The following is a 70,409-nucleotide window of genomic DNA, read 5'->3' as shown; positions in this document are numbered from 1 at the left end:
ATATTTCTCTCTCTGCCCAGCCATATCACTCCTGACTCCACCTCCCTAGTGCTGGGATCAAAGGCGTGTGATCCCAAGTGGTAGGATCACCTTTGTGTGAGCTCTGTTTTTCTTTTAGACGGGTTCAATCTCATGTAGCCCAGGGTGGCCTTGAACTAACAGAGTTCCTTTTGCCTCTGTCTCCTGAGTCCTGGGATTTTAGGTGTGAGCCACTACTCCCTGGCCTCTAGTGGCTTAGCTCGACACTCTGATCTTCAGGCAAGTTTTATTTGCAAAAACACAAACAAAATATCACTACAGAAGTTGACATAAAGAACCTGAGAGAATGTAGAAACTTGTAGTAGGTCTTCCCTTAAGTTTCATTTGGTTCCATCAAATGTCAACTCACAGGATCTGACTGGTTATGAAACCAATTCTCTCAACTCTGCATTCCCTGGGCCTTCAGTGAGCATTCACTGAGGCCTCAAAGCGCTGTGTGCCAGGAGCAGAGCCTGCAGTGTTCAGACAGGACAGCAGCCCGCGGTGTGGGATTTAGCGGGGCCGTGGAAATGGCAGAGCTCACATAGTCCTGTGAGGCTGATTTTTATAGCAAAACTCTGTGCATTGAATGAGGTTTGGTCAGGAAACCGACATCCTTGCTGAGTGGCCTGGGGAAGAGGGAGACTTGCGACCTACTCTTGATGGCATGCAACCCCGCTGAGCATCCTGTGGGCTTTAAAGACCACCCCCTGTGGGGGTGCTGGAGAGATGGCTCAACAGTTTAGGGCACTTGTTCTTGCAATGGGCCCAGGTTCAAATCCCAGCACCTACATGGCTGCTCGCAACACTCTGTAATTATACCAGTCCAGGGGATCTGCTGTGTTTAGCAGGGCTCCAGGGCCAGACCTGATTGGGGTGGTGGCAGAAGGAAACACTTGAACACACAGGAGAAGCTGTGTTCCAACGGAGCAACAGCAGCACCCCAGAAGCCAGCAGCACCTCAGAAGCCTGCCTGGTTTATTACTCACTGTTGAAAAGGGAGGCAGGGCTGTTATGTTGCTGAACAAGGAGGTGGGGTTATCACAGGCAGATAAACAAGGAGGGCAGGCTGGTCTGTGATTTGTAGCTGGACTGAGGACTCAGGTCTAAGTAATCCCCATAGAATCAGGTGCTGGAGGGGAGCAGTCTGGGGGGTGGAGGGAGAGAGCTGTGGTGGAGATTTTCTGCACACCCTGTCGACACTTTGCTGTTTCCCTCTGAGCCTCACTGTGCCCTGGACATGGCATTGTGGGCCTTTGATGCCCATGGGTCTTAGGCATTGGGGTCCCTGACGAGGCGGCGCCTGTGTCCATGGCAGACCGTAACTCAGGACTCTGCCCACGGCCTGTGAGTGTCCTCCACTCCTCGCAGGACCTGACACCCTCTTCTTGCCTCCGAGGGCACGGTAGGCATGAGTTGTGTGCAGACATGCAGACAAAACATTCAACTACATAAAATAGAATAAATCAATCTTTTTCTTTTTTTTAAGATCTTTTTCTTCAGAGTCCTGAGGTGAAGTCAGGAGAGGAGGAAAAAAAAAGAAAAACACTTTCTAAGAAATTCTCAGTCATGAGCTTGAAGTAGACTGCAGAACACAAACACAACCCTAAAACACAGTGACTGTGACTTACGATGGCCACTTGTAGCCTGTGACTCACGAAAGTGTCAGGACTTTGTGTCCCAGTATGTCTGCAGTCCCTTCCCTGTCCCAGGAGGACACGCTGCAGAATTTGTAAATGGGCCCCCACCTGCTTACACTCCACAGCCTCCCCCCATTCTTCCTCTAGGAGCTCATAGGCTGTTGGGACTCTGTGGTCATCCCAAGTCCACCCCACTTTTCCTACTCCAGATACCCCCCACAGTTGGCAACTGAACTCTGAACTCAGCACTCAAGCTGAGGGTGGTTGTAGCCATCTATGGAACCAAGTTCCTGTGCCCTGTGTGGGGCTTGAGACCCAAACAGAATGCCCCCTAACCTTTGACAAACCTCGTTTTAGGCAGGAGACATTTGCGCCTTCAGAGGTTAAGATCAGAAGTTAAAGCCATGGCGTGTAACTCCTGGGACCTCTGGGAGGAAGGCGGTATCTTGGGAACAGTTGAAGCCCTGGCTCAAGCTTCTGCTCTGACCTGCTGTGAGGACTCAGCAGCCTCTAAAGCTCCCTGAGTTTCTGTTTCCCCCACTTGGAGGATGGAGCTGAGAAACGGAGCCTGCAACCCAAGGGTCACCAGAGAGATTTGCTGGGAAGAATTGGTCCTGGGTCTTGGAAGCCGGACAGTTGCAGGGAGCTGATGGAGGCTGCGGATCCTGGGGGCAGGAACAAGGACACATAAATCCCAGGCAGGACTAGCACCGTGGCCAGAAACAGTCGGGGGTCTTCAGGCTCTGGGCAGCAGGGTGTCCAGGTAGGCAGGAGGTGAGAGAAAGGAGCAAACATCACACTCTGTCCACATCCCCACCCAATCCCTTGGACAGGGCCTGGTAGGAAGTAAGGCAGCATCGGTTCCCATGGCTGGAGCTTCCCTGTCTGCTGTAGAAAGAACGATCGAAAGGAAGGAAAGAGGAAACAGCTGGGAGCCCCACCCTGAGCCACCCTGTCTGTCCCTAAAGCTGCAGGCTAGTATTCACAGTCCAGCGTCACAAGTGGTGGCTTGTTTTCCACGGACCAGGGCACTGGGACTCGAACCCTGCGACCTCCTGTGGGATGGTGAAGGCCCGATAGCTCCGAAGCCCAAGGCACCTGTGCAACATCACCCAAGGCACCTGTGCGGCATCTCTGTTCTGGACACTAGCACTCCCTGGGGACACGGACATGAACTATGAGGAGACCACTCTCAAGACCCAGAGATTCCCTCAACCCAAATACGTGGTGCACCGCAGCACTCTGTACCAGCCACCCAGGAGTATTGGACAGACGGCCCATGGTTTCTCTTCCTTGGGCTGGGGATTATGGATCAGGTCAGGCTAGCACTGCTTGTCCCTAGTGTGTATTACCATGGCTCTGGATATCAGGCACCTGGCAAGATGGTGTCTCCTTGGTGTTGTATTGCTGGTAGGGGTGCTGATGAGGAGAGGTGTAGTGTGGAGCTGCATGCAGGCCTGCTTTTCGTCCCGCCCGGCTCCCGCATGGTTAGCTTTACACCCGAAATAACAACACACAAACTGTATTCTTTTAAACACTGCCTGGCCCATTAATTTCAGCCTCTTATTGTCTAATTCTCACATCTCTTTCTTTAACCCATATTTAATAATCTGTGTAACACCACAGGTGGTGTGTTACCGGGAAAGATTCACCATGTCTGATCTGGTGGCTGGCTTTATCCCATCTGTCTCCCTGAGAGGAGGCACGGCAGTCTGACTAACTTAGGAGAGGCGTGGCATCTGACTGAGCCATCTACCTCACTTCCTTCTTCCTGTCCTGTCTACTCCACCCACCTATGTTCTAACCTATTAGGCCAAGCAGTTTTCTTTATTAATTAACCAATGAAATCAACAGATTGATAGAAGACCCGCCTCCATCAGAGAGGGGTGTGGGCTTGCAGAAGACAAGCCACCTGGTTCCAGCTACTTCTTTGTTCCCCTGAAGATCTGAGGTTCCTCATCCTGGGAGGCAGTTTTGTTTCCTACTGGCAGGTTCCCCATGGGTACCCCAGAGTGCTCTCCCAGGGTGAGGCTGCGCAAGGTACACGTGGTGCCAGTTTGGGAGCATGTGTGGAGAAAAGCTGGCTTATTCATCCTCTTAAGAAAGTTTAGATTCACGGCCGATGAGAGTGTTCATCTGGAGGTCTGGGTTTCTGAGTCCTCTGTTGGGTAGAGCCAGCTCCAGGGCCTCAACAGTCAGAACTCTCCGGCTTGCGGTTTCCATCGCTCCTGCTGTGTCTGCTCTCGCCTGTCCTTCTTTGTCCTTCTTTGTTTCACTGATCTCCCTAGAGCAAGGATGGAATTTTGGTACCTACACCCCAGCTATGGTCATCACAAGCGCTTTCTCTCTCTTTCGGGTCATCTACCTGGATTTTGCAGCAGGGAACTTATATGGGTGGGGCATGGACCTGGATTCAAGGGAGCTTTTCCTTTTCCAGATGCAAGAGAGGTTTTGCGTTTTTTTTTTTTTAAATCAACTTCGTTGTGTCTTGATTTCCATAAATCACGATCTAGGGTGGATGTGAGGATCCAGTAAAAGGGTGTGAGCACAGGGGATGGGGCTTCTGCAGCCAACTTAGGAGCCTTAATGTTTACTCTTTATTATTAGATGTGACTGATGCACCAATAGACATATAGGTAGTAAGTACATAGCTCGTGGGTTTTTGGTATGTGTATATGCAAAGTACCAGACTCTTAACCATGCCTGCTCTGGTCTCTTTGTTTCCCCTAGTCATCAGTTTGGTGGCCTTAGAAGTAAGGTCTTTGGGAGGTGATTAATCATGAAGGCTAAACCTCATCAATGGGATTAGCACCCTTATAAAAGATTCCCCAAGAGCTGCCCTGCCTCTTCCACCATAGTGGGACACTGCCAGATGTTGCCAGGTACATGCTAGAAAGGAGGCCCTCCTTCAGTAGTCATTGGATTTGCCTGGGATTCTTGAGCTGAGAAATTAATTTCTGCTGTTTGTAAACTACCCGCTTTATTATTTCCTTGCGATCCAAATGGACTAAGCCAATATCTCCCAGGCACGTACTGTGTATATTACCTGGCACGGCAGAAGGGATCTTGAAGGTGTGCATAATACAAGGGGAGGAAAAGCTTCCTGGGTTTCCTGGAAGAAAATGGGTGCCCTGGTGTCATCTCAAGGGTTCTCATAAGTGAAGGAGACCAGCAGGATGATCAGACGTGGCGTTTTGAAGCTGCAGAGCGGCTGCCTGTGGAGTTGGAGGAGAGCTGAGCCGAGGAATGCAGATGTCCTTGGGAGTCTGAAAAAGGCAGGGGATGGATTCTTCCCGGCTCCTCCAGCAGGAACCAGCCTTGCCCGCTTCTACCTTGAATGTGGCCATTAGCCCCATTTCAGATGCCTGACCTCCAGAACCCTTAGAGAATGAAGGCGTTTTGTGTTAAGCCACTAAATGCTAATAACTTGTTACCATAGCAACAAGAAGAAGCGTGTTTTAAGCACCACATCAGGCAAAAATCAAGGATTTTTTTTTAAAAAACGTTGTCCGGCTTGCCTTGGACTTGCAATATACCCGAGGATGACCTTGAATTCATCCCTCAGCCTCCCGTCCCTGCCTCTTAAGTGTTATTACATGCACGTGCCACCAAGCCCACTTTATTCTGTGCTGCACATGGGACCCAGGGCTGTACGCACGCCAGACTAGCAGTCTTTATCGGGCTATACCACCAGCTCTTACGATTGCATCACTCCAGAAAGTTCCCTGTGCCCTTTATGTGCCCGTGGGTTCCTTAGCCCAGCCTCCCTATCCCTAAACTTCTCCTAAGGGAACTAAGGGAAGGTAGAATGTGCTTCCCGCCCAGGGCCACTTACTCGGCACTGACCTGGAGGCTTGTTCCGGCCGGTCTTACTTGGCTTGTCTTACAAACTGTGCTGGACTCCTGTGAAAACAACAACAAATAAACAAATTCTGCTGTGTATTCTGGGATAAATCTCATGTTAGATGCAAGCCTTCATGTCTCATAGGTAAAGGTCTGAGAGTGGAGTTACTGGGTTATAGGTTTGGTGCACACAGAGATTTCAACACATGGGGACTGGGTGTCAATGGCTGCCCAGCTTGCTTGTAGTAATTTCTGGGGGTACACGTGGGATGGGTGCCTTGTCTGGACCAGAAGAGAAGATTTCAAGACTGACTTGCAAACCCTCCATGGTGGCTAGGGGGCAGGTGGCTTCCCACGTTCATGAACACCTTTTCTGTATCCCAAGTGGTCGCCCTGAGTGGAACTCTTACTAGCTCTGTTCGTAGCATGGATTCCGAGGCCTGCAGTGGAGCCCTTTCTTTGGCAGAACTGTTGAAGGAAGAACTGGATATCCCTGGCGTCCTCTAGCTCTGAGTTCTCAGTCCCATCCCCCACCTTGGAGGCGTGGCTCAGGGGCTGGCCTGTTTGGAGATCAGTCGTAAGGGTCAGCTCCTCCCCACGGGAAGGGACGCAGACAGCACAGGAGACAGACTGGGGAAAGCAGATGGCTTCCCAGACGGCAGAGAGCACAGCCCAGCGATGGAGAGGGGTGTATGAGGGACGAGGATGACAAGGGGAAGTAGTGAGAGCCTCATTCAGACAACTGACTGGTTAAACAGTTGAATCATATGCAAAAAGCATACAGCAGGTACTAGAGGCGGGGATTATACCATGACGTTCACAGTTAAGATGGGGGTCAAAAGGGGAGCAACCTGGAGGCAGAAACCAGCCAGGTGGGTGAGGGATCGTCCGGGAAGCTCTTCGCACTACTAGGTCTCTCTCATGGTGTCCCCTCTGCATCGTGCTCAGTGAGCACAGTTCCCCTACCAGTCAGCATCCTCTTTCTGGGGTTGTCTTCCCACAGCCTCCAGGGGCACCAGTCTGTCCTGCCCCTCCCCCTCCCTGCAGCATGTACCTAGCATCTCCTAAAGGGCTCAGAAGTCTGTGGTGCTTCTCATCGATCCAAAGTCACTCACTCAGTTCAGAGGGCGAACAGTCAGCTCCTCTTGGATGACATTCACATGGCTGCGTGCTCTCTGCTCCAGAAGATGACAGCCTGGTGGGGCGGGCAGAAGAGGCCTGGGACAAAACACGGGCTGGGCAGATGTTTATTAAGGCCCTGGTTGGTTCTGCTGATGTCCTTTGTAGGGAATGCGATTGCCAGTGGCCGGCTGCTCACATCCCCAGTTCATGTGTAGCTGCTGGAACCTCCTTGTTCACCAGCCCAGAGTATTCTCAGCATTGTGCTCACACCCTGCAGGAGTCTCTCAGACTACATGGGAAGCAAAGGCTTGTGCGAGTGTCCCTGGGACCAGCCCATTTCCTCATCATATAGGGACAACACGGGAATCACACATTCCAAGTTCAGTGGAGTGTGCCTGGCCATTCCGGGAGGGGAGGAAGCATTCCATTCTGCAGAGGAGATGGTGCCAATTAATTGAGTTCCAGACAGGCTGTTAAGGATGATAACACTGAGGTCAGAGAGGCTGTCCTTACAGGCCTCCCGTGGCCGAGCGAAGCCAGAATGCTACGTCCTTGGAGGAATAGGCCCATGGTACAGGACAGGGATAAAGGGGCAAAGGGACCACTGTGGGTGCCCAAGATCTCTTCCCTAAGCCCAGATGGGGCCATTGGTCATCCAGGGATGGTGGTGACAGTACAAAGTCTCCTTCCCTGGGCCAAGCATTGGCTGAGCTGGGTATGGGACTGGAACAAAGGTCCTGGGCAGCCGCATGACCTTGAGCCCACTAATATACACATAACACACTCATCGGGGTGTATGAACACCCTTGAGCCCACTAATATACACATAACACACTCATCGGGGTGTATGAACACCCTTGAGCCCACTAATATACACATAACACACTCATCGGGGTGTATGAACACCCTTGAGCCCACTAATATACACATAACACACTCATCGGGGTGTATGAACACCCAGGCTGTCTCTCCAGACCCCCAAAATTAGTACACACGCCATTTCCTGGCTCTGCTGTGTCCCAGACCTGTTCTCCCACCTCAGGTCTGGAGGGATTCAATCTGCATTTTAGCCAAGGTGCATGGTTGGGTAGAGGTTGGGATGGGATGGGATGGGGTGGGTGGGATAAGTTTGGGGTTTGTTCACGCTATTCCTGGTTTGCGCAATCTTGACTTTTTTATTTTATTTTTTGTTGTGTTTTGTTTTTTTGTTTTATTTTATTTTTAATTAAAAATTTCCATCTCCTCTCCTCCTTCCATTTCCCTCCCCCTCCCCCCAATCTTGACTTTTATAGGTTGAAATTCAAAGCTTATCTTTATTTGGTGGTCAAGCCTTTGCCTTCTCTGGCAGGTGCAACGCTAGGGACAGTTTATGAAAACATGTCTGCCAACCTCATCGTAGAGACTTAGGTGGCCAGTGGGCTCACGGCTGACCTCTGGGCTTGCTGCTGACCTCTGGGCTCACGGCTGACCTCTGGGCTCGATGCTAACCTCTGGTCTCTTAGGACCTTGATACCCACCCCTTGCTCTGTGGTGATGCCCCAGAACTAAACTCCCTCACTAGAAAACACCTTCAAGAACCCGTTACGTTTCCCAATAAAAGACTTTAAATAGATCCAGCCTGGGGATGAGAGGTTTTGGGGGGCATCCTATTCTTCAGTATCCCCTCGGGTTTCTTTCCTGCCTTTTTGAGTTAACTGTTCTTTATCAGCTCCCTCCAGAGGGACACTCCTCTTGAGAGTCTGCCTTGCGCACTTACCCTAGCAAAGCCCGCTATTTATCAGTACCTGGACCCAGTTGATGAATCCTGTTTTTGTTGACATGCAAATTAACCACTGAAGTTTTTTTTTTCAATTAAAAACACTAAGAAATAATTATGGGTTTTAAGCTAAAAGGATCTTAAGAAGTCTTTGAAAGAACTTTTTCTCCTTTCTCCCTGTAAGCGTCCAAGGCTCTCCCCTGTGTGAGAAAGTGTTACCTACTGTGTAAGGATTGTACCGAGTGGGAGTGGGGTGTTGGGTCCCAGAGGTCCCTGCTGTCTGCACAGCAGCTGCCACCCTCTTTCTTGGACTATGCTGGGCAGTGGTCCCGGCTTGTTCTTCCCAAGGCTCCCCTGGGCCTCTGAGCATTTGTCTCTCTTTGCCTTTACATTCTGGAAGCAGCAACTTTGTACCATGGAAATAGTCACACAGAATTTGTTTAGTCTTACTCTATAGATCAGGCTATCTCTGAACTCACTATGTACTCCAGGCTAGCTTCACATAGTGAGCCTCCTACCTCGGTCTCCCAAGTGCTGAGATTCTAAGTATGAGCTGCCATAGCCAGCCACACAGCCTGTATCAACGCTGGTGCTGTTGGGTCCAATGTGACTCCCAAGGGCTATCAGGAATCTCAGCACTCATTCCAGAGCGCTTTGAAACTGTTCATCTGCCAGGCAGGGAGAGGGAGGAGGGCGGCCACTTCTCAGTCCCTCAGCTACATCAGCATTCTGGGCTTCAGGACGGCTAAGGAGAAGAAGCTCAGGTAGGCCTGTTCTTGGTGCTACCTGCTCTGTGACCACATCCCAGTGCTGCCCCATCTTGGTGTCTAAGAAGCAGTCCCATTCCTGGTGCTACCTGCTCTGTGACCACATCCCAATGCTGCCCCATCTTGGTGTCTAAGAGAGACTGTGGCCCTTAAATCCCTGGCAGGGCATAGTACCTGTAAGAAAAGGACACATCTGTGCTTGGGATGCCCTCCAAGGTGAGGGGAGCATTTGCACATCTGCCTTGGGACGTCTCTCCTACTAAAGAACATGGCAGAGGACTCTGTATGGTGCTCACACCTCTGCTCTCACGGGTACCTGCATGATGCTGGGAGTTGGTGTTCAATCTCCCCAGGCTTGGGATGCATGGTTGGATGAGAAAACACCCCTTGTCTGGACGCAATGCAACACTCTCTGTCAGAGAGATCAGTTAAAGAAAGGTGAACCCAGTTGTTCTGTTTTATCCCCCGTCCTCACCTCCTGTCCCCCTTTCCTTCCAAGGACAGGTGGTGGAGGGGAAGTGTTGTTTTGCCCAATGTGAGACCAGCGAAATAGCACAGTAGAAACGTTTTCCTTAGCCTCAGAGCAGCCCCAGAAGCTGCGGAGTGGCTTCTGCAGGCACAACCATCCCAAGGATGTTTACCACCAGTGCGGAGGGCGTCTGTCCAAGTAGAAAAGAGCTCTCTCCTGACATTATTAAGTTTCTAGGTGGGAAACCAGGCTTCCGTGCAGGAGTCAAAGCGGGAGCATGGCCACATGGCTCCCATGTTCTTGGTTATTCTAAACGTGCCCCTGGGTGAGCAGACAGCTGAAACGGGAAGCTGGGGCCAGACAGTCTCTCTCATCCTTGGCAGTGCTGGCCCTCACAGTTCCCATCACTAGGGGTTTTCCTGAAGCTTCCGTCTGCCAAGTTTCTGTCTACTATGGATTTTTCAGCTTTGATGAACTAACCCACAGAATCTAGATGTAGAGAGGATATATTTACTGACCTTGTATGTTTGAAGGTCTCTGTCCGTTCTAGGGCGTAACCACCGGATCATCTCCTCTGCAGCAGCTGGACCAATTTTATGATGATGATGGCGATGCTACTAAATAAATAAATATACAATAAATAAATAAACATTGACTGTTTGCCATGTGCCAGACTTGATAGGTATTTTTTTTTATTTAATCCTCATAGTGCACCAAAAAAACAGATCACCATGGTTACCCAGCCTCATTTTCTAGGTGAGTAAAATGAGGTCCCAAGAAGAAAAGTCACCCACTCCAGGCCCGCATCTGGGAAGTGGCCAGGCCAGGATTCGAACCCCCACTTTCCTAACTCTGTTCTTGTTCTGTGACATCAAATTACCCCTCCCCTGCTTAGATCTTTGAGTTTTGACCATGTAATATCTTGAAAAATGAGAGTCGTTGTCAGTCCCGCAGCCCAAGGAAGGCAGAACTCACGGTTGCCTGACTTGCGAATGCCCTAATTACCCTGCACCTTTTTTTGCTTATGTGTAAAATGGAGGTTTTCATTCATTACTGTTATGACTGTATGTGTCCCCCATTTTTCATGTGTCATGAAATTAATGCCCAATACAGCAGTGTTGAAAGGTGGGCTCTTCCTGAGGTGATGGATCAGTCATAAGGACTCTGCCCTTGTGGATGGGTTAACGCGGGTACCTCAGGAGTGGGTTAGTGATCACAAGGGTGCATGGATTAACACGGGTAGCTCAGGAGTGGGATCACAAGGGTGGATGGATTAATGTGGGTACCTCAGGAGTGGGTTAGATCACAACAGTAACCTCCTGATAAAGGATGACTCTGTCCTGTCTGGTCCCCAGATCCCTGCTCCTTCTGCCTTTCTGTTCTCTGCCATGGGGGGGCCCTATCCACATGCAGGTTTCTAGGCTCCATTCTTCTCTTCCTTAGGATGGGAATCATGACAGTATCTGACAGCAACTTTGCAAGGTAGGGTTTTCTGGAGTCTCACTTAATAAGTGCTCGGGTTGGACGTAACGTGTGCCCAGTGAGGATTTGCCCGTAATTTCCGGGCTTATTTATTTCCAGCAGTTTCAAACAACAAAGTCCAAGTAACGAAAGGAAATACGTGGAAGGCTGACTTGGGCTAGGTAGGTAGCCATTGGTGTCTGGGGCACAGTGAGGCCCTGGAAACCCACTATGGGGTCGCATTTTTAGGGCCTCAAACCTGTTGGAGGAGTCCAGGGACGCCAAAGTTTCCACTTCCAAGCCCTCCAGGGGGTGCTCATGCACACCAGTGTGAAACCCGCTGATCCCTTCCCCCAGCCCCATGTCCCTTCTTCCTCTGGTTGTTTCATGGGGAAACTCAGTTTTAGAGAGGCTGACACCTGAACGACACCTGCCGGTCCATTGCCAAGCACAGACGGACAGATCCTATCTCCTGGTACCCAATGGTGCCCGAGGACGAGGCACGGTTGTCTTGCCCCAGAAGCTGGCACAATCGTCTGTGCCTTGTAATCAAACATTCTGGGATCCTAGGGAAGATGCGGCGTAGCCAGGCACGGGGTGAAAGGAGGCCGTAGATGGGCGCACTGGGCTTTCCAGGCCGGGGTTATCAGCGGGCTGAGCTTTCTCTCATGGGTACTCGACATGAAGTCCCTGGCAGGACTGAGGATGTGGCAGAAGCTCAGCTTGGACCGAATGGCTCTGGCCGCAAGGAGAATGAGTATGGCTAGCACCGAACAGGACCCGTGATCAAGGCCAAGAAGGTCTGGAGCAAGGCTGTGGTAGTGACTTCACAGAATGCGAACTAAGAAGCTAGAGGCGTTGGAAATGGGAACGATGGGGCTTGGGGATGGGATGAGAGAGAGTATAGGATCTTCCTTGTCTGGGAACCATGACGGTTCCTCTGGCGAAGGGGACATCTGAGGAGAGAGGATTCTACACTGTAGCATAACTGGGTGGGTTATTCCTAACACTCTGGCTGAGAGGAAAAGCCTCAGTTGGTAAAGACCTCGTCGTCCCCCAGATCTGTGGGTAATCGTCACCAGGTCCACTCGGACACATGGAAGCACCCACCTGTCTGTCTGTGTACTTTCTTCTCCTGTTGGTGTGCTGGAACATCTAGACAAAAGCAGATGTTCCTTCCTTAAGGAAGGAAGCCTTCATTCTGTGCAGAGTTCACGGCTGTCAGCCATCACTGCGGGGAAACCATGGCGGCAGACGCTTGAGGCACCCGATTGTATGATAGCCACAGTCAGGAAGCAGAGGGTGAGGGTTGAATGCAGCTTGCTCAGCTCCATGCCTCCACCACGTCCCATTGCCCATTCCAGGACCTCAGCCGGGAAATGGTGCTACCCGTGGAGAAGCGGGTCCTTCCACCTCAGTTTGGGCAATCAAGACCACCGCCTTCAGGTGTGCCCAGAGGCCAGCTGATTCTAGATTCTGTCAAACTGACAATTAACACATATACACACACACACACACACACACACCCCATCCGTCTGTCAACTCCAGTCTATCCATCCATCCATTCACCAGTCCATCCAACTATCTGACGTTAACAGCCCTGTGACTTGCCAGGAGCTAGGGGCATCAGCAGACAGGAAGAAAGACCTGACCTCCACCCATGGGACAGAGTCTGTGGGGTGGGGGAGGGGCGCTGGTGGCCAGAATTACCTTGAGACACATGTGGAGCTTCTCTAAATGCCGGGTGCTGGTGAGGGGCTGCATAGCTGCTGAGACTAGTTTATGTAAGTCGTTGGTTGCATTTCCTCACCTTTTCTAGCAGCTGCCTGGAAATGCGTGATGTAAAGGCCTGGCCACCTATGTAAGGTGAAAGTGTTCTACCCACCTGAGCATCTCCTCTGGGAAAACCTGCCGGTTCCGGACTCGTCTTGTCTCTTGGACTGTTCGGGAAGCAGGAAGGAATACTAGAAGGAGCAGCCCCCGTGACAGCCCCCGTTCGGTTCATACCGGATGCTCTGGTTTCAACCATGGAGCATCCATTTCCATAAATAGGACTTAGCATTTGGAGAGCAGCTATTTTATGCTCAGCATTCTCTGTAGTGAGAGGGTCTCCCCACTCATGCTAATAAAATTTCCATTTACTCTGGACATCAACCGCGTTAATAAAAAAATGCCATCAATTATTTACTGGGATGGAACTTAGACTTGATATAATGTGTTAGTTCAGCTAGCCGTGAAGCCTTCTCCAGGGCAATAAAAGAGGACATTTTCCAGTAACCTACACATGACCTTGAGCAGATCAGCTTTCCAAGAAGACACTGCAAGGAGGGTGTACACGGAGAGAAAGAGCAGGCTTCTCTGCAGAGGCTGTGATTTAGGCAAATGCCTGTCGTTTGGGGAAAGAAGAAATGGAAAATGTATATATTGCATGTTTTAAAGTTGTAAGACCTTAATAAAATGCCTTTGAAAAGGACTGTTTATTTAATAGATAAATAAATCCAAAAGTCAGCAAGGACAGGCGAGCCTGTGTTGAGGCCACCTGTCATGTTTTACGTGAGTCTGGAGCTCTGCAGTGTGAGGTCAGCCCAGTGGCTCCGGCTTTCGTCTTTAAAAGTGTTGTATTTAGGGTGGGAGATCGATTTTTATGTATCTCAGACAGCCGGGGAGTCTGCTCCCTGCCAGTTGCTGACTAAGTCCCCCATGGAGACAAGGGCAACAAGCGAGTTTATGAATTACGACTCGTTTTGCAAGACAATTTTTTTTAAGGAACGTTTTCTCTGATTAAAGCCATTAGAGCTCAGAGCAAATAGAACCGTGTCGTATTTTTACGTGCCTAGCATTTTGTAGCTGGAGCCAGATGAAGCCCACATTTTAATTCTTAGGCCATTAAGGCAAGCCATGAGGGTTAAGCTAACTAGTTGCTCCCCACTGCCAGTCTGGGGTTCCACGAAGCTCTGTAGCAGGAGACTTATTGATTCGGTAAGGACCCTTATCGGTTCGTCTTTACTTCACTGTGGAAATACTCTCTTTTCCTACAGCCTTCTGTGCTGCAAAAGTTATTTTTGAAAGCGGCGTGGTCAAAGAAGGTATTTGAGGCTTCCAGGATTTAAAGTGAATGAACAAACCCCCTTGTCAACTTGCATTTATAGTCACTAAACTCTTAAAAAAGATCACCTATATCCTAGTTGCACAAGACGCCGGGGTGGTATTAACTGATCTAAATCGTGAACTGAGGACGCAGATCGGCGGTCGAGCACTTTTGGCATCTGTGAGGCTCTGAGTTCAAGCCTTAGTATCAGAGAAGATCATCTAAAACTACTGATGCAGGAGACTTGCCGATTAAATTTCCTCCCACTGGAAAGCACCAGGGCCACTTCCCCTTAGCCCCGCTGGGGCTTTGCAATTGCTGCTTTGCATCTTTGAAATGGTCTCTATCTTTCTAACTTCTGTGATTTAAAACTTTGGGGTCCCTTTTCTGTTCCTACCAAGGCCAGCCTCCTGGCTGGAAGTAAGGTCACTGGGGTGTGTCTTTGAAGGAGATATTGTGATCTCCCATGCCCCCTCCCCCACCCATGTCTGTCTGTCTGTCCTTCCTGGCCCAAATGAGGTGAGTAGACTCCCTCCCCCACATGCTCCCACCACTGGCCCCGAGCAACAGGACCAAGGCCCCAGAGCCAGTGCTTTGAGATGTCAGTCAAAACAAACCTTCCCTTCTTTTCAATTAATAACCTCAGGCATTCTGTCACAGCCTCAGGAAGCGAACCCACACACGGTGCTGCGGACAGGCCTTGGACAGTCTCTGTGTGATCCAGCGGGAACACTGGGGTGTATATCTCTGCAGATTTCTAGGGGTTTTAGCTCTGCCCTTGGCCACCTTCCTAGTAAAGCATTTCCGTTTTCCCTACATTCAGCTGTCTTCCTTCTCCACTTCTACAGCCTAGCCTGTTTCCTTGTCTTTAGCTTCTTTCCTTTTTCTCAAACCCACCAGTAAGAAACGTTCCGCTGGCCAGGCTTTTGGTGTCTCGCTTGTTTGTGTCTGAGTTTGCATCTTGTGGAGACGTCACTGTACAGCGCCATGAACCAATGGCACATGGTATTTCCCTTTGTAGATGGCCTTTGTCTCAGTGATAGCCAGAGAAACACTCTTGTTCCCTATGCTGTAGACTCATAGACCAGCTCTGGTGTCTGTTATCTCCTGTGTATCAGGGAATGGTTAATGCTCCATCGTGTGTGTGTGTGTGTGTGTTTAGTTATCCATATTAGTATATGTCATGAAAGAGGTCAGTTCTGGTTGAGAGTATCGGTGCACAGGAATTAAGCGTTACACTGTTACCCCCCAGGGAATACCATAGGCGACTCCATCCCATTTACCCCATGGAGTCTTGAAGAGTGTTTTGCACGTATCTGTGAAAATGTTACCACCCCACCCCATCTCTGCAGATTGCTTTGAAATCTGCACAGTGCAGCTGACTTTTAATTTCTGATGGAAGAGGTCCATGGAGTTCGACTGCCTGTAGGCCTGGAAAGTGATCAGCAAGTCAAATGACTTTTTTTTTTTAATACTGTGCCATATGCAGTGGGGGAGGGGAGGAGGGGAACCGCCTCCTTGATTTTTTGCCCTCTGTATATCCTGGTGTCCCCTGAGGTCCCAAGGCACGTGCATGTTCAATGCATGGCTGGACGTGTGCCGTTCTGCATGTCAGCAGGACAAAGCCATGCTCGGGAAGGGTTGAGTGATGGGATAATTAGAACCAGGCAACAGCAGGGTGGATGCATAGTCTGTGCGGCGCTAGCTTGTTTGCTAATTGCCAGCACCAGATTTTCTGGGCAATTAGATGTTTGGTGTCTTCCAAGACCTTCTGTGCAAATGTGGACACATGGCCTCAGGCCTTCGAGGAAGCAGGTGGAGAGAGGGTAGCTCCTGGGTGGATGGCAGCTCTCCTGAGGTTACCCCAGGGGTCGCATATAAAATGGAGCCATTGGGTCGATTGCCTGCCTGGGCCCCTAGGCGGAGACAGAGGAATCCCCTAGCTTTGATGGAACAGGGTGCTGTGAGCTTGGGATGCACAAAGCTGGGGTGTTCTGTGGACTAGCTGAGAAGCTAAGTGTGGCACGAATTCTAGTTGTTCTTAATAATAAAAACCCAGGGTCGGATATTAGGAGGTGAAAGCTGAAAGGTCAGAGAACAGAACAGTCAGCCACTAGAGAGTTCTCACATCTACCAATGCTCAGACTGAAAGGGACGGTCCTGTCTCTGCGAATCCTCAGACTGAAAGCTGTCTCTATGAAACCTCAGACTGCCCTGAGCTCCTGTCTCCTCCTGCCTTATATTCCTCTCTCCATCTAGCCTATTGCTCCTGTCCCCACCTTCCTAGTGCTGAAATTAAAGACTTGTGGTTTCCAAGTGCTGGGATAACCTTTGTGTGAGCTCTGTTTCTCTTATGGACAGGTTCATCCCAGGGTGGCCTTGAACTCACAGAGATCCATCTGCTTCTGTCTCCCGAGTGCTGGGATTAAAGGAGTATGACACCATGGCCTGAATTTTATGGCTAACTAGTGGTTTAGCTCTGCACCCTGATCTCCAGGCCAGCTTTATTTGTTAGATCACAAACAAAATATCACTCCAGCCAAGTGTTCGTCCCTCTCTTTTCAAGCACCCTGGGATATGGGAACTAATAGGTACAGGAAATATTGTGTTCTCTGATGACTAAGACGAGTTGAGGTTTTGCTTTTAAACAAGGCCTTAAGTAGCCCAGGCTGCCCCATGTAGCCTGGGGAGGACCTTGAATATCTGATCCTCTGACCTCTCTACCCTTACAGCGCTGGGATTACAGATTCCAGTCACTCTGTGGTGCTGGGGATCAAACCCAGGACACCGCATGTTAGGCCAGCATCTCCAAGCTGAGGTACCTCACCAGCCAAGATGAGTTTTTAATAAATATTGTTGTTATGTTAGAGCATGCATAACACAGAATTTTCCATTGAAACGGTTTTAAAATGCGCAGCTAGTTGAGCAGCATGATTTATACTCACAACACGGTGCCACGGTGTCACGAATTATTTGCAAAACTTTCCTTGCCCCGTCAATAACTCTGGGCTCGGTGAGCAATCACTTCTGGGGACCTTTCATCTACTTCCTGTCCCTTTGGACTTGCCTATTCTGGACAGTTCATACAAGTGAAATCATACACTGTTTGCCCTTTCTCTAGTTTCCCGGTCCACCAGTGTTATAGTGTGTATAGGAATGGCCTTCCCTTTGCAAGTGGTTGTGATGTTGCCAAGGCTACTCCACCGCGTTGACTGAGACACAGTCTGCTTCCCCACTCCTTCGTTGTTGGGCACATGAGTTTGTTCCTACCGTTTGGTTATTGTGAGTACCTCTGCAATGGACATTTGCGTGCTCGTCTCTCTGTGAGTCTGTTTCCAAGTCCCCAGGAGTTACATTGCTGGATCGTAGCTGACATTTCGAGAAGCCGCCAAACTGTTTTCCACAGCAGCTGTGCCATTTACACCCTCACCAGCAACACACGAGAGTTCCAATTTCTGTACTTGTTTTTCTTTCCTCTTAAAAATTATGTTCCTCCTTGTGGGTGAAGTCGCATCTCATTGTAATATATATATGTTATATTTTTGGTAGACCAGTTGGTTTTAAACTCACAGAAGCTCACCTGCCTGTGCTCTGCAGGTGAGTGCTACCACACCCTACTTTCATGGTAGTTTTGGTTTGCTGGCTACTGAAGCCAGCCATCCTCTCCCACACTCACTGAGCCTCCCGGTGAAGAGAAGGGCCATGAGCTCACAGACAGGAGGTGACTTGCAGATTCAAAGCTTTTTCCTGATCCGTTCCACTCTGCAGTCTGTTCGCGAGCCACTGAGATGACGTTGTTTGAATTCCCACCAAGTAGAGAAAAAAAATATCCTGCAGGAGCCCGGGATTAACACAAAGTGATTTAGCAGATGGAGCTATTCCTCATGCTCCCCCGGAGGGGAGAGCCTTTCCCAGATAAAGCCGACCCACCCACCGCCTACGTGGAATTAAGCCGTGCACTAAACTAGCAATGTATTCAGAGTATCGCCTGGCCCCTGGTACTGGTGGGCGTGCGGCATCTGGTTATTGTTTTTCTGATTGGTTGGCAGCTTCTGGGCTTTGCTCGGTTGCTTTGGGGCCCTGCCAGCCCTGGGCAGTGGGCATGAAGACACTGTGGAGTCTTCAAGCACTGACCAGGGACAGTGTGTCTTGTCGCTGGGGGCCTCTGAGACTGCTCCAGAGCAAATGTCTGTGCTTAAAGCATCGTGACAGAGCCAGGACAACGTGGTGTTTATGCTGCTTTGGTTTGACTTAGTGTCCCTGGTGTCCCAGAGCCAGGGAAGCTAACCTTTTGGCTGCTACACACCACCCCGCAAAGGTTGGACACCTTCAGGATCCCTGAAGACACGAATTCTCTGATTTCTGGATTCTTGTAGTAGAAGAAGTGGCAGGTGGTACATCGCCATCAGATGCTGTCCCTTGGAGCTGAGCTCATGTCCCATAGTCTGTGGCCAGGAGTTGTTGACCCTGGGATGGGGGTGTCCCATGCACTTTTGGGAGCCTGAGGACTATAGATGCTCTTCCAGAATACATGAACATTGGCACATCTTCTCTGACACTGTTGCAATAATTCCTTCCCTGGGGAGACATAAACAACATCCATCTCCCCTTATAAAAGTCCACAAGTGAGTGACAGGACAGCCAAGGCTACACAGAGAAACCCCGTCTCAGAAAAGCAAACCAATATATAAATAACTAAATAAAAATAAAGTCCCAGTGGTGACACATTATTCCACCAAAGACCAAAGTGGGGAAATGAGTTTATTGGGTTTACAGCACATAGGCGAGGGGTCACTTACAAGAACGTGGGTGACCACACAGCATGGGGATGATGGCTTCTCCATAGCCACACTGGAAGATCCCCCAGTTCCCCAGCCTGTGTACCCCAGCACTCCCATGACCCCACGGTCACTGCGATAAGGGCAGAGTGGCATACACATGCTGGGAGGGAAGGCTGGGCTCTCAGGTGAGAGCCCTAGTCCCTTGTTCTCTGGGGGAACGTTGATAGCAGACAGGCCCCATTGAGGTGGGCAGACAGCTACAGCTGATGCAACATAGATGACGGCTGCTTTGCTCAGAGGACCACGTTCTACTGCAGATGATTCAGGTTGCTCCTTTCCACTGTGGGGTCTCCGTTTCAGAGCTCCTGCCCAGCCCAGGAGCTGAGCTCTTCTGAGAACCGGGCAGTATCTTCTATCCAATGGTGCGTGTGTGTCTGCATGCATGTGCGTGCACATGTGTGTGCGCACACGCACATGCATGACAATGACAGGCCTGGTGGCCACTTAGAGAAAAGGAGTAGGGATATCCATCCAGTTGTTCAAGTTCTAAAAGCCAAGCACAAGGTGTTGGCCTGTGCAGGGATACCCTGTCTTCCTGGCTGGGAGCTCGCCCTACTCAGCACCATAGCAGACTTCCAAGAACCCCTGTGTAGAGAGTAAAGTCACATAGGCCCCCCATTTCTGCTCCCTGGGCTGGCCCAGGTCCCTCTTAAGAATCTAATTTTTGTCTTTCCTTTCAGAAACGGCTCCCACATCTGCATATCCCTCTCCAGCCCGGAGTCTTGGGGACACAGGAATAACACCTCTGTCCCCTTCCCATATCTTGGTAAGGAATAGTGTGCATGCACGTGCGCCTGTGTTGACTGCCTTTGCATCGTCTCTCCCGCCGCAGGCTGCTAGGCCGTCCTTCACGTCCTGTTGTTGGGTGCACATGGATGTGGTGGTAGCATGTACACTCTGTCAATCAAACCCGTTCCATACCCTGGGCCTGGAAAGGCTTTCAGCGCTGTGGCTGACGTTTCCAGAGGCACTAGCCTGGGGGATAATATGAGCAGACAGTGGGGCCAGCTCTCGAGAGAGACTGGAGCCTAGAGGTGGCAAGGCAGCTTCCTGTAAGGAAGCAGTGTGTCTTGGGGGTGAATTGGTGAACTGCAGTGGCTCTGTCCACAGAGGTTTTCTCCATGGCTAGGGCATTGCTTCTTTCCCGATTTTCCCTGGAGAGATCTGAGCAGCCTCTGGTCTGGGGGGATGGGTTCTTGCCCTCCACAGTCCTCAAGTACAAGGGAAGATGGGTGGTAGGGGTGGCCCACAGAAGGGCAGCTTCGCACTCACTGTTGGCATACACGAAGGCCGATGAGGAGCACATGGCAGCCCCATTCACGTGGGACGGCTGACTTGCTTTGTTTGCCCCCGAGCTTTCTCACTGTAAGCGGCTCACACTCAGGAGTCTCGGTCTTCTATCTGGGAGACTCCCTTAGCTCTGGCCACATCCTGAGTACAGTGGAGAAAGTAGTATCCTGTGGGCCTGGTCCCGTGAGATTCAGACTTTGTACCCTTTGCTCCTTGGGAGAGAGAGCACTTGGAGACAGTGAGGAGGGAGGCCAGTGGTAATGTCCTCATCCCCAGTTTAGCCAGAGTAACCTGGTCCAAAGTTTCCCGGGTTTATCATTTGGTGTTCTTCGGGGATTAAAATAGAAGAAAAGGGAAAGTAAGTCTACATTCCTTTAGGAAAAAAAAGCTGGGGTACCTGAGGTGGCCTGTTCAAGTGGCCTCCTAGATGAGGGACATCTGTGAACATGAGCCTAGGGCCCTGAGGTCATATGAGGTCATACTATGGGTATGTACGATTGGACAGAGTCACCATGGAGGCCCCTGTGCACTTCAGACAGAGCAGTCACTGGTGGGTGCTCTGAGTGGCAGCAGGGCTTCTGCAGAGGGAGCTGGAGATGGCAATAGTGGGGTGATGGTGTCCACACAGGGAGCCATTCAATTGGGCTTCTGCCCATGGCAGCATTACCATAGTGCACTGCTGAGAAGGTAGGGTCTGTAGGCAGCACCCTCAGACAGTTGGCCTGCACCCCAATTTGGGGGATCTCCATCTCTCTTTGGGTCACTCAGATAGGTGGGAGCTGAGGCTGGTCTGCTTGAGCTGGGGTGTTTTACCTGCAGAGAATGGCAAACCGGGCAGGGTAGAGGTTTCTTCCAGAAGGTGAGGCCTGGTCCTCACCCGTTAGTACCTTCGCTGTGCCCTTGCAGAACGATGCTGACCCGGTCTCAGAAGAGCAGACGTTTCTGGTGGTGGTGGCCATCGACTTTGGGACCACATCCAGCGGCTATGCCTACAGCTTTACCAAGGAGCCAGAATGCATCCACGTGATGAGGTGAGTACCACATGGCGAGGGCACCGTGTGGCCTGGCCACCCCACTCACATCCACTTGGGGGTAGGGCCAGTCACTAGTGCTTGGGAAGAACAGCTTTCCACATGTCAAATGTCAAGCATGCCTCATGAAGCCCCACTTTCTCTCGAAAACCAGAGGTGTTTCAGCCTGTGGCTGTTGTCATCAAGAGGTTCCAGGGCCTGGGGAGGTGGCTCAGTGGATAATGTGCTTTCTGTGCAAGTGTGAGGTCGCAAGGTCAGATCCCTGGCACCCATGGAAAAGCCGGCCACAATGGTGAGGTGTGGAACTCACCGGCCAGCCCGTGTGGGGGAATTGGTGAGTGTCTTGTTCAATAAGACACTCTGTCTCAAAAAAAAAGGTAGGGGAAATTAAGAAAAGTATCAATGTTTACCTCTGGCCTATGTATGGATGTATGTGTGTGCATGTGAGCACACACATACACACACACGCACACACACAATGCGGGGGGTAAATGTATAAAATTCATAGGAATGAAAGAATAAAAGATTGAGTGGAAGGCACTCATGGGGTGTCCACTTACAGAAAACAGAGCTACCTAGCCTAGAAGTCACCCCACATCCCCATTCAGTTATGGGGGCACTCAGCCTGTGGCAGAACATGCATCCTGACTGGGTAGCTGGCCAGGGACAATGCCAGAACCATCTGAGCGGAAGTCCCTCAGGAGGGAGGCACCCATCTGCCCTGTGATGGCCTCTTCATTGCTGAAGGCAGTGATGCTTACGAGAACAGGGCTGGAACTCAGCCTGGGCCACAGCTGCTCCCTCCTCTATTTGACTGGACCAGTGTATGGCACTGAGTCTCCAGCTGAGGCTGCTCCCAGATCTGGGCTCAGAAGGGAAGGGGACAATGCAGGCCCTTGGCAGCCCTGGCTTCTAGAAGGCTGGGGCAACAAAGAGAGAAGAAACACGAGTGACCCGTCCTCCCCACACCATTTCCCTGGCTTTTGTTTATCCTTCTGTCCAGGAGAAGGAAACTTCTCTGGGGTTGACCTGACCTCACCCCTGCTCCATTGCATATCCGTGTCTGTCTCCCTGTGCCCTCCTCTGTTGCCTTCTGAGTCTATAAATGGACAGTCCCGGTTGATCCCTTAGTGTTCCATCCCATCTTGTCACTGAGCTATGGGAGCTGTGTCCAGGGCCTTCCCCTCCAGTTAAATGCATGTGCTCTTCTGGATGCTCCCCACCCTCCTCCCCAGCTCTCCCGGTCACTATCTGTGCTCCCCTCTCCAGGGTCCTCTGGGCTCCTTGTCACAGTGGCCATTGGCTGCTTTCTCCCTCTGGTCTTGTTTGGCATTCACCCCTCTTCCTATGTCTCTCTCAGCGCTGTCCCAGGCTGGGTCTGACTCTACACCTGCCTTCAGGCTTCCAGTCCTCGGGGTTCAGTTTGCTCTCAACAACAGCGTCTCTCATCCTTTAGGCTTTCAGCGACCCCCATTATTCACAGATTTAACCCAACTCTGCAGGGTTCTCTCCAGTCTGGTCCTGCTGCTTTCCCAGCCCAGTCCTCCCCTTCTTATTTACACGGCACCTTTTCTCACGGACCCACATTTTGTCTGACCAGCACCATCACTTAGCTGCCTGGGCCAGCTCACCTCAGAGGAGCCCGGAGTGGCCTGCACTCTGAGATCTAATTGTTCTCTCCTTCGCCATTCTATCCTGACTCCTGTCTCCTGGGCCCCTCCTGTCGCTACTTCTGCCTTCTCTGGCCCCTCAGGACATTTCCCTGAGCTCCCTCCGTCCACCTGGTCAGAGTTTTCTCACACCCATCTTATTTAGAAGAGAATTCCAGCCAGCTCTGTCTCAACAGATGCTGCTGAGTGCTTGGAAATGAAAAACAAAATGTATGACCTCGCAGACTTTGAGTTATTGGAAGATTGAAAGATACTTAGCACTGCCCCCTGTGTCACCAGCATGTGACACATAGTAGCTGCTCAGTAAACACTGAACATACTCAGTACTGCCCCGTGTCACCAGAGTGTGACACATAGTAGCTGCTCAGTAAACACTGAACATACTAAACATTGCCCCGTGTCACCAGAGTGTGACACATAGTAGCTGCTCAGTAAACACTGAACATACTAAACATTGCCCCGTGTCACCAGCGTGTGACACATAGTAGCTGCTCAGTAAACACTGAACATACTAAACATTGCCCCGTGTCACCAGAGTGTGACACATAGTAGCTGCTCAGTAAACACTGAACATACTCAGCACTGCCCCCTGTGTTGCCAGCGTGTGACACATAGTAGCTGCTCAGTAAATACTGAACACACTAAGCACTGTCCCGTGTCACCAACATGTGACATATTACCTGCTCAGTAAACACTGAGTGAAAGATGAACCCAGAACTTATTTTGAGTAAGAACCCAGTTTTTGCCTCTTCTCATTCTGACTGAGGCATGTCTAGATGTTAGCTAATACGGAGTGGGTCCGATGCTCACATCAGTGACAGACATACACAGAGCAGGCACTCAGCTCCACTATGCTGACTGGACTGGGGTTCTCAAACACCCATAACTTCTGCTTTCTCTTGGTGGCAGGAGATGGGAGGGAGGTGACCCTGGCGTTTCCAACCAGAAGACCCCAACCACTATCTTGCTGACACCAGAGAGGAAATTCCACAGCTTTGGGTACGCCGCCAGGGACTTCTACCACGACCTGGACCCCAACGAGGCCAAGCAGTGGCTGTACCTGGAGAAGTTCAAGATGAAACTCCACACCACAGGGGTGAGCTGGCCTCTCTAGAGAGCAAGGGACCTCAGTGTGAAGGATCTTCAACCGCAGTCCCCCAGGTTTCCCACAAACGGAAGTTAATGCCTGTCTGTCTGGGTCTTGGAAACAGCCTGGAGTGAATGACTCCTCACGAGCTCAGATGTCTGTGAACTCAGTTCTTCCTGGTGTGGGGGAGGGGACAGGAGGTGTCCCGGGCATTTAGCTCTTCGTTTTGTTTAGAAAACTGAGAGGCCAGAGAAGATCGCAGCTGCGACATGGGTGTAGGGAGCTACCACCTTGCTGCCCAAGGGGATTTGGGGAGATCAGGGATCCTCTGTCCACTAAGAGCAACTCGTGCCTGAAGGCCCAAGAAGGGAAGGTGGGTCAGTTTGGAAGGAATGACCAGTAACATGGGACAAGCCACCGTCTGTGTGAGGAGCAAGAGGGTAAGCAGACGTGGACCGGTTATTAGAGGCCCAAATGCCAGGACAGTGGCCTCGCTTCTGGAACCCCGGGCAGGCCAATGTTCTGTGAGACACCCAGGTCCAACAGGCATCCCTGCTGCAAAGCTTCATGGGAAAGGTGGGAGCTAGCTGAAGACCAGGGACTCTGAGCCACATACCTTGGGTTTCAGTTTCATCCCTGGGTCCTCCAAGACACTTAGTCCGAGCCACGTGACTTTGTGTTTGCATCTCGTTATACTTCCTTTATAAAATGCATACAGTTACAGCATCTTGCTCACAGGGAGAATATAAGGATCGAAATGATAGACATACATGATTCTCCCAGAGGAGGAGCTAACGTTCCTAGGCAAACGTTAGCTTCCGTCAGCATTTGCAGATGGCAGCACAGAGGTGGCCACCTAGCCCTCCCAAGGCTCTAGGCTTAAATGAGGTTGCATTTCTGTGCCATGGACCAGCCTGGGCTGGAAAGGACCCACCCCTTTTCTCTAGGTGGGACACCACGCTGGTTATCAGGAGTGGGCAGTGGAAGCCCAGGGTGAACTGTAGCTTCACGGGGCTCAGCTGCCTCCCTGAGCCTTTGCTGGACACCAGGAGAAGCGGGTGCTGGCCGGGAGCAGTGAGCGTGAATAGGGTGGTGTAGGGTGCACCCAGAGGTTCCACAAGGACCCATTAGTAATGCGTGGCCCTACCTAAAGCTTGGTTATCTTAGCCTGCGTCAGTCTGATGTCCAAGATTAATTTGTTCCTGACACTAATAAGCAGGTTAGTTCAGGGACCTCCTTCCACTCTCGCCCCAACCTCTCCCCCTCGGGGACCCTGTTCATCCCTTTTCTGGTGGCCTCTCACCATATGGCCTCTGCACAGCATCCTCTACCCGAAGACCATGGGCAGCAGCTGCTTTGGCTTCTGGCAGAGCCAGAGAGGCAGCTATGCCTAGCTTTCAGCAGATTAGACTGAACCAGCCTTAAAATAGGAGCTCGTCTATTTTAGTGACCTGGCTGGCAGCTCACCGGAGAAGGAAAGAGTCATGCGTGCTAGCATCCTGCTTGGCAGCAAAATGGCATGATTTAAGATTCTATCGCAGGGCTCCCAGGGGTGACTGGTGTCTGGAAGTCGCATGTAAATTTCACTGGGCTTGGCACCTGCGACCCATCCGTTCTTCCCGGGGCCTGCAATTTCCAGAGATGCCTGCTCCTGAGGATCCAATAGAGGGAGAGGGAAAGGAGGGGAAGGAAGGAGGTGCAATGATGGTGGGGCCTGGTGAGCTCTTAGACAGTAGGGTGGCATTACTGCCAGGTTCCTCGGGGGTGCAGGTAAGGTAGCATTGCTGCCAGGTGCCTCTGGGGGTGCATGCTTGTATCTGCCTTTTTATCATAGGAGATTGATTAGATTCCGCTCGCCTCCAAACAGAGGCTCCCGGCTCCCCCAAACAAAGGTGCGGTTCTCCTTCACTCTTTCCGCTCTCACGTGTCTCTCTCCCTTCAGGACCTCACTATGGACACAGACCTGACAGCCGCAAATGGCAAGAAAGTCAAAGCCCTTGAAATCTTCACATACGCCCTGCAGTACTTTAAGGAGCAGGCCCTGAAGGTGAGGCTGAGGGGTGGTGGCAGTCAGCCTCCCGTGAGGCCATCTGTGGTTGCTGGACCCACCGTGTAGGCAGAGGTTCAGCCTGCAGGGAGAAGATGCGGGCTCTGAGCTCGGAAGAGCAGAATGTGTCCTCCGGCACTGCTGGCCAGGAGGGGAAGTGGTTTGGCATTTTTGTACCATTTGGAAGTTCCTGAAAAAGTTAAACACAGACCTCACCCAGCAATCCCATGCCTAGGCACACACATAAGGGAAATGAAAGCACGCGCACATAAAACTATCTAATGAAAGTTCATAGCAGCATTATTCATAATAACTAAAAAGCGGAACCCCTCCAGTGTCCATCAGCTGACGGACAACCGAGTGTGTCTGTCTGCCCACTGGAGTGTTACTCAGGCATAAAGGGAATGAAATACTGGTGCGTGTTGCAGTGTGGATAACCTCTGAGAACAGCTTGCGAAATAAAAGAAACAATGTATAAAAGCCACATCACACAGTTCCATTTGTATGAAATGTTCATAACAGGTAAATCCACAGAGACAGCCGTTTTCAGGGATGAGGAAGGAGATAAATGAGAGAGCCAGGCGCATCCTGCTGCGTGCGGGACGCCAGACACAGACTCCTCTGGAGTCCTGTTAACCAACTGACTGCTCAGCAGAGCCCCAGGAGGTGTGACCCAGGGAATCAGCAGTGCCCCCCCCCCCCACTACATGTACACATTTACTCTTCTTGGCATTAGGAGCTGAGTGACCAGGCGGGGTCGGACTTTGAGAACTCTGATGTCAGATGGGTCATCACCGTGCCTGCCATCTGGAAGCAGCCAGCCAAGCAGTTCATGAGAGAAGCTGCCTATCAGGTGAGGGACACCAGGATGGGGTGGTGCGGGTCGAGGAAAGGGAGCTGGGATGCCCACAGTGGTGACGGTGCTGGAGTATCTCCCAGCATTCACCAGCTTCCTAAGGAGGATGGGAAGGGTCGGGACCGAGAACATTCTTGTACTTCCTGGGTCTCTCTCTCTCTCTGTCTCTCTCTCTGTCTCTCTCTCTGTCTCTCTCTCTCTGTCTCTCTGTCTCTCTCTCTGTCTCTCTCTCTCTCTCTCTCTCTCTCTCTCTCTCTCTCTCTCTCTCTCTCTCTCTCTCTCTCTCTCTCTCTCTCTCTGTCCCCGTCCTTGGATTTATGTGTCTGGGTCATGTTTCCAGTGTAAATTTTCTGGGGTTAGATTTCTAACTGGGGTTCAGAGACATTTCCTGTTGATGAAGGAAAGTGAAAAACTTCAGGAAAAGCCTCGGGAACAAGAATATTTGTATAAAAAGGAACAGAGGCAAGGATATTGGCCAGGGCCCGGCATTTCAGCTTAGCCAGGAGGCTGAAAATGGCCGTCTGCAGCTGGGGAGCTGAGCTGTCTTCTGTACGCTTTGCCTGTCAGAGCCACACAGTAGTACATGGGCTCTCGGAAAGGCTGGGGGCTGACACACTGGGTACTGGACGGCTTCCATTTGAGAGCAGCAGCGTGGCTCCGTGATCAACCTCGGAGGTGAGAGTCGCCTGTATCTGGTGACTGCCGTTAAGTGTCCATCAATGCCATAAACACCCATGATTTCCGTGACTGCTGATAGTGACGGATGCTGACGAGAGCCGGAATCACCCAGGGGACAAAACTTTAGGCATGTCTGTGTGGAAATTTCCGGCAATAATTGCGGTGAGAAGATTCACCCAGGCTGCAGGTGCTGCCGTCTCGGGGGCGGGAGTTGTGGCTTGAATAAAATGGAGGAAGGGAGCTCAGCACCAGTGTTCATCTCATTGCTTCCTGATGGTGCGATGAGACCCCCTCACGCTCCTGCCACCATGCCTTCCCTGCCATGGCGCGCTGTGCTCTCAAACTGTGAGCCAAAATGAACCCTGCCCTCCTGGGATTTCCTTTGCTAGGTGTTTTGTGTTAGCATGGAAGGAAGTAACCACTGTCACAGTCAGACAACTTGTACCCAGCAATCTTCCATGAGAGGGACAGCTAGTCACGCCAAACTGCTCACTTTTGCTGAGGCCGAGTCAAGTCTCTGCCTTGAGAGTCAGTGTTTGGTCCTTAGTCTTCATCCCGACACAGGCACATCGATGCATCCCTGTCTCCGTGTCCCCGTCACACCTCTCAAGCGGCATGGTGCCTGCCTTTCCTAGGAGGCACCCTTCTGACGTCCTTAGTAGCCACGCATACAGGCCTTCCCTTCCAAAAGGAAGAGTCACCAAATCACCTCAAGCCCCAGCAGAAGGTAAAGTGGCCCCTATAGGCTCTGCTCAGCACTCAGGGCTCTTCTGGATGCAGCTTGCAGAGCTCAGCTTGTACAAGGTCGGGGTGGATTATCCCTCCCTGCACTGTCCCCTTTCCGGGACCATTTCCTCTGCTCTCCCCTTCCTTCTTCATGCAGTGTGAGAACCCGACTCTGTGTATGGAGCTGCCAAAAATAGATCTGCTTTCATAGGGATGAAGGAAGGGGGGGGGGTGTTCCAGAAAGAGGCAGTCTGGTTAAGAAGGAGGTTAAGATGCCTCCTAGCTCCTCACAGGAGCCCTGAGCATCACAGTTTCAGCCTTCAGGGACTGTCCAGAGATGGACCACCAGGACATGGTCATTTGCACCCGTGGCACTGTGCTCCGTGCTGTTCCCAGGAGGGATACTCATGGCAAGGGTCATGGCCTCGGCTAACATTCCCCAGCCCACAGGAAGCCTTCGGCAACAAACGTGTGACCTTCCAAGGGGTCAGATCTTATTTTTAGACTGGTGGCTGGTCAGGTTGCTAGGCTGTGTAGCCCTGAACTGGCTCTTCCCAGAGCAGAGTCACTGAATGGGGAGGACAAGGGGTGGGGCTGCACCCTGTGGAGTCTGAGGGGAGAATCAGACAGTGGGAGGTTCAGGCACAGTATTCTTGCCTTCAGTGGAATAAAAATGGCCCTACAGGCCGGGCATGGTGGCTCATCCCTGCAACATCAGTACCTGGCTGATCAGGAGGATTGGGATAGATGTTGCATGGTTTGTTCAGAGGCACAGGGACCGTCTTCCAGGGCAGTGCAAACTCTGTTTGGTAGCGTTTCTGCTGCTTGTGCTTTGACCCTTTGTGGTTCTGCTTTGATTCTTCAAGCAGTTCACAGGACCAGGTGGGTTTAAAGATGGCCGCCCCATTCGGCTAGCCATGGTCCACTCACTCCTTCATGAGGTCTTTACATCAGAGCCCCTGTGTGGCAGGCTCTGGAAAGCACTGGGTGCAACAATCCAGCTGAGTCAGGGTCCCAGGTTGCTCATGGGGCCCAGCGGCTCATAGTTTGGAAGTTGCTCTGCAGTGTCTTCAGGAAGAGGTCCAGGAGGAATGGGAGAGCAGCACTCAGTGTGTCTCCTCCGCATCCCTCTACCTTTTTTTTTTTAATACAGCATGAGTGCTGAGGGCCTAGTCCATGTTGTTTCAATGGGACATGCATGATGGGGAGTGGTGTGGCACAGACCTTGGTGCAGATGACATGAACGGGTGTCACCAGGATGCGAAAACTCCCTACAACCCCAGTCGCTGTGCAGGGCAGCCTGGAAAAGTCACCAGTGTTGACAGAGGCTTCTGTCCTGCCCAGTCCTGTAGCCATTCAGTCCCAAAGAAACACACAGAGGCCTACATTAATTATAAACTCATTGGCCTATTAGCCAATTCTTACATCTTAAATTAGCCCATAATTCTTGTCTATGTTAGCCATGTGGCTTGGTACCTTTATCAGTGAGGCATTCTTATTTGCTTCCTCTGGGCTGAGTGACAACTGCAGACTGACTCTTTCCTCTTCCCAGAATTTTCCTGTTCTGGTTTCCCCACCTATACTTCCTGCCTGGCTACTGACCAATCAGCATTTTATTAAAGCAATACAGTGACAGATCTTTACAGGGTACAAGACCATTGTCCCACAGCATAGCAGTCAGTGGAGAAACTGCATCCCAGCTAGATGTGGTTGAAAGGGTAACAAGGATTTCTTGAGCTATAAACAGGGAAAATATACTCACAAATATAGGATATGCTAAGTCCAGTCACAGAGCCCCTGGAAAGCCAGAGACCAGTCACACACTACTTCATGCCATCGGACTCAGTCTTCACTACCCAAGAGAGAGCAACACCCACTTCCTTATAAGAGTTCATGTAGACAGACAAAAAACACCACCTCTATCCCGCCAAGATCATGGGCAGAGCAAATACCCACTACAGCCCAGTCTTGCAAAGGTAAATTTTTATGGGTCAGCTTGACTGGGTCAGAGCTTTCCCAGATGTTTGGTTAAATAATGCTCTTGGTGTTCCCTGTGAAGGTATTTTGAATGTCTTCATTTAGCTGTCCGGGGTAAAACAGATACCTGTGTAACATGGATGGGCCTCCTCTAGTTGACTGAAGATGAACAGGCCAAAGAGCTGACCCTTCCCCCAGAGAGAAGAAATCCCTCCAACCTGCCTGTGAGCTGGGACTGTTTTTTGCTTTTCTTCCTTTTGGATTCAGATGGAAACATCAACCCTTCTGGGCTCTTGAGCCTGTGTCCTTTGGGCAGGAGCTACTCAGCTACATCTCCTGGGTCTCCAGCTGGAGATCCTGGGACTGGTCAGGCTTTGCAATCGTGAACAAGATCCTTATAAGAAATCTCCTGCTGTGTGTCTGAGTATCCAGCACGTATTGTTTCCCCAGAGAGCCCTGGTTAATACAGACATGAGTGAATCCCGAGTTCTGAGCCCAGTGTCCTCCAAGGATGCCCTCAGCGTATCCATCTCCACGAAAGGTCTTTTGTCAGATGGGTATTTGCTTCCTCCTCCATGGTGTGTGGCTTCCTGCCAGCCCTCCCCCAAGAGTGACTTCAGAATGAAGCAGAACTGCGTGCCCCCAGAATAGTAAGAAAACTTGGCGTGCTATTTTGCTTGGGTGAAAGCATCGCGGGGGGAGGGGGGACGGCGTCCTTTAAGGCTTTCAGGAGATTTTCTGAGTGCAGGTACATTCACCTGCCAGAAGGAGCAGAGCTGCAGTGGTCTCAGCTTAATATCCTTTAGGCTGGACCAGGTCCAGAGCCTCTGCTGAGTCAGGGGCCATTAGGGTCACAGAGGCATGCAGAGAGATCTGCTTCATCTGGAGACCCTCCCTGGGTCTGCTGGCCTCAGTCCTGGGTGAAAGAATCTGCCATATCTCCATCTCTTAGGATTCACACACTCAGGACAGCTTCAGATCCTTGAAGAGCAGACACTGGGAAGATGGCAGCAGAGGGGACAGGCGAGGTCTTCAGGAAAGACCTTGACCAGAAGCGGGGGCAGGGAACGGGAGCACTACACTACTGAATCTCAGGAGATGAGGGACAGGAAGTCGTCCAGTTTTTAGAGGCGTTTTGTAAAAAAAACAAACAAACAAACAAAAAAAAACAAAAACAAAAACAAAAACGTATGACTCTGGTGTGTGAGGCCTGTTAAATACTCAACACCCCCATGTATGTTGGCCTCCTTTAATACAGAGACACAGCCTGTAACCGCCTCCCTGCGTGAACAGGCTGCAGTGAAAAATAATCCTATCAGGAGAAACCGAAGTGCTCGAAGCCCAGCTGGGGCAGCTGGAGCTCGCTGACAGCTCAGTAGAACGCGTAGCTGGCCCGGCCATTTTTCTCATCTGTGGACACAGTTTCTTGGCAGATCTTCCTGGCAGGTTGCGAGGGCCGAGGAGCTGAGTGGTCGGGGTAAAGACTTGCTTCTGCGAGCTCCTCAGAGAGCGGTTTTGTCACGTACGCCTCCCTCCTGCATGGATCTTAGGATTCCAGGAAAGCTTTAACATTTAAGCTTCTGCTGGGCAGCTTTAGATCCCAGACAAGTGAACGGGGCAGTGTGCTGCAGGCTGGCACACTTGCACACTCTTGTGTTTGCAGGGCACCCAGGTCCCCCCTACAGAGGCTCAGCTCAGCAGAGACCAGGGACCAGGAGAGTGCAGAAGGAGGCTGCCTGGAGGAGCCGTTGGACCATTCAACCAGTGGCTGCCCTCTGAGCAGCTGATGCCTGCTGTAGAGAAAGAAGACCCCACTCTTGTCCTCAGGGAGTGCAGAGCCTTGCTGCAGAGCTGGTTGTGTCTGTACCAACTCTACATAGTCAGAGACAGACGGGATTGCTTGGCAGCAGTGCCAGTGTTACTGGTGGTTAGGGGTTGAACTGGTTTCCAAGTTCTTGGCATCTCATTCAAGGAAAAAAGGGATATGCGGAGTTGCAAAGCACCAAGAATGCTTTACCCGAAGCATTTAGAAAGGAATATACTGTTAAGATTGACAGTGGCATGCATGGATGAAGACACACAGGGCCCCAGGTTATTATGGGGGTCCTCTTTTATGGGGATCTCATGGTAAGACGCCTTTGATTACTAGGGAGGGAGTTTGCGTAGTTCTCGACTATATTGGCAGATTAAGTTCTGTAACTGTTTCTTTACGGTGTATGTCCCTTCCCATAATGCATTTGTTTTTTTAAAGTCATACACACACCCAATTATGCATATGTATAAGATGGTGAATAGAGGATTGTCTTTACAAGTTCACTCTGAGGACATAGTTAGCCTGTTGTGCATACACCCAAACCAGTTTAGGCCATCCTGGCCTTCCTACTTGCCATGCCCAGACATAAACAATTGTATTGAATTTAAGTTTGATGGTCCTCAGGAAGAGGAAGTTTATTCTATTGCTAAGAGAGCAGTGTGTGTGCAGCTCAGTGCAGTCAGTTTCTAACAGGTTGCTAGGTGCACTGTTCTGAGGTAGGTGTGTGTGTGTGTGTGTGTGTGTGTGTGTGTGTGCAGATGAGGAATCTAGGCTCCCAGGTGTATTATTAGAAGAGATGCGTGTGCACAGCCCAAAATGAGTGGAGTCCCTGCCTCACCAGTAAAGAGTACACACAAGAATACTGGCTCCAAGGTACTAGCACTAAAGGCAGACAAAGGCAGAGAAACCCTGGCCCCATCCCAGGCAGACTTTCAATAATCTCCTTAGGGCTTCCACACCAAGGGGCTGGTATGGGAGTAGCTCTGAGCATTGAGTGCAGGGTCTCCTGCCAGAGATGAAGCTGTCTAGGATTTTGAAGGTGTAGGCAGTTCTTTTCTGTTTTCTCCTGTTCTTGGGGCCCATGAGTTGATCCTCAGATCCTTCTGGGAAGTTAGCATTTAAACAGAGTCAACTGATTTTCCATCTGAGTCAGAGGTCCTGCTTAGGATGTCAGGATCACAGTCAGTGGACAAATGAGGCCTTGTGTGCAGATATTTCTCCCTTCCCATCTCTGTACCTCCTGGCCATGGTCCAGGCCCATTGAGATTCTAGCTGAGGCAAATTCCAGCTGGCAGGTTGACATCCCAGTGGGACATGGGAATAGTTTTGTGTCTTTAAAGTCTGGAAGGCGTTTGCCTGACTCTTTTCTTGGTCCCTGGGCTCCACCCCAGGGATCGGTCCTATTACCTTGGTTTCACTTCTGGTGTGAATTCCAGAAGCTGTGAAGTCCAGAGTCCCAGGAGGTCCACACACTGTTTCCTTACCTTTCACCCCTTGCTGGAGAAGCTGCCCCTGGGCATCTGCTCTCCCAGGAGACCCAGAAGAGGATTGTTTAGCACACAAGTTGTCCTTTAGGAGGGGGCTTCTGCTCTGCCTTGCTTTGGATTTCTGCTTCTGGAGACCCCAGGGTTTGGGTTCAGCAGATTCGCCATTCCTGTGGCACTTCATGTGTCTGACACCATCCTATTTTTGTCTGTGTGCTGAGGATGTATGATCTGACCTGGGGAGGAATAGCTGGGCCAGGGGTACTTGTAATTGCTTGACAGGGAGCAGTGGAAGATCCTTCACACCCAAGTAAATGGTGGCAGCCCAACCCATTTGCCCCATGAACCAGAACAATGAACACTATTTTTGCTTACGTGGTTGGCCGTGGCTGGGGATGCTAGGCAGTAGGGAAGAAGTGCCCTGTGACTGGCACAGAGCACAGATGTGGATTTGGGAACCAATCCTGAAGTGTTTCTGCTACTAAAATATTATTATTAGAGAGGCACGTGGCACGTATAGAGTGAACCCTATCATCCTACCTGGTTGGTAGCCTCTATTTCAGATGTTATTAGTGACATTTATTTGGAGGGCGATTTCCATAGAGAACTGTGGGCAATGCATTGTCTGATACTTCACCCAGCAGGTGAAGAGATGGTGCCTAAAACCAACGGACAATGGAATTTTGTCAAAAGGTTGGACCAGTCCTCTCCCCTGTAATGTTAGGTCACTCCAGGCTGGACGGTTGGTGTGATCTAAGGAGTCTGGTTTGAGGGACTCAAATCCTCACCTGTGCTGACATTGAACACCAGTGAATAAGACGCACCTGTGTTTAGCTCTACAAGCCCCATGTTCCATGGGATGCTTCCTCTCCTAGACAAACTAAAGTAGCTGGCCACCCTCTCTTGGGGCCCTGGAGTCTTCCCGTTTGTGGTGGTTTGAATGTTAAATGTCCCTCATAGTCTTGGGCGTTTAAACACTTGGTCCCCAGTTGTGGCACTCTTTGGGGTTTAGGAGGTGTGGCCTTGATGGATGGAGTATGTTACTGTGGGTGACCTTTGCCGTTAAAAGACCTAGAGTTATTTCCGGTGTGTCCTCTCTGTTTCAAGCTTGTGGTTCAAGATGTAAGCTGTCCTGTTCCTCTATTCCTTTGTTCTCCTGTTGTTAACTCTAACTCTTATGGACCCATAAGCCGAAATAAACTCTAATATGAGCTGCCTTGGTCATGGTGCTGGCTAGTTTTATGTCAACTTGTCACAAGTTAGAATCATGGGAGAAGAGGGAGTTTCAACTGAGAAAATGCCTCAGTAAGAGTAGGCTATAGGCAAACCTGAGGGCATTTTCTTAATTAGTCATTGATGGGGAAAGGCCCATCCCATTGTGGGAGGTACCACCCCTGGGATGGTGGTCCTGGGTTCCACAAGAAAGCATGTCGAGCAAGTAACAGAGATCAAGCAACACCCCTCTGTGGGCTCTGCTGCATCAGCTTTTGCCTCCAGGTTTTTGCCCTGTTTGAGCTCCTGTCCTGGCTTCCTTTGATGATGAATTGTGATGTGGAAGTGTAAGCCAATTAAGCCTTTTCCTCCCAAGTAGCTTTGGTTATGGTGTTCAGTCACAGCAGTGGCAGCCCTGTAACTAAGACGGCCGTGGTGGCTTATCGCAGCAATAGAACAGCAGCTGAGACACGACCTTTGGTGAAGGAGTTACAGGAAAGGCTCTGGGGTTCCCTTGGCTTTGAAACCTGAGCCTCCTCTCCTCCTTGCTTAAGGATGGAGCCTCCTAAGCCCCTCTGCCCTTGGCTCCGAGTTGCTCTTCTTGTGAATATGTGTCATTAGGAGCCTTTTTCTGTCTGCTGAATTTCTGGTGTAGAGTGGGAGTGGGAGTGGAGGACTTCCTCCAAGTGGGTGTGGCTAGGAGACCGATCCCCAGATGTCCTTGGAAACAGCAGAAATGCAGTGCCTTGGTGACAGGAATGATTTCACTGCTTGTGGCCAAGAAAGCCCCATGGGCCATGCGCAGCCTCCGTAAAAAGACCTCCTGCTCTGGCCCAGGGCTCTGGGGGTAGGTACCCAAGGACCCGGTTACAAGTTCATTTCTCTGAGTGTGCGCACTAGGGTGCCCTTGGGACCTCCAGGGTCTGGGGGAGGGGGGGTGACTGGGACAGGGTCACACACCATGGAACAGGAACGCTTCTGCCTCTTGCCAGCCAGGAGAGATCCCAGATATTAACAGATGAAGTTGCAGATGGGAACCTGGGGCGTAACCGCTGTAATATTAAGGATATGTAGGAGCTGGGGCAGACTCAGTTGGTGACGTGTGTGTCTCACACACGTGAGCACCCAACTCCAGTCACTAGCATCACATAAAACAGCCGTGGTGACACACACTTGTAATAATCCCAGAGCAGCACCCACGACCCACGAGGTAGACACAGGAAGATCAGACAGTCATGGTCATTCTTGATGACACAGCAAGGTTGAGATCAGCCTGGGATCCGTGAAACCCCACCTCAAAAACAGAATTATTATACGGTAAATTTTATTGAAAGAATAATGGCGTTAGTTAAAACACCTGTCAGCTGACTGCCCACACTTACTCCAGGAAATTAGGGACTTCATGGAGGCTTCCTCCGGGAGCCACTGCTCATATGTCACGCCCAGCAGGCAAGTGACAGGAGTCCCTCCCCCCCCCCCGCCCCCCCCCCCCCCCCCCCCCCCCCACCGTGCTTGCCTAAGCCTGGTTCACCAAGATCAGGATCTGCACAGCCTGTCAGGAGGTGTGTGACCCACAGTCACAGGGAATGGATCCATCCGCCTTCTATCTGTGATGCGTTTCAAAGTGCTGGGGACTTTGCAAGTCTGCTCCCCAACTGCTTGCATGCTAACCTCATCATTACCCGCGGTCCACAGTCCCCGGGACGGAGGCCCTGTTGCCAGAGCGCCCTGCATTTCCCTGGATCCCTTTGCATATTCAGAGAAGTCTGGGGGGGGGGGAGTCAATGCCTGGCCACCCCCAGTATTAAATCCTGCAGAGGGCTGTGGAGGAGATGTCCCCGTACACAAGCTAAGTTTATGGCTCTGTTCCTTCCTTGGGTGTGGCGTCCTCGGAACAGGCCTGCCCCGGGAACCCCAGCTCCAGCCTCTGTCCCTCTCTCTTCCAGGCGGGCCTGGCCTCCCCCGAGAACTCGGAGCAGCTCATCATTGCCCTGGAGCCCGAGGCCGCCTCCATCTACTGCCGGAAGCTGCGGCTGCACCAGATGATGGAGCTTGGCAGCAAGGCGGTGGTCAATGGGTACAGCTCCAGTGACACAGTAGGAGCGGGGTTCACACAGGGTACCTCTGTTCTCTCTCTCCCTCCCTCTGCGCGCCCCTCCCAAGCCCAGGCTGCCAGGGGCAGGACACCCCCCGGGGAAGGTGGAGCAGGTCCCTCTTTGCTTGGTGTTCCTACCTGGCCCCTAGAGGATTCCCCATAAGCTAAGCATTGCTTACCTCAGCTTGTCACTCCCCTTGGGGGCATCTCTCTCCACGAACCCAAGGGCGACCTGAGAGTCTTTCTTAGCCTTGCATTTTTCTAGGATCTGAGACTGTCTTGTCTTTCACCGAGTCAGTCTAACTCAACGTGCCTGATGTTAATTCCTCCGTTGAGACTGTTGGCTACTTGCAACACTGGGTTGCTCCGGTGCGTGGAGCTCCCTAGATGCCATAGCTGGGAAAGTGGCTGATTTGTCCTGACCCTAGAGATGTACTCTCAGCTGTGGGAAGGAGCCCTTGCTCAGTCTGACCCAACCTGGGCATTTTAAGGAGCTACCCCCTTAAGTAGTAACCTGTATAAATGGACTGTCCTGGTCCCCAGAGCTGTGTGCTCCACGGATCTAGCTCTGGGGGTCTCTCCAGGGCTCCAGGTTTTAGAGAGACGAGGTCATGGCTAAAGCACCATGGAAAGCTTGGCTACTAACCCGGCTCACTGTATGTGTCAGGAGATGCTGTACACCCAGCTCTGAGTTCTGCTGAGTTCCCAGGTGGGCAGAAACGCACCCTCTACCCATGTCCACACCCAAGTGGCCCTGGAAGGGCCCAGGCCCAGGAAGAGGTTAGAAAGGTCATTAGTGAGGATTGCCTGACCTAAACTTAGATCTTAATTTAAAAAAATAATGGAAAGGAAACATTGAAAGGAACACAACTGCTCCTAGGTATGGTGAAGGAGATGAGGGTTCACTGGAGGTAAAAGGGAGAGAGTAGCTAGAGGCAGGGGCGGAGACACCTGGGGGAGTCCAGAGTGGACTTGACCAGACTGAGCTGTGCCGTATGGGGAGAGGAGGAGGGGGAAGAGAGAAAGAGAAGGGAACCAAGTGCAGCAACCAGGAGGCCCAAAGGTACAAAAAAAAAAAAAAAATTTGTAGCCACCAAAATGATTAAATTATATAGGGAAGGGCAACCCAACCCCTTGAGCTGGAGAAGTTTAGGGTACGGGGAGGGGTATGCCCAAGGGCTGGGTTAGTCCTTATCCTCATTGATGGCCATCCTGGCCTTGCCAAGGGATGCCAAGACCACCCTTTTCCTCCAAGGAACCCGGTTGCTTTATCTTTTCAAATGCACAAAGGCACTTTCTCCATTGTCTCGTTGGAAAGAAGACAAAGCCTGTGTCTTACAGGCTAATTCTCAGTTCAAAAACAGAGTTCAAAAATCATAGCAGGGCCTATTGATTTTGGCACAGCTTTTACATATGGTTTAAGACTGACTCTCGGTTTTCAGAAGGCGCCTGCTGAGATCCTTCCTCAGGGTTTGTCTTTGGGTTTCCTTTCCTCAAATCTGTAATGTCTCCCCATTGCCGTTCTGTCATATCTGTCCCGTGGCTTTGTGTGCACTCACGGCAGGGGTGGGGAGGGGGCTTGGTGTCTGGAGCCTTCACTGATGACCAGCAGGCCTTGGCAGGGCTCTAGGTGTCAGCCTTGCATTGTAATTGTGTTGGACTGGCTCTCCCGGGGGTGGGGTGCTGTAGGGACCCCAGGGGACATCGGACATGCTCGTGGGTTCCTGTGAGCACAGTTCAGTAGATAGAGGGTACAGCAGAAGGAAGGGACTGGCAGGCATTCAGCCTCCACCATTCAGGGTTTGCAGGGAACATTATTTTACTCCTGATGGGTTTTAATGGGATTCATAAAAGATACATTTGTCCAATCTTGGACTTAATCTACCTGAAAAACTGGGATGATTCTTCGAGGACGGAAAAGATGCTTTGTTGCCTTCTCTCGGATATTTTTTATGAATTCCATTTTGTGGCCATCTAAATTGTTTAGCAAACCGGATCCATGCTACAAGGCTTGAGACATTTGTTTCTTGTTTGCTCACATGCAAGTCATGTGCTCTGCCACTGAGCCATACCTCTGGTCTAACGTAGCTCACCTGGAGCCCATGTGGGAAAAGGAGAGAAGCCCAAGTTTGGGGGGCCCTCCTAGGGTGCCCCTTTGACCACTCTAACCCAGGCTCTGAAGAACTTGCAGCCAGCTGGGCTTTTGCTGATCTACCCCGGAGCGACTGGGTTTGCAGACACTACTCCTGGGTGTGGTCAAATAATGAGCACGGAAGGAGCAGGGGACCTTAGGGATGTAAAGGAGAGAATGGTAGGAAATGAGGGAGGGAGGGAGGCAAGGAAGGGAGGTGAGGCAGGAGAGCCTTCCTCTGTCACCCACCCCAGAGCTGCTCTCGACAATCATTTGTCACGGTTGTCATTCTGTGGCCACCACGTCTCATAGTAGGTGTTCTGCCGTTCTTATCACCTACTGTGTGCAGGCGGTCACTCCAGGTGTGCAGTAGACGAGCAGGATGTATTAGGGAGGCCCCTGAGAAACCTAGACCAGCTAGTGATATCCCCATTTTATAGATGAGAAAACTGAGGGTCCAAAGGGCTAAGTGATTGGCGCCCAAGCTCACTTTGCTGTGGCGGGCTGCTTCCCACATATCTTTTCTCAGTACCTTTCATGGCCCATTGTTCTGCTTTTCCAAGCTTGGGGATTGTTAGATCTCCAAAGCCCTGGGGGCCTCTGGTCTGAGGATTCATATTGCCAGACAAGAAATCTGGGGATTTCCCAGTCCCATGACTTCACCCTTCTCAGCTAAGCCCAGGATGGTTATTCATGCCCTATCTGTCCCAAAGGCAGGCATTCCAGCCTCTCAGCTCACGAGCAGAGGTGTCCCCTGGGTATCCTGGTGATAAGAGCTGGGATTCCCTAGGTTCAGATGCTACCTTGTGGCTGAAGCGCCCCCATGTGGCAGAAGTGTGCATTGTCTTCAAAAGCTGCAGGACAGAGATTCCTATGAGCAAAATATTCCCGGCATTCCAAAGCTCCTTGATGTGAATGAAATGGCTTAAGCCCACTTAGTACACTGTGGGCTTCTGAGAAACTGGCCCATTTCATTAACCCACTCCCCAGAAGACGGTCGCCACGGCCAAGAATCTCCTCGGGGCAATGGCCAAAGATGAGTGCTTCGTCCCTCAGAGGAACTGGCTTTCTGGTTTTTGATGTTGTGTATATTAATCCTGTTGGTCCAGTGTCAGTAAATGCTCCGTCCTCAAGCCCACCATGCCGGTGTCTCCAGCAGCTGCAGACAAGCATCTCTTTTTCATGCTTTCTCATGCTTGACCCCTTTCTTCCTCTTGGCCGCCAGCTAAGGAACACGTTCGGCGTAACCGGCAGAGTCGGACCTTCCTGGTGGAGAACGTCATAGGAGAGATCTGGTCTGAGCTGGAGGAAGGTATTGCGTCGGGATGTCTTTTGCCCCTACTTATTATCATCTATTTTCACTGCCTGCAAAAATGCATTCATATTTATCACATTTGCACTTTGGGGAGATGCTCAGTGGCAGGGGCTTTAAAGGCCACTCACTCAGGGGCCACCCTTCTGGGAGCTGGAGTTCCACATATCAGAAACCATGCAGACACTCTTCCGGAGGAAGATAAGGCTCCCCAGTTCTGGAGGGAGTCTTGTGTTGGTGTAGTGAGGAGCAGTGGGCCGCGTTTCCGCCGCCCTGCTCCCAGCCTCCTGGCTAGCTTATACCCCAAAATAATTACACGGAAACTGTATTCTTTTAACACTGCCTGGCCCATTAGTTTCAGCCTCTTATTGGCTAATTCTCACATCTTGCTTTAACCCATATTTAGTAATCTGTGTAGCACCACGAGGTGGTGGCTTACCAGGAGAGATCTTAACCTGCGTCTGTCTCAGAGAGGAGAAGCATGGCGACTGCCTGAAGCGTCTGCCTGACTCTGCTTTCTTTCTCCCACAATTCTGTTCTGTCTACTCCACCCACCTATGTTCTAACCTATCAGGCTAAGCAGTTTTCTTTATTAATTAACCAATGAAATCATGAGATAGATAGAAGACACACCTACATCATGTTGGAGTGCATGTCACGGGATGCGGCGGGGACACAGCCCTGTGTGACCTGAATGCCTCGGTCTTCTAGAGTCTCTCGCCTGCTTCTTCTTCATCCATGCTTAGCCCGCCCTCCCGGACGGGCATGATTGCATTCTCTTAGTTACCGAGTAACTTGCTATGCTGCTAATTAAAAAAACCACTGTGCTCTTGGGCAGTGCTGATGTGAGTAACTGAGTCCAAGTTCTCGTCCACCAGCGTGTTGGAGCGGGAACAGATGCGCGGTGTGTCTCACAGGTTGCTGTCTTTCATGCCAGGTGACAAGTACGTGGTTGTCGACAGCGGTGGAGGCACTGTAGACCTGACGGTCCATCAGATACGCCTACCGGAGGGGCACCTTAAGGAGCTGTACAAAGCGACAGGTGAGAACCAGCTGGCTGGTTAGCTTTCCCAGACTCCAGCCTTTTCTTTTTTTTTTTTTAATATTTATTTTATTTATTTTTAATATTTTATTTATTATGTATACAATATTCTGCAGGCCAGAAGAGGGCACCAGACCCCATTACAGATGGTTGTGAGCCACCATGTGGTTGCTGGGAATTGAACTCAGGACCTTTGGAAGAGCAGGCAATGCTTTTAACCTCTGAGCCATCTCTCCAGCCCCCGACTCCAGCCTTTTCTTGTTCACTCATTTCAGACTGTGGGTGGTGGAGGACCCTTCCATCTGTTTACAGTTGGAAAGCGAGGTCTACTCAGTGTTCTTTCAAAGACAAACCACCTCTTGAGTTTGGGCAGCAAACTGCCAAACTGGCTGTTACTGAAGTTTTACCAGGCTCGCCTGGAGCTTGTTATCACCTCTGATTGAAATCCAAGGCCAGAGTTCTACACCTAGATCAAGATCACCAAAATATGAAACATACCTTTCCATTTGGGAGGGGATGTCTGCTGAGGCGATGTCATCGACAGATGAGGTGATGTCATCGACAGATGAGGTGATGTCATTGACAGATGAGGTGATGTCATCCACAGATGAGGTGATGTCATCAACAGACTGCACGGGCCTAACTAAGTCCTTCTGGTTTTCCAGACCTCACCCGTGGGCTTTCTCAGATGGAAGACTGTGATTTTTGAAGTTCGTTATCTGTATTGATTTAATAATGAAATAGATTGAAGCAGACTGTTAGATTGCTGCAGGGGGAAATCCACATAATGAGAACCTAAGGGTGTTGAGGTGAGGGCGGGGATGGTTAGCTGCTGTCTGTGTGCCAAGTGGGCCCCAGTGTTCTGGGCCCCAGAGGACACAGGGAAAGCCTGGATCTCAGCATTTGGTTTTCTAACACCGTGGGCTCCCATTTTCTTCTCTTCTCAGGCGGACCCTATGGATCTCTGGGAGTAGATTATGAATTTGAAAAGCTGCTTTGTAAAATATTTGGAGAGGACTTTATCGAACAGTTCAAGATCAAGCGCCCGGCGGCCTGGGTTGACCTAATGATCGCCTTTGAGTCTCGCAAAAGAGCCGCTGCGCCAGACCGAACGAATCCCCTGAACATCACACTGCCCTTCTCCTTCATCGACTATTACAAGAAGTTCCGCGGGCACAGCGTGGAGCACGCCTTGAGGAAGAGCAAGTAAGCTGGCTCACCTTGGGCTACAGAGAGTCTGGGGGTGGGCAGCGTTGACAGGACAAGAGAGATCGGGTGTGGACCGTGGGTTCTGACACTATGCATGGTGTGCTCTTGAGCAAGTGACTCAATTTATCCATGCCTCAATCTAAATTTTACTATGGAAAATGGGGACAATAATTCTTGTTATCTCAAAGGGTTGCTGTGGGAGTAACATGAATTCCTATCTGTTAGGCACCTAGGGTAATACCCAGGTCACAGAAGGTATGGTCTACGTGTCCGCTGGTGTGTTCCCTGAGAAAAGAATAGCTTTATGAAAATGGGACATTTTGTTTGGGTGAAGTCTTAGTCACTGTTCTATTGCTGTGATAAGACATCACGATCAAGGCAACCCTTATAAAGGGAAACATTTAATTGGGGGCTGGCTTACAGTTTCAGAGGTTTAGTCCATTATTATCATGGCAGGGAGCATGGCAGCGTGCAGGTAGACATTGTGGTAGAGAATTAGCTGTTAGCTATATCCTGATCCACTGACAGAGAGAGAGAGAGAGAGAGAGAGAGAGAGAGAGAGAGAGAGAGAGAGAGAGAGAGAGAGAGAGAGAGACTAGGCCTGGCATGAGCTTTTGAAATCTCAAAGCCAACCCCACAGTGACACACTTCCTCCCACAATGCCACACCTCCTAACACTTTTCAAATAGTGCCATTTGCCACGACTAAGCAGTCAAATCTCTGAGCCTATGGGGGCCGCTGTGATTCACACCCCACAGGCAGCTGCTATAGCAGTGTCTAGCATAGGACTTGGTGTGTTCCAGGTGAGTGAACCCCAGGGGGATTCTGGTTTTCCTGCTTCTTCAAGGCCTTGACCTGCAATTACAGCTCAATTTGTTGCAAAATGAACCCATGTAGAAAATTTGGATTAAAGCTGATAATTTTTAAGTAGGAAAAAAACCCTAAGTTTCTGATATCTTTTAAAAAATTGCCTTTGAGCCAGACGTGGTAACACATGCCTGTAATCCCAGCAATGTGGAGGCCGAGGCAGGTGTGTCCTGAGTTCAAGACCAGCCTGGGCAACATAACAAGATCATATTAAAAATTACTGATATCACAGGGCAACACCACCCACAGTGGACTGGGCCCTCCCATACCAATCACTAATTAAGAAAATTCAGGCTAATCTGATGGGACATTTTCTCTAGCCTCTGTCGAGTTGACGCTAAAACCAGCCAGCACTTCCCTCATCCCTCTCTCTTCCCCTCTCTTTGATCATCCCTTCTTTCCTACCATTCCTCTTCCAGTCTCATGTATGTATGTGTGCGTATGTGTGTATGTGCACATGTGTGTGCACGTATGTGTGTGTCTGCATGTATGTGTGTATGTGTGCACGTGTGTGCGTATGTGTGTGTGCGCATGTGTGTGTCTGCATGTATGTGTCTGCATGTATGTGTGTGTCTGCATGTATGTGTCTGCATGTATGTGTGTGTCTGCATGTATGTGTGTATGTGTGTGCACGTATGTGTGTATGTGCACATGTGTGTGCGTATGTGTGTCTGCATGTATGTATGTGTGCGTATGTGTGTATGTGTGCGCGTATGTGTGTGTCTGCATGTGTGTGTGCGTATGTGTGTGTATGTGCGCATGTGTGTGTATGTGCGCATGTGTGTGTGTGTGCATGTGTGTCTGCATGTATGTGTGTGTGCATGTGCGCATGTGTATGTGCTCATGTGTGTGCGCCTATGTGCGTGTGTCTGCATGTATGTGTGTGTATATGCGCATGTGTGTGTGCGTATGTGCATGTGTCTGCATGTATGTGTGTGTATGTGTGTGTGTATGTGTGCATGTGTGTGTGCGTATGTGTGTGTGTGTGTGTGTGTGTGTAGCCCAATTTCATCAGGACTGTATACGGGAGCATTGGTGAAAGGTTACTTACAGGAACGCCGGCATCTTACTGTCATATCACTGGAAGCAAAACATCGCCCCCCATCCCCACAGCAATATTGCTACCCATAATTCTCAGGGAGGGGCAGGGTTCCGCGAATCCTCCTCTCCCATGTCAGGGCGCTGAAAGCCGACCCTGGACAGTTCTTCTGCAGATGCTGCGAGTTCCCAATACACCACATCTGGAACACGTGCAGTCTTCTTGTCTCTCCCTGGGGTGTAAGCGCCCACTGAGGACCGCTGCCTGTGCCCGCTTTCATTGGGGTGGACCCACACTTACCATGTCACTGTCTTGCCCTTTCTGTTTGGCATATCTGGAGCACACGTAAAAAGATTTTACCTTGGCGGTTTGGTCACTTCAAAAAAAAAAAAAAAAAAAAAGGTAAATGGCGATTCCTCCTTCCAGTCGTTTTTTAAAGAAGAGGTGTGGTAGGACACACCTGTAATCTGAGCACTAGAGGAGGCAGAGGCAGAAGACTCTCTGTTTGGTGCCAGTCTATAGCTGCACGGTGAGATCCTGTCTCAAAACCAAAGCAGATCCTAGCATCCTTCAAAATGAAAGACAGAGGGCCTCTATTTACCCCTCATCTCTTGTGCTAGACACTGACCCTCATTATACTGGGGGGACGTTTGGTGCTGGGATAGAGCAGGGAGAAACAGACGAGTGTTAGCTCTCAGGTCTCCGAGGGTCCAGGTCCAGGCAGTTGAGTGGATTCCCAAGAATGCTTTTGACTTTAACACACCTTGTCATCATGATGGGACAGATATTCTGTCAGGCCGCACATCCATGCAGAACAGTCTGTGCACTGTGCACTCACTCATTGCCCGTTCTTCTTGCTACTATTCCCAGTGTGGACTTTGTGAAGTGGTCCTCCCAGGGGATGCTGAGGATGAGTCCAGACGCCATGAACGCCCTCTTCAAGCCGACCATCGACAGCATCATCGAGCACCTCCGTAAGTACCGCTGAGTCTTGGCCACTTGTGGGACAGAGCTGGGAACAGGGACAGGACTGAGGCAGCCCGGTTGGTAGGTGACCTGGATCTGGGAACTACAGGGATGGAGGCTTCTGGAGTGGGCAGGGGTAGCACAGTTTCTAATTGGTCTTAATAATAAACACCCAGAGTCAGATACAGGGGTTAGTGCTGAAGATCAGAGAAGCAGAGCAGTCAGCCACTGTTCTTATCTCTATCAATGCTCTGACTGAAGGGGGTGATCCTGTCTCTATGAATCCTCAGACTGAATGCTGTCTCTACAAAAACTCAGGCTGCCTCTCCACGAAACCTCAGACTGTATGCTCAGATTGAATCCTCAGACTGCACTGAGCTCCCGTCTCCTCCCACCTTATTTTCCTCTCTGCCCAGCCGTATCAACTCCTGTCTCCACCTCCCTAGAGCTAGGATTTAAGGCCTGTGATCCCAAGTGATAGGATCACCTTTCTTGTGTGAGCTCTGTTTCTCTTTCAGACAGATTCAGTCTCATGTAGCCCAGGGTGGTCTTGAACTTCCAGAGATCCCTCTGCCTCTGTTTCCCAAGTGCTGCAATTAAAGGTGTGTGCCACCACCTGGCCTCTATGGCTAACTAGTGTGGCTAGCTCTGCACTCTGATCTTCAGGCAAGCTTTTAGATCACAAACAAACTATCCCTACAGGCAGGGGTTGGGCACATCATGAGGGAGGCTGCTGGACGCCTCTCATTCTGGAGAGCTGAGCAGCTGAGGGTCTGCCCTTACCTGGGCTTCACGTTGGCCTTGAAGGTCTGAAGCCACACTAGTCTAGAGTGACAAGCCCCGGAACTGTATCTTGTCTGGAGTATTGGGGAAACTTAGGAATCCTAGCTTCACAGGGAAAGAAGGAACTGTTTTGTGAACCAAGGAAGGGTTCCAGCAAGACAGGAGTCTGTGCTGTCATCTTGTGTGTTATCCTCGTCCAGAGACACACAGTAACCTGATGGGGATATCTTTTTTCCAGGATCCAACATCATACCATTTATACATCCCTCACCTACCTTTGGGACTGTCAGACACAACTGTTTCTCACAGCTTGGATCACATATTTAAAGGGATACTATTGTCATGATGAGTGAGTTCTGATTAAAGTCACCACCACCTCTGATAAGTTAGGCTTCTACTTGGCACAGCCCTGGCCTCTGTTCCCAGGCATACAGTGTAGAAACCTTTCTTCATAAGACTAGCTCAATACAAACTCAGTTCAATGAGTTCCGGCAAAGCCGATGCCAGCTGATGCTCACTGTTAGCTGTCCCCCCACCCCTGCCCCTTCCCGGTAGACTCAGACAACTGCGTTTCCCCCTTGCTGTCTTGCTTCGGGTCATCCCATCTCCCCTTCTCCTTCCCTTTCAGGGGACCTGTTCCAGAAGCCCGAGGTGTCCACGGTCAAGTTCCTCTTCCTGGTGGGTGGCTTTGCTGAGGCCCCCCTTCTGCAGCAGGCAGTGCAGGCTGCCTTTGGTGACAAGTGCAGGATCATCATCCCCCAGGATGTGGGCCTCACCATCCTCAAGGGCGCTGTTCTCTTTGGCCTGGACCCAGCTGTCATCAAGGTGCGCCGGTCTCCCCTCACGTACGGCGTGGGCGTGCTGAACCGCTACGTGGAGGGGAAACATCCTCCCGAGAAGTTACTGGTGAAGGACGGCACCCGCTGGTGCACGGATGTCTTTGACAAGTTCATCTCCGCCGACCAGTCGGTGGCCCTGGGGGAGCTGGTCAAGCGCAGCTACACTCCCGCCAAGCCCTCCCAGCTGGTTATCGTCATCAATGTCTACAGTTCCGAGCACGATGACGTCAGCTTCATCACTGACCCTGGGGTGAGAAAGTGTGGTACGCTCCGCCTGGATCTCACGGGGACCAGTGGTGCAGCGGTGCCTGCCCGCAGGGAAATCCAGACCCTTATGCAGTTTGGGGACACTGAGATCAAGGCCACAGCCATTGATATAGCCACCTCAAAGAGTGTCAAAGTGGGGATCGACTTCCTAAATTACTAATGTAACCACCCCTTCCCACCACGAGCCCCCGGGACTCCTCTGCATCCGCTGACCTTGACTGTTCTGCCCCTGACCTTGACCCTTGCCATCGCCCACCTGAATTCCAGTAGGAAAGATGAGAAGAACCAGGGAGAGAATTAACTAAGGACCTTTTTTTTTTTTTTTTGAGAGTATATTGGAATCAGAAAAACTCAGAAATTTAGTATCAAGGTCTGGAAATAGGAAGTTCAGAGATCCTGAAGCAGCCAGCTCTCACAGGTTCCTGAGTGGTAAGACAGCCCTGCTTGCCATGCAGAGGACCCTGTGAGGGAGGACATAGGACTCCCTCTGCCAGCTCTCTGGGTGTGAAGCGGGACCTTTGAGCCAGGAGGGGTCCTCTTCAGAGGATGGGAAGTACCAGTTTCCTGCACTCAATCTCGTCTTCTTGGTGACTCAGCCGCAATTTACAGTATTTCTTTTACACTGGTGGGAGAAGACTGCCCACACCGGGCACTATTTTAGGTTCTCGAATAGTTTAAATTCCAAGGAGGCTCAATGAAGGACGGTTTTGGCTAACTCAACCAGGATGGGGGGAGGGGCAGGGTGGAGGCAAGGGTGCTGATACCTCCATTTTCCAGAGCAGGTAAAGCTTCCTTTGGTGGAAATGCACACTGAGGAGTTGTGACTGACCCCACATTACAACGGTCCCCTCTTATCTGTAGAGGACCCATCCGAGGTTCCCCAAAGCCGTGGATAGTACCAAACCTTATCTATATACTATGTTTTTTTTCTATATTTACATACCTATGATCAAGTTCAATTTAATAAAGTAGTCAGAGATTAGCAACAATAACTAATGATGAAATAGGACAATTATGAAAACACACTTTGATAAAATTTGTACGAATGTGGTCTATCGCAGCATATCTTACTATACTATACTGTTACACATTTTTGGACCACAGTTGACTGGGGTTCATTGAAAACCCAGTAAATGAAAATTCAGATCAGATGGCAATTCTCAGAACAACAAACCTTGAGTTCAGAGGTCCTGCATAATTATAGGTGAGTTTAGTAGGACTTTTGTTTGAGAAAATGAAGTTTTTATTTGCTCTGTTTATATGTATCACCAAGCCCAGAACTCCAAAGCAACCCCACCACCTTGCAAACCATGCACACCTTCAGTGAAACTATTCTTCATCCCCAATAAGGAAATACAAAAGAGGGTTCTGTTCCGTGAAATGTCCCGATCGAATCTTCAGCTTTTCAAATTCACCTAAAAACGGCATGTAAACCTAGACCTGGCAAATGAGAGTAGCCTCTTACAAAGCAGGTCTGTGGCCCGCCTGCCTCAGAATCGCCTGGGTGCTTGTCAGGAGCAGGTCTGAATCTAACCCCTAAAGCCAGAGCTGACTCTGGAGAGACAGGACCTGCGTGTTTCGTGTTCGCATGCGAGAAGTTCAAACCTGAGATTTTTGTCAGAGCTGAAGTGACCACAGACCACACAGTGGCCTCAGACCTTCCCGTCAGAGCCCCCTAGGGAAGAGTGTGTGTACCCACACACCTGGCCCTCCTACGAGAGGGGTGGGGTCACCCTTTTAGTCCTCACTGGAAGGGTCGGAGAAGGAAAAGAGTGTCACAAAAGGAACCCTGAGAATGAAGCTGCCCAAGGAGCCAGCTAGGTTCTGTGCTCTCGCCTTCCCTCTGTGCAAAGCCAAAGCCAGTCTCGCCAACGTTCCGGAGCCAACCGAGGATGAGGAACCGCTTGATCTGTTCAAAGCTGCCTTTCTTACCTGCTGGAATTCGTTCTGATTTCAGGTCACTGGAGGCGTGCATTATGGAATGAATGAATGAGTGAATGAGTACAGAATGAGGGAAGGGAACTTCAAATGCAAGTGGGATTTGTGAACCCATCATCATAGCCAATGCGCAGATTTTAAGTAGCATTTTGAACTCCAACCTCTTGTTGTCTTTTTCACACCACTTGCTGCAGAATTCCCTGCTGGAATGTGAAAATGCTATCAAACCATAGAACATGAGAATGGGAATCCCAAACCGAATGGTGGGGTCTCAAATCCAGGTAGCAGGATGCTTGCTAGGACTCCCCCGCTAACTCTGCCTTGAAAGCTCATGGGCCTCTCTTTTGGTGTTTCTGGCCACAGTCCTCAAACAGACTTTCAATTTTGTTATAATAGATATAATTTTATGTAAATAGAGCACTAGAATCTTGTACAGAATCTTTATTTCTACCGTGCGCTTGTTTGAGACGGAGGATACTCCGAATTTTGGTTAATAACACTGCTGCCTGTAAGCTCCACAGCTTCCTCTCCCAATCACCCTCACTGATCACTGTTCGTGTTGATGTCATGCCATGGACATGTATGCAAGACTGAGCAATAGTCAGAGGTGCCTTGGGTCAGAGTACTCTGATCACACAGACCACCCAGACCGACAGCTTCAGCAGACCTTCCACACCTGCACGCCCTGCCCGAAGCGGAACAGCTCCTGCCCAGAATTTGAGAGCAGAGCACACCGGCCTGTGAGCCTCCCCAGACACTGAGTGTTGACACTGTGTGTCTTGCAGGGCTCTTGACCTCTCCTCTCTGGCAAGGCAAAGTGTGGTACCCTTCATGATCAGAGGAACCAGACGGTACATGAGCTGAAGTTTCTGTTGGGTTTAGTAAGTAAGCAGGAGCAGGACAGTTCAGCCCTTCTTTTCCTGGCTAACATAAAGCATCCTCAGCTTATGCTAGGTCTATCTCCTTGCTCCTATTTTGCTTAAATGAGCTGACAAGAGATCTGCAGTCTTAGCAAACTGATGATGGAGAAGGAGCGGTCACTTCACCGACTTCCTTCTGGCCCAGAGATGCAGCCCCAGTCACCAAACTCCAACTGAAGCTCTCCAGTCTATCCCTACCCCAGCCGACATAATCGTATCAGAGCACAGCATACATACACTTGGGACACATTCCCCAATTTAGAAAGGTCTAGGGCGTCTGTGGTCTTTGTGTATATTATCTGGCTACTGAACTCCTTTCTGTACACAGCAGGCATCCCTAAATGCAGACTGATAGATGGGGTGGCATACAATAGGAAAGAGGGGGTGACATACAATAGGAAAGAGGGGGTGCTTTTTAAGAGGTCCTGGGGCGCGATGGCTGAGTCCAGGTTACAGAGCCTGCCTGCCCCCTACCCTTAGAATGTTATTTAGACCAAGTTTAGCTTCTAATTAGCGTCCAGGTCTGGTTAACCGCCAGGGTAGCAAAGAATTGCATGCACCAATATTAAACAGGAGTCAAAACGCATTATTATTAATCGATGACCGAATTTCACATTGTAGTGATGTAATCGTTGTGATTAGGCTGCGAAGTACGCACACGCTGGGGAATGGCGTAAGTGGGTGGCTCGTCCAAATGTTGTTGGCCATGATATCTTACCACCTCTCATCCGTTTGAACTGTGGAACAGTACCCTAAGATCTCAGCCGCAGGGAGTCCTGTTCACTACAAGGTAGAGCCAAACGACACAGAACCACAGCCGTCTGCAACTAGACAGGACGGTGTCTGCAAACTCTCTGTCTTCACAGATTCTAATAAAGAGAAACTGAATTTCACGTGGCCTAGAGTCGTTTTTCCTCATTCGGGGCGTATAGACGGAATTACTGGGGGATCATTACCAACTTCCTCCTGACTCTAAGTCCTCTTTCAGGGGTATAAACTTTACTAACAGTCCCTTCCCTTGCTGGGAACCAACATTCCATCGATGCCCAGGGCACTGTCTCCTCCACAGGAGGAGTGGTTTACCTAGAGAGGAGGCAGACGGGCAGAGACAACTGCTGATTAGCCTTAGTGAAGAGTGTGAGAGGCCTGGGTGGTGCCTGCCCCGGGGCATCCCGGCAGGCATAGGCTAGCTGCCTAAATTCTTGGCTTCCTCCTAGGCTTTACCCCTGGGGCGAATGCTAAATTGGCTCTAGAAGTGTCTGGAGGGCTTGAGGTGTGGTCCCAGGGGTCCAAGGGCTTGAAAAGGTAGGTGAGCTGCAGCCCGGCAGAAGCCATCCATGCCCCTTTAGGCTCACTCAGCGGCGTCAGCTAAATGACCTGATGGCTCAGGCCATCTTCCCCGCACCCCCCCCCAAAAAAAACACTGCTAGAAAGGAGTAAGACAACTCCCCAAGCATACCTTCATTTTGGTAAAGCACTTGTGTCCCGGAACCTTGTGGGGAGAAAACAGAAACAAACCCCAGCCCTCCTAACGGAGAACGACGTCTGCAGGGGTGTACTAGGCTGGGTGCCTGTGTTTTGAAGCCAACATGGACACAGATGGCCTTCATTTTCCAGAATGCCTTCCGCCCCCTGCTGGCCCTCACACGGCAGGGATGGAGGGAGACCACTGGCGACCTCTGGCTGGGTGCGGGGTGCGGGTGGCTTTCGGCACGCATCCTCTGTGAGTCCACATCACAGAACAGGAACTGCAAACTCCCTCCCTTTGGCCGTCGGTTCCGCTTCCCCTGGTGCGAATGAAGCACCCAAGCTACAGGCAATTGGGCAAACATCTGGGACCAGGGCAGGCAGGACCAGCCGCTGAGGGATTAGCGGTCAAATATGCAGAGTTTTCAAACTTTCTGGTTCTGGTTCTGGTGTCGTCCCCCGCCCACGTATCGGGCGGGACCAACCCCAAATATCCCGGATGGATCTAGAACCTGCCCGCCCACCTAGAGTGAGCGCACAAAGGCCCGATAGAGCTTGCGGGCAGGCAGTGTTGCCTAGTTCCTTGGGGGTGCTCGGCCTGCTCAGGTAAGAGCAGGCTTGATAGCATATCCTGCCCCTAGGACTTGAGCAGTCTTTGCTCATACTCCCCTTGACTCAAGGGAGTTGAAACAATCTCCTGGCCACAAAAGTGTCGCTTTACAGAGAGGCCATGGCTTGGCAGGATAGGGGACAGATGAACCATAGACTCCATATACAAACCTTGGCCCATTGTGGGAGATATTAGTGATCCCTGGTGAGGGGGAGGGCTTTGCTACACAGGTGGTATCTATATAGTTGGTACTAGAATGGGCACCCATCACCTCGTTCATCCCTTCCTTGGACTCCATGCCAGTTTTTTGTTTGTTTGTTTGTTTGTTTGTTTTGTGGCTTTTAGATCCAAGACCAGAATTGGTCTAAACTTTGGTTGTGGGGGTCTCATTTGCATTGAATAAAGTTGAGAAGGGACCTAGTTGCAAGACACCAGTAGCATCCTGACACCCTAGTTATGACAGCCAAAGTGTCTCCAGATGTCAGTCTAAGAGAAAAGGGATTTAGCAACACAGGTCGCTACCAAACCTGAATTAAGAGTGGACTGTGGAGAAATGGGTTTCTTACCATCCCCTCACGCAAGTCTCATGAGTCTGGCATGGTAGCTCCTGAGTCTTGCTCTTCTTTATATTCACAATCTGTCCGTTTCATGGCCGTATATGCATATGGTTTTATTAGATGGGTGAGTGGGTGGGCAGATGGATGGAAGGGTGGTAGGCGGGGTATCTCTGGATTCATAGGTGGAGATCTGCAATGAACACGAAAGGTAATGAGCCCCTGGTATCAGGTCTCAGGGTTATAACTAACTTAACTCTGTCAAACTAGCTTTGGGTGTTCTGGTGGCTCTACCTCTCAGTCTCAGCGCCCAACGACGTCATTTTTTTTACTCTCAAGAACTCTTGTCCAAGTGCCCTAAGCCCTCGAGGTAGGGACTCAAGACCATTTCATGCCTTTTTCCCTTCACTGGCAGAGTAAAATGGAGTCTCCTGAGACCTTCATGAGAAAATTGCCCATCACACCAGGATACAGTGGTAAGTGACATTTGTAATAGTGGTTCTGGTCTCTGGCCTATTTTGGTCCTTGTCTGTGTCTGTGTTACGATACAGCACAAGATTGGACCTTGATGGATGTGTCTAAACTGCAGCAGGTGAGGGACGACATGCCATGCAGACAGAGCTTATGTAGGGAGTTTTACTGGGAGATGGGAAGGGAAAGGGGAGAGAGAAAGGGAACACAGAGTAGCCTCGTGGGGAGAGGAGAGAGAGAGAGAGAGAGAGAGAGAGAGAGAGAGAGAGAGAGAGAGAGAGAGAGAGAGAGAGAGAGAGAGAGGAAGAAGGAGGAGGAAGATGAAGATGAAGAGGAGAAGGAGGAGGAGGGCCAGGAGGAGAACTAGGAGGAAGAGGTGGAGGAGGAGGAAGAGGAAGACATAGGTGGAGTTCCACCTTTTAAAGGTGCAGGATACTGCCTGCCTTGCACCTAGAGGTGACCCCCTGTGCCAGGTCCTCAAGGGGAGGGGCCAGGAGTGCTTGGATGCTAACAACTGGGCCAGTGTAAGCACCACAGCTTCTAAGACACAGTGAGAGGACCCAGTGCTGCAGGAAGGTGGCAGCTAGTCCTGGATAACTGAGAAGAAACACTTAGGCCAAACCCTCTAGGAGTTCCTACCGGAAGCATGTGATATCTGCCGGGTGCCTTGTGGATCAGGAGAGACATTTTGATAGACAAAGGTGGATAAGTTAGGGCTCTGTCCTTCCCAAGTTGTGCTTTTCCAAGTCTCCCACAAAGGTGGCTCTTACTTTTTCATTCCTTCCCATGTCTTCTAAAGGGAGACTGGCCACCTGCCCTGTTGAGGTCATAGCCTTGAAAGTCCTATGTCTAAGAAACACTTTCATCTTTGACAAACAACGACAGTTGGTCCCCGTTTCTTTCTTTTCCTTTTATTTATTTTACATCACCAGCTGCATTTTTCCCTCCTTCTTCCCCTTTCCCCTCCCTCCAACCCACTCCTCTTCTGTCTCTGGTCAGAAAGGGGCTGGCCTCCCATGGGTGTCAGCAAAGCCTGGCATATCAGGTCGCCATAAGACTAAGCACCTCCCTTGTATTAAGGTTGGGCAAGGAGACCCAGTATGAGAAATAGGTTCCCAAGAGCCAGCTAAAGTGTTAGGGACAGTACCTGCTTCAATTGTTAGGAGTCCCACAAGTAGACCAAGCTACACAACTGTCACATAGATGTAGAGGCCCTATGTCAGTCCCATATAAGCGATGGCCTTTATTTCTAAAGACTCTTCCTTCTTAGGTTACTGAGAACCGTGAACGTCCCTATAATTGACATGCTCAGTGGGCTCTCAGTTTTTTTTTTATACATAGGGGCTATGCATGAAAACATCCCAAGGCTTCTCAGGTTCACCCTGGCCCTACTAGCTAGATAAGAGAATGTGCTTTGGATTCCTACAGTTCAGATTTACTTCGCACCTCCCTTTTCCCACTGTCTACAAGACTGCAAATAAGGGATCAATTCTATTCAATGGCAGCTGGCCCATCACTGATTTTTCAAATGCATGTATGTAAAGTCTAAGTGCCTCCAGCTCCCCCACCCCCATTAAGGACACTTTGGCTTTAGTGACAGCTTAAATGTGGAATGATCTTGTGTTTAGCTCATTAATTCTGTTTTCTAAGGCCACAGTTCCCCAGAAGACCATGCTCATAGGTATCAGGGATTAGGGACTTGGATATGTCTGTTTGGGGTTACCATGCTCCATATCATATTGGGTGCTCTCTATGATCATTGTGATAATTAATGAAGCCAGTATATGCATGCTTCACTCACTGAGATGTCTGTGTAACTAGGTATGTGTCATGTTTATGCATACACATACATAAATGTCTAGATCAAAGTAGGCCTTGGTGGTCAAGATGCACTACAAAAAGGGCCTTCAGTTTCTGTGGCTCTCTCCATGACATCACAGGACAGACATGACAATGTTGATTGCCAGGGTTGGGGAAATAGTCCAGAGTTCCTTGTTGCTCTGACTGAGCACCTGATGAAGGACACCATAAAGGAGAAGATACTTATTTTGGCTACAGTTTGATCTACAACCCATCATGGTCAAGAAGGCCCGGTAGCGGAGGCTCATCCATGGGACTCCTTACGTTTTGATGGACCAGGATTTACCAGCCTTTTTCTCTCAGGCCACCAACTGGCTCCCACATCATGACATGGAGACTTCATAACCATCATGACACATCATGACATGGTTAGGAATGCTCAGCCTTATCTTAGCTCTTATTTTAATCTGTTTCTCTTTATCTACATTTTACCTCAGTTTTTTTTAACCTTTCTGTATATCTTACCTTCTCTGTCTCTATGATTGGCTGGCAGCTGCTTGGCTTCTGGCCCCAGGAGTATCCTCTTTCTCCTTGTTCTCCTCTCCTCTTCCTCTTTTTTTTTTTTTTTTTTTTGGTTTTTTCGAGACAGGGTTTCTCTGCAGCTTTTTTTTAGAGCCTGTCCTGGAACTGGCTCTTGTAGTCCAGGCTGGCCTCGAACTCACAGAGATCCGCCTGCCTCTGCCTCCCGAGTGCTGGGATTAAAGGCGTGCGCCACCACCGCCTGGCTTCTCCTCTTCCTCTTGATCCTAGATTTCTCCACTTATTTATTCTCTCTGTCTGCCAGCCCCGTCTATCCCACTCTGGCCTAGCTATTGGCTGTTCAGCTTTTTATTAGACCAGTCAGGTGCCTCAGGCAGGCAAGGTGAAACAGCAACACACCTTTACATAATTAAACAAATGTAACACACCTTTACATAGTTTACATACTCCACAACACAAGAAGCAGGGAGAGGACAGGAAGTGGTGCTGGACTATAAACCTTAAAGCCCTCCTCCAGCCCACTTTCTCCAGCCAGACCCCACCTCCTAATGTTTCCATAATCTCATGGGACCAAGTTTCAAACTCATGAGCCTGTGGGGACACTTTTACATTCAAACCATAACAGATGAGGGGTCTGTGACCTTAGTCCTGTCCAGGTCATTCTGTTAGATTCTTCTAGAAGGCCTTTTCTTGTGGGTGCAGGCTTTGGAGCTGCTACATTCAGCTCCAAAGCCAGGTTTTCTTTCTTAAGCAACAAAGGCAAAAAAAAAAAAAAACAAAACAAAAAACCTAAAAAAAAAAACCACCAAAAACCAAAACCAAACAAAAACAATGAGCTACGTACGGCACTGAGAGATACTTATTTACTTTCCACGTAAAGCTAAACCCTTAACCAGTTTTTGCTCATTTGTTCTTTTAAAAACGGTTTTATTGTGACAACATTATAGTACTTAGGATTCCACATCCTGTTTGAATAAATAGTCGTGTTTTTACCGTTTCTAATTGTAATGATTACATGTTATTTTGTGGGAAATGGTGAAAAATTGTCCTGGGGTGGGTCTTGCAGATAATGAATTTACCTTTTTGTGTTACATGTCTCTGCTTTTAATGGGCCTGCAATTTCTCTATGGTCTGGCAAGAAAGATCCCAGATTGCATTTGGGAAGTGTCAAGGAAAATAAGCTTTCTCTCAAAAAAGAAAAAAAGATGGATAATTTCCATTACTCCTCAGACTATCATTTAGGCCCATTAAACGCGTTCCCCATTTGCTGTTCAGCCTGACACGGGGGCTTTGCCAGCAAAGTGTGTGACTGTCATCTCCTTTGTTAGAGTGGACCTTTCCTCCCCAGCTCCAAGGTCATTTTTCTGCAGCCTTGGGAGGGCTCAGCCACGGTGCAAACAACAACACCGTTTGTATTAATGGCCTTTGGAAACATACAGTGTTGGTGGCAGTGGAGGAGAGCCAAGTGGAGGGCGGCTGCGGTGGTGGGTACAGAGGCAGGCTCACAGGCCATAGCCAGCTCCCTCACTCGGGCTGTGATTCCCTCTCAGGCTTCATACCATGGCTCAGTTGCCAAGGAAGCCCCGACGAGGACCAAATGAATCACTGTGTGAAAGCCTTCCAGGAGAGAACGCAGAGATACAAGGAGCAGCAGCAGGAACTGAACCAGTGTGTGGCTCGCACCCCGGCCCTGAAGCCCATCTGCTCCGAGGACACAGTGCTGTGGACACTGCATGAGTATGCCAAGAAGTATCACCCCTTGACTCTGGGTACGGCCTCCCCCACATCAGCTTCTCTCAGCCCTGGTCCAGTGAGATCCCAGCAGGCCGTTGTACAGCCAGGAAGAGCACCTAACCAAGCATAGCGGATGTGGCTGAGAAGGGATCCATCCCGGGCAGTTGGGGAAGGCTGGCATCCCCCTCAGAACCCTAGACAAGTCCCAGTGGACTTTGAGCATCAGCTTGTGAATCGGTGGGTGCCCCTTTGGGAGTTATCTCTGAGCTGGACTTCATTGTTCTCTGAGCAGACACAATAGCCCTGTGAGGATGGGACTGCCATTCCCGGTTAGAGGCTCTTAGAGATGCTCCCATTAGGAGGGCTCCCGGGGATCACGGCAAGGGTGCTGACATCTGTCCTAGATTTGAATCCAGCTTTAGGTGCTAATTCTGCAGGAAGCGACTTCACACTGAACGACGGATGATGCAGCACTAATTTAATGTGACTTTGACCTGGATTATGTGTATATCTAAAGGGCTATAGGAAAAGTCATTCAGGGTCCGGGAATGGGTCAGTTTGTAGCGTACTCACTGCGCATGCGTGAAGACCTGTTTGGTTCCTCCCCAAAGCCCATGTAAATAAACCAGGTATGGTGGTACAAGGCTGTACTCTCGTGGTAGATTTCAGGGGCTTGTTGGCCGATTAGAATGGCTGTGGTTTTTAGAATCACTAAGATATCCAGCCTCACAAAAACAAGGCAACAGTAACAAAAGAAGATATTTGGTGTAGATCTCTGGCCTCTACAAGTGCGTGGGTGCATTCACATACAAGTACACGGACGCACTGTGGTGCGCTCACATGTGTGCGCACACACACACGCACACACACACACACACACACACACACGCACTAGGCTGATAGCCTTTCTTGTTAATACTAAATTGTTTAGGGTCTTATCCAAAACAGATGATCATTTATATGCTTGCTGAGCTTTAAAATATTACAAATGTGACAAAGACTCCCTGCCCAAGTTTTAGGATTTAGCTCATCTCTATGGTTACTTGCTGTGTGTCCTAAAGCAAACTGCTTTACCCCCCCTGGCTCCTGTGCAGAGAAAGATGGACCAAGTGTCCCCTAGGGTGCCATCCAGCTTTGAATTCTGGGACTTGGGGGCCTCATTTGACACCTGCCAGTCAGTGTCAGCGCCAGCCAGTGGACTCGAGAGCTGTGCGTCCTGGACCAACACTTCCTGACTGTGTCTCAGGACTTGCCCGGGAAGTATCACGTGGAGCTAACGGTGGCATCTGCTTCCGTGGCTGCTGAAAGCATGAAATAAGATGTCTACTAGACAGAAGCCCTTTCCAGGATGGCTGGCACACAGCTGGAGATCTCTGTGTGGCCTGGGGGTTTCTTGGGTTAACTGTTAATATGCCAGGGAGCTTGGGAGTGCTTCCCACTGGGCTGTTCTGAAATCCTCAGGACCCCTGCTGTCTCCTTGCAGAATGCAAGAATATGAAAAAACCTCTGGACGAGCCCCCCATCCCTGGCTGGGCAGGCTTCTTGCCCAGAGCCAGGGTCACTGAATTTGGCTGTGCCACAAGGTATACCATCATGGCCAGAAAGTGCTACGAGGACTTTCTGGATCTGGCGGAGCAGGCTAAGAGGGCACGACGGAAACCTTATGATCAGTAAGTGTAGCTGGCATTACCTGTGAGCTGCAGGGTGGAAGGAGCAGAGGGGGTGGGAGCAGGGGCAGTGGGGCCTGCCCACCCCAGCACTGCTACTGCCCTGGTGTGTAGACTGTGCACATTTGTCATGGCAGGGCCTTCCTGCAGGTGAACATGCTCTGCACAGCTGTGCCGTGGGTATTCTATGCTAGGAGCAGAAGAACAGACAGAACTGTCTGTCTCAGCATTGGCTTAAGACTCAAGCTGCTAAAGGAAGCCAGGCATGATGGTGCACACCTTTAATCCCAGCAGAGGGCAGGCACATGTCTGTGAGATCAGGGCCTGATGTACATACTGAGTTCCAGGACAGCCAGGGCTACAGAGAGAGACCCAGTCTCAAACCAATCAATCAATCAATCAATCAATCAAAAAATCAAACAACCACAAAATATGAGGATGATTGGTTGGTTATAGCCTCTAGTGCCCCAGGGTTGATTTGGTGGATCCGCCCTGCTAGGCAGCTGCCCCCCTTTCCCCTACCTGCTCTACATGCATCTCTCCGGGAGTTATTTGCTTTGTTGGAGAGGACAGCCTTCTCTCACTAGAGGAGGACGGTTCTGCTGTGCTCCCGTCTAGAACCTCCAACCAGGCTCTCAAGGTGCTAAAAGAGAGGGAGCTGGCAGGGACCCTGGAGCACTCTCGTGTCTCAGTTTACCATCTGTGAAACGGGGATGGTAATTCTGAATGTTGGGTGGATTGTAAGGAATAGAACAAACACACTGTCGCTTGCTCGGGACCTGTATGCTATACCTCTTACTAGAAGGAGTAACTTCATGCTTTCTGCTTACTTTAAAATATATAGTGTGAGCTCTGCACAGCCTCCTGATGGGTCTCCAAAAGTCTCACAGCGCCACGGTCTCCCACCTGAATACCCAGAATCCTCTGTGCCAGGTAAGCTAGGGAGGCACTGTTTCCTTCTGCCCTCCCTGCTCCTCGGGGTCACCTGTGTGCCACTCATATGGAGGCTTTCTCTTTTAGGTCGGACATCCCCAGGTGAGGACTCCCAATCTCCTGGAACCTGTGGCTGTGCTCAGTGGTCCAGTCTGTCATGCAGCAGGAATGTGTATGGGGAACCACCATCCTCAGCAAGGAAATTTGCGGAGGGATAGAATCCCGCCTCCTCCCAAAGAGATGTGAGCCTTCAGGGAGTCCAGAAGCCTGCTGCATTTGCATCAAAACCAGCCCCTCACATTCTTTGAGCAATGAGGAGATTCAATAATAATTCTTTAACCACCGTCTGTGCTCTGAGTGACTGGCAATGTCACCATGACCATCTTTGAATAGAGAAGTTACCTCTCAACCCGATAAGTTTCTTCTGTTTGGGGGAGGGGGAGGGCTAATGGTAATTTTCAATATGTTGACCTAGTAAAGGGCCCATCTAGGGCTGTCTTCTCCTAACACCAAGGTAACCTTGTGTAGTTGGGTCAGGCTCTTCTCTGAAAGCCTAACCAATCCTTCTAATCAGTCTGTCAGTCAACATGGGTCCTGGGGTAGCCTGTCCCCCAACCTTGGTACAGAAATCCTACTCTAACCCCAGTTTTCTATAATCCAAGTCCCCAGGGTGTCACTTGAGGCTTCTCTCCTGCCCACCAGTTCCTGAATAACCATTCAGAGGCTTAATATTAATTATAATTGTTTGGCCAATGGCTTAGGCTTATTTCTGGCTAGCTCTTATTTTAGATGAACCCATTTCTACAAGTTTATATTTTACCATGAGGCTCCTGGCTTCTTACCTCACATCTTGCTTCTCCAGCAGCTGCTGGCGTCTCCCTGATTCTGCCTTCTTTCTTCATGTATCTTTGCTTGGATTTCCTGCCTGGCTCTAGTCTGCCCTGCCACAGGTCAAAGCATCTTCTTTACTAACTAATGGCTATAAAACATATTCACATCATACAAAGAGACATCCCACATCACCAGAGAGATTCCAGCTGGCAAACATCAGCTATGTGAGATTACCAGGGATGTTTAAACACAGCACCCAGCTGGTTGGCTTCACCACACAGGAAGTCCAAATCTGTAGGTTTCAGTTGCTGGGACCAAATACCTAAAAAAGCAACTCAAAGGTGGAAGGGTTTATTGTGGCCACAGTTCAGGGGTTCAGCATTCATCGTGGTGGGGAAGGCATGGCAGGCAGGAATATGAGGTGGTCAGACACATTGCATTGTCAGTCAGAAATAGACAGGACACAGGTAGGCTACATCAAACCTCAAGGCCCTCCCTAAGGTGACGCACTTCCTCCAGTGAGGCTACGCCCCCTAAATACTCTGCAGCCTTCCAAAATAGTGCCACCCTGGGGGAGGGGAGGGACAGCGTTCAAACACAGGGACCTGTGGAGGATGCCTTGCATTCAAACCGTGTGACAGATCTTCAGTCTCTGTCTTCTGGTCACATGCCATTCTTCCCGTGTGTTTGTAGATTCACTGCCTCTTGGGGGACACTGGCCACAGTGGCATAGGAGTCCACTGTGCTCCATCCTGATGTCATCCTAACTAGTCAAACCTGCAGACTCTATTTTTAAGTCAGTCATATTCTGAGGTCCCTGTGTTTAAGGGACACAGTTCAGTCAGTCAGATTAGCTTCCTGCGTCTTTGTAGTGAGAAGCGGCGGGGCCGTGTCCCGCCACCCGGCCGCCGGCTAGCTTTACACCCAATCTGTAGTGTGATGGGTTGTCTGATTTCATGTGGCAGTTGTCAGAATGCAGAAGAAATCAGAGGGAGTTCTGAAGGGACAGATCCGTCCATGCACATCAAAACACTTTCAAACTCACCGAGCCCACAGAGACAGCTTTTTCTGGGAGCTCCTCACACAGCAAGGTCATCCTTGCTGCATAGTGCACAGCTGAGTTCTCGGGGTGGGGGTGGGGAGAGAAGAACATTCGGGGGCTTGGGGACAGTGTCTGGATTGGTTTGAGGTATTTCAGGGCCAGAGAGATGATGGCTCAGTGAATAAAGGCTCCTGCCATCAAGCCTGATGACTTAAATCCAGTCCCTGGGACCCATATATGGAAGGAGAGAAGCATCCCCCCATAGGTTGTCACCTCTAACCGCTACAAGTGTACTGTGACACATGTGTGCCTGAATACATAAAAAAATTAAAAATATATTGGAGTTTTTGTTTAAAGAAAAAAGAAAGCCATGTCTCTGCAGAAGGCAACTGGCATTCTCTCAGAGGGATGAAGTAATGCTCCAAGATCAGTCAGGATGCTTCCAGGTTCTGAAGGAGTGACCACAACCCCACACAGGACCCAGGAAACAGGTCCCCCAGCTGCCTGGAGGTATGGGACCCAGGCCTCTGCTTCTCTGTCAGCCTCTCTTGTCACTAGACAGGTTGAACGAGAAGAGTGGGTGTGGGAAGCGTGTCTACTTGGACCTTCTCAGGACACAGTTTGCAGGTAGGTGTGTTGGGCTAGCAGGGTCTTTTCTGTGAATTGAAGGGGTTGACAAACTGGCATATTTCTCACCTCCTGTGTCAATATTTAATTTCTTGGCTAATTCATTTTGCAATAACTTTTAAAAAATGGCTGAAATTTACACCCTTACCCCCCCAGTGGAGAGGTAATAAGGTAGAGGCCGTTCTCTGTTCTTTTCCAGGTCACGAGCACCAAGTTCAGGGTAGAGGGCTGAGATTCCTTTTGTCTCCTCAGTTCTGCTTTTCAATTCTTTTCCTTAGTCCTCATCCTTTCTGTTTCTCCCTAGCCTATAATTTCCATGAGTTTCTGTCGCCCGGGAGGGGTGTATAAAGGTGATTTTTGCCTTGCAGCAAATTATCGTTATTAGCACAGGCTGCATCCGTAATGAGCTCATTCTTGCTACTAAAAACAATTCCATTACCTGAGGATGAAGAACGAATCCCTGGACCAACTGGGCCTTTTGTCAGGACAGCTTGGGCTTTGTGGCAATTAAAGTTGTCTTTTTAGGGGTCACCTTTGCTTTCTGTACAGAAATTGCTAGCTCTCCTTTATGTTGGTGGAGGGGGGACACCAATGGTCCCTGTCCCTGCTACAGGGCCCACAGTAGTGACCAGCTGCCTGTAAACTCCTTACAAAGCTCTCAGCCATGACGTAGCTTTGACTTTGCTCAAGCAGCGCTGTGTGTGGTGTAGGCTGCAGGCCCCTCACCCCCAGAGTTCACATCTCAGCATTTTATTTCTGCACGGGTGACCCATGGACACACTCCCTAAACTCTCTGAGGACCACACTCCTAATCTGTGAAATGAAGATCATGCAAGAGCCTCATAGCATCCATATGATACTAAGAGACCAGCCAGGTGTGGAACTGTGGCTGTAGCTTAGTGGTAGAATGCCCAGCTCGTGTGGGCAAGGTCCCAGGTTTGATACACAGCCCTACTGTGCTAATATGGGTTGTACTTTCTTTGTCGCTGAGGTCAAGTACCCAACAAGAAGGAACTTTTTAAAAAAGTTTATTTTCTCTTACAGTTAAAGAGGGTACAGTATGCCATGATCAGGAAGACGTTGGCTGCAGGAACAGAAGGCAGCTGGTGACGTCACTCCCACAGTGGGCAAGCAGAGAGTATTCAGTTCAGGACGTCAACCTGTGGAATAATGTCCAGAGTGGGTCTTCCTACGTCACTTAACCCAGTCTGGAAACTCTCTCACAGGCATGCCTAGAGGTGTGTCTCCTAGATTAGTCTAGATGCTGCCAAGTTGACAATATAAACACAATTACACCCATAAAACAGAGCAAGACAAAGCCAACCAAAATCACAGTATAGACAGTCACATGGTACTGCCGGAAAGTAGGCAGGTCAGTGCACTAAGCCCCTGATGCCTTTCTGTGGTCTGTGATCTCCTCCTTTGCCATTGCCACAGTGAACAACTCCTAAAGGGCCATGGACCACCCTGGGTCACCTCAAGCAGGTAGCAGGGTCTGAGACGGGAAAGAGGGGAATGCAAGAGTGTACAAGATGGAGCCTGCTCCGGGGTTTGGGCGGCCACGGCTGGCTTTGGGAGTCCTCAGGCCTTGCCGTATTATTGCCGGACGGTCTCCAGGTGAAAACAACCACTTCAAGCTCCTGTCTTCTGTTAGAAAATGATCAGCCTGCCTTCCGTGTGAGGTTGTTTTGGAAGATTCAGTGAAACAATGGGCTTAGCATGGTTTTCAAGTTTGTATGTGTTAAGTTCATATGTGCAGGCTGTCACGTATGACCATTGCTAAAAGAACAAGGGCAGACAACACGGGAAGCTGAATGAAGACAGACCCCTCACCTTGTGCAAGCTGGCCTGAAACTCCACTTGCTTAGAGTGCCGTGTGTGTGTGTGTGTGTGTGTGTATTAACTGATTGGCTAGGTATTTCTAGCGAGCAAGCCAGTAAGAAGCTTTACTCCATGTGCCTGCCTCCGGGTTCCTGCTCAATTCCTCCCACTCCCTCACTGATGAGCTGTGAGCAAAGTGTCAGCTGTAATAAACCCTTTCCTCTCCAAGATGCTTTTGGCCAGAATGTTTACCACAGAAAGTGTAGAAGGAGCAGCGGGCTGTGTCCCACCACCCTGCTAGCTTTACCCAAAATAATTACACGGAAACTGTATTCTTTTAAACACTGCCTGGCCCATTATCTGTAGCTTCTTATTGGTTGATTCTCATATCTTGCTTTAACCCATATTTAGTAATTTATATAGCACCACGAGGTGTGGCTTACCAGGAGAGATCTTAACCTGCATCCATCTTGGAGAGGAGCATGGCGACTCACTATGGTGACTGCCTGAAGCGTCTCCCCAACTCTCCCAGAATTCTGTTCTGTCTATTCCGCCTACCTAATTTTCTGTTCTCTTAAAGGGCCAAGGCAGTATCTTTATTAATAATGAAAGTAACACATAGACATTCCTCCATCATTTCCCCTTTTTCTGTTTAAACAAAAAAGAAAGGCTTTAACTTTAACATAGTAAAATTACATGTAACAAAAGAGTTATCAAGCAAGAATTACAGTTACAATATTTAAATCTATTTTATCTTTTATCATAACTAAGAAAAACTATAACTATTGAACCATTCTTCAACTCCATCAAAGACTCCAGAAGGATATAAGACTACCTAAGTAAACAAGAAATATGCAACTTTCAAACTCTAGAAATGACAGAGACAACTTGCTGCCTGGACTGTCACCCAAAGTTCCTCTGTACCGTTGGGGCATCCATCTTCGGCCTTCAGGCCCATAGTGTCCAGCAGACATTTCCATGAAGCAGGAAATTCCAAAGACAGTTCAGTCACTTTCTGCTGTGTCCTGCAGAACGTCTCGCAGACTCTTTCATGAATCAGGAACCCCGAAGGACCATCTCACCTTTAGGCAAGTTCAGCAGTCCTCTCGTTGTGGGTTCTTTGTGTCCAGTTTATGTAACAGTCCAGGCAAGAGCAGTTTCTTGCCCAAATGGCTAACAAACTCCATAAGTAGCCTCTTCGATGCCCATCTTCCTCTCGAAGTAGCTGGTGCTGCCAGGAGCAGACATGTCTCATTGTCATGAAAAACCCTAAGTAATTAAAACATTAAATGCCATATTCTGCAGTCTTTGAAAGATATGAAGAATGCCTATCTGAAATATATCTATGCACATCTAGAAAATGACTAACATGACTACAAGCTTGACTATTAATCGATGATTATCCATTAACAACCTATATTTCCTAATTATACATTACATTTTAAAATGAACTACAATCACAATAGCTTAATGAAGATCAGAAATACATATACATATAACAAAATTGACCTTAAAATCCATACCAATGCAAATTATTTATATCTATATCATATCCCCCTTTAAATGTAAAAGAACATTTATAAACAATATTTGGGAAAATGGGCGTAGTTATTTCTCTCCAAACTGCTTCCTGCTGAATGGGGGCACTGTTATTTAGGTTTTTTATGGTATAACCTGTCTGCCAGGTTCATCTCAGTCGGCAGTTGAGCGAAGTAATTTTCTGAGGGTGTTCACAGCAACCTTTCAGGAGGGCGTGGTCTATCATACCATATTGGGATAGAAGCAATCCACAGAGTCTCGTCCTCTGTGAAAACAAAAGAAGAAACTCTTTTCCAAAGCATCATGTTCTTAGATCCAAATCCTGAAGTCATACCGTTAAGATGTCCATTCTGGTCTAGACTGGCAGCCCATATAATGAAATGTCTCTCTGTATTTAGCTCCTTTACAGTCAAAAATTTTAAAGAAAACACAATAAAATACATAATCCAGACTCTCTGTGAATTTTCTATTTTTACGTGGCTTATATTTACTCTATCACTTTACTTCTTTTAATCTATAACTATCTGTACTCTGTCTCTAGACTTTACCCTTTTAAAAGGCATTAACTTTATTTTTATATTTTTGTCTTTTATCTCTCAAGCCTATGTACATTCATATGTCTGAATCTGTCCTATTGTGAATCTGTAATTTTTTTACTATCCAGGAGCACTTCTTAAAATGCTAAGCACTTTTTAAAAACTTAAGTCACGTCATGTAGAGGTAATACGGTACAGCCAGTGTCCTGCCCAATCTAAACCTTAACTGCGCTGTTATTATGGTAATTCCGATAGTTCCTGCCTGAGGTCAGCACAGTTCAGCATGGCGGAGCAGAGCCAGAGCCGCTCCTGCCTCAGTCATTTGGTGCCCCTGAGCCGCACACAATTCCAGGTACACAGCAGTCCACATTGGAGCCGCACTCAGCAGTTTAATTCTGAGACTGAGCATGCAGCACAGAAACTCTTTTCATCCAAGTTACAGCCAAATCTGACGCACAGAGTACTGCGCAGTCTGAAAACATCGGCAGAAATCCGCCATGCTCTCCCGCTCGCCTAACCCTGATTTCGCCATCTGCTCAGGTGCAGGCAGGGAGCAGGGAGCCATTGGCACGGTCTCAGTGCATGTCCTAGCAAATAGCAAAAAGCTGTGTTAAACTCTCTCTCTCCTTTATTTAAAGCCCTCTCAGGTTTTTAAGTGGATTTAGTCCATCACGTTGGAGCGCCAATCTGTAGAAGGAGCGGCGGGCTGTGTCCCGCCACCCTGCTAGCTTTACCCAAAATAATTACACGGAAACTGTATTCTTTTAAACACTGCCTGGCCCATTATCTGTAGCTTCTTATTGGTTGATTCTCATATCTTGCTTTAACCCATATTTAGTAATTTATATAGCACCACGAGGTGTGGCTTACCAGGAGAGATCTTAACCTGCATCCATCTTGGAGAGGAGCATGGCGACTCACTATGGTGACTGCCTGAAGCGTCTCCCCAACTCTCCCAGAATTCTGTTCTGTCTATTCCGCCTACCTAATTTTCTGTTCTCTTAAAGGGCCAAGGCAGTATCTTTATTAATAATAAAAGTAACACGGGAATAGACAACACGGGAAGCTGAATGAAGACAGACCCCTCACCTTGTGCAAGCTGGCCTGAAACTCCACTTGCTTAGAGTGCCGTGTGTGTGTGTGTGTGTGTGTGTGTGTGTGTGTGTGTGTGTGTGTATTAACTGATTGGCTAGGTATTTCTAGCGAGCAAGCCAGTAAGAGGCTTTACTCCATGTGCCTGCCTCCGGGTTCCTGCTCAATTCCTCCCGACTGCCTCACTGATGAGCTGTGAGCAAAGTGTCAGCTGTAATAAACCCTTTCCTCTCCAAGATGCTTTTGGCCAGAATGTTTACCACAGAAAGAAAACCAGAATAGGTCCAGACAACTGCATATTATAGGCTTCATGGGCCATAAGGACTTTCATAACTACTCCTGCCCTCAGTAGGAGAATAGCCAGTGTGTAACTAAATGGATGAATGCCGTGTTTCAATAAAACTTTATTGACAGTCACTGAAATTTTAAGGTTATACAGTTTTCATGTATCATAAAGCGCCAATTGTATTTTGAATTTCTAAGAAACAATTAAAACTGTGAATGCAGTTCCTAGCAAGGGAGAAGAAAAAGAGCAGGGGGCTAGAACCCTAACTCCAGCCTCTGCTGTATGCCACAAATTAAGCCAAAAGTATGGTGCTAGCCAGATTCTGGTTGTGCTCTATTTGTTGCAGTGTAGGCCAAGCGAGCACCCCTCTGAGAGACAACTCACTGGAAGATTCCAGAAACATAGCCTCCTGCAGCTAGCGCTCTGAGAATGCAGCCTAAAACCATGGCCAAAAGACAGGAGGACAAAGACCAATGTGGAGCTTGTATTAGCCAAGAGAAAGCCTACGGTGGCTTGAGAGAAGGCAGAAACAAAGGCCCAGGAGAGGCTTTTTATACCATGCATTAAAGTTAAAATCTAATTTAGATGAAAATGGAGGCACAGAAATGAAAAGTGTATGTGACTTCAGCCATGCAGCCTTATGCCCTCTAACGATGGCTTTACAAAAACACATTCCCTCGGCGTGGGCATAAAGAGGATAGTTCTCCTTTTTCCGCAATTTGACTCCGTTGTTTTTGCAAATTGCTTTAGCTTTGTGACGAGCACAAACTCCATTTCTGATCTGCAGCAAACAGAAATAGAGCATTAAAGTGTTTAAGGTTCAATCAAAGGCTTGCTGCGTGCGGCACGATATTAAAATAACAGAAAAATCAATTCCGTTTTTTTTTTTTTATTTTTGAGCGTGATTTGTCGCAAAGAGCATTCTAATAGATAACGCTGATTATATGGTAGCAAATGTGATTTATATCTACCGAGCGCTACGGCTTTGCCAGTCGTCATTAAGGAGTTTGACACGTATGCAGAAGGACAATAAATGTCAGCTGAAATACATACCAGCCAGATAGAAACGGGAGGCTGAAATGAGCGAAGCCGGCACACACTATACTTAGACGTAATAATATGCAGTCTAAAGTAGCTTGGGTTTTCAAACAAGAGCTCTTTTTATGTTGTCATTTAAAATATCTCATATTTCTGAAGGTCAGGAATAAATGGCACTATTAGCATTAAAAGCTAGTAAAAGATATCCATTTAACATAACAGTTTACGAAATAGCTTTGTAAAGTATTCATTCCCCCCACCCTACCCTATGGAGGCTGAGAAGACGTGATGAAGATGCCGGATTCTCTGTGGGTGACTTTACACTGCACCTTTGCTGCTGTTAACATCTTCATTCAGTAAAATCTTGATGGAATTATGTGCCTTGAGCCTGGGAGAGTGGGGAATACAGTTGTCTGCACAGCCGTGGCCTTGGCTGGTCTGGCAGGTGCCGTGGGTTGTAGGGATGGTAGTGTCAGAGGTGAGGATAAAGGGTTTTCTGTGGCTGTCGTGGGTCTGGGGAGCGGGGAGAGGAGAGGCTCTTACCTTATGCTTTAGCAATGGCAGCTGATAAATCAGAATCTCATTCAAATAGACCATTTGAATGAGATTCTCTGGGGGAGGCAGCCATTGAAGGCCATTGGTTGCCTTTTACCTTCCATAGATGCTGAACTGCAAATATAGTAACAAAGTTGATCTACTGGGATCCTGCAACCCTATTGGTCATTCTCGGTATTTCCTCTTTTTCTTAGAAGTTAAACTACAAAGAAACTTCCCTGGCAGCTACCTGGAGTGATCAAAAATGAATCTTTTCATCATATTTATATCAACATCCTTTGTCATGAAAGTAGATAGGATATTGTTGGTCTCTTAATAGGGTTCTAAGTGGCTTCCTTGGCTGTCTTGATATTTTGAGTAGCGTGGGTAGTAAATAGGAATATTTTAGGAGGAGTGAAATATGCAAAGCCTCCAAGTCCCCGTGGCGGCTTCTCGGCACCGCTTGCGTTCTCTCCTGGATTGGGTGGCTCTACCCATTTTGGTATCCTAGTTTGTTATTTTTGTTTGAAAAAGTTAAGTTTTGTATAACCTGATGGGTAAACTCTCGTTTTGGTCTTATTTGCATTCCTCTGATTCCCCGAGTGAGGTGGAATCGCCAGTGTCTGTCCCTTAGCTCCCCTTGATATGCTTCCGATGCGGATTGTCCTCGAGTGTGTCACACAGTGGAACTCTGGTCCCCTTGGTGGATGTTGAGACACTGTGGGTCTGTATGAGATGAGACCTTCCGGAAGCAGATTGCACCAGGAGGACACGGCTGTGGGAAGAAACTGATTGTCCTCACAAGGGTGTGAGTCAGGGCTCAGGGCCTGGTCATTTCTCAGGATAGGTTGGTATAGTCAGTCTGACTCGGTGCTTCTTTTGTTTCTGTGCACACCCAGTTGTCTGCCAGGCTGTGACACAGCCCTTGCCATCCAGCCACCGGAATTGTGAGACAATGAGAAATAAGCTTTTTGTGGTTGTGGTTCTGTTTTCATTGTTTCAA

The 70,409-nt window shown here is 49.6% G+C and overlaps 2 protein-coding genes across 2 annotated transcripts; both read left to right on the top strand.

Moving 5' to 3' along the window:
• The first annotated feature begins 19,419 nt into the window (after positions 1-19,419).
• Hspa12a (heat shock protein family A (Hsp70) member 12A) lies at positions 19,420-47,727 on the top strand. Its single transcript, XM_038334088.2, has 12 exons — positions 19,420-19,462; positions 19,686-19,771; positions 21,202-21,326; positions 23,906-24,092; positions 26,026-26,130; positions 26,867-26,983; positions 36,823-36,994; positions 40,328-40,414; positions 41,352-41,456; positions 42,404-42,662; positions 45,442-45,545; positions 46,949-47,727. The coding sequence occupies exons 1-12, from the start codon at positions 19,420-19,422 to the stop codon at positions 47,584-47,586; spliced, it is 2,028 nt and encodes a 675-aa protein (XP_038190016.2). The 3' UTR covers positions 47,587-47,727.
• Positions 47,728-53,336: 5,609 nt separating this feature from the next.
• Positions 53,337-60,278, top strand: C1H10orf82 (chromosome 1 C10orf82 homolog). Its single transcript, XM_038318564.1, has 5 exons — positions 53,337-53,391; positions 57,277-57,495; positions 58,944-59,129; positions 59,962-60,060; positions 60,148-60,278. Exons 1-5 carry the CDS (start codon positions 53,337-53,339, stop codon positions 60,276-60,278), a joined length of 690 nt encoding a protein of 229 aa, XP_038174492.1.
• Positions 60,279-70,409: the final 10,131 nt, after the last annotated feature.

The sequence above is a fragment of the Arvicola amphibius genome, chromosome 1 (genome assembly GCF_903992535.2).
Source record: "Arvicola amphibius chromosome 1, mArvAmp1.2, whole genome shotgun sequence".
NCBI classification, from domain to species: Eukaryota; Metazoa; Chordata; class Mammalia; order Rodentia; family Cricetidae; genus Arvicola; species Arvicola amphibius.
Note: the sequence above shows the minus strand (reverse complement) of the source record. Positions and strands in the feature narration are given on the sequence as shown.

What these genes read in the sequence shown, in the direction of transcription:
- Hspa12a (XM_038334088.2), top strand. Translation starts at nt 19,420, where the DNA reads ATGCATGACAATGACAGGCCTGGTGGCCACTTAGAGAAAAGGA. An exon ending in GAATGCATCCACGTGATGAG is followed by an intron (nt 21,327 to 23,905) that starts GTGAGTACCACA and finishes TCTTGGTGGCAG; the next exon opens with GAGATGGGAGGGAGGTGACC. An exon ending in CTGGTCTGAGCTGGAGGAAG is followed by an intron (nt 40,415 to 41,351) that starts GTATTGCGTCGG and finishes CTTTCATGCCAG; the next exon opens with GTGACAAGTACGTGGTTGTC.
- C1H10orf82 (XM_038318564.1), top strand. Translation starts at nt 53,337, where the DNA reads ATGGAGTCTCCTGAGACCTTCATGAGAAAATTGCCCATCACACCAGGA. An exon ending in GTATCACCCCTTGACTCTGG is followed by an intron (nt 57,496 to 58,943) that starts GTACGGCCTCCC and finishes GTCTCCTTGCAG; the next exon opens with AATGCAAGAATATGAAAAAA. An exon ending in ACGACGGAAACCTTATGATC is followed by an intron (nt 59,130 to 59,961) that starts AGTAAGTGTAGC and finishes CTGCTTACTTTA; the next exon opens with AAATATATAGTGTGAGCTCT.